Below are 72089 nucleotides of genomic sequence, written 5' to 3'. Positions count from 1 at the left end.
GAAAAATGAAAGAGTAGAAACCTTTATTACTGATTTATAAACTTGCACCGAAAATTTGATCAGTTGGAGGTCCGGATTTAGAGTTATGCCCAATAGCGTAAAACTAAAGCTTTATGTTAAGTAAACGGCGTAATTAGCGTATAACCTATTTAAGCTCACTTTTTGATATAAAACTTTTTACCCACTGATGTTATATAATATTTTGGGATTTTTGAAGATTTTTATTTAATTTTTGGCTGATCGTATCATAGGTCTCTAAGCTTGATTCGGTTAATACCGGTTTTGACCTTTTAAGCCATAAAATGAGTTTTGTAAATCTTTTTGACCCCAAACCTTTTTCTACTGATTTTATTTGTTAAATAAAATATTTTGAGCATTCTGGAAATATAAAAGTATCAGCTTTCCTTTGAAAACCCGGAAACGGCTCTAAATCGCCTTTTTTAAGCGTTTTTAACGCATAATATGTACTATAACCATATTAAACGTATAAGGATTATACCTACTGATGTATTTAGCATATTTTTATATAATAACAGTAAGTATAAGTTTTTAAACTCAGTTTTCCAGTTTTGACCGTTTAAGCCCTTGTGAAATTACCAAAATACCCCTAAGGTGCATAGTTTGATTTTAAATGATACGTTTTGTATATGGGTCATACCCTACTGTTATAATAAGTCAAATTAAGTATATTTACTGTATAAATCAGACCTGTAACTCAGATTTCCAATTTAACTCTTTTATAATCTTTTAAATGACCAAAATGCCCTTATAAGGCATAAATTGAGTTTAAATTCATTCGGGGCATAATAGAACATAACTTGCTGATATTATAACATATTTAAAGCATATTATCTCAGGGAACTTGCATATGACTCTTATGGTTACCCGTAACGCTCTTTTAGCGTTCGGTTCGGTTTATGTAACTAGTTTGCATAAATTGAACGAAACGGGTCAAACATTATCATTTTTTCCCAAAATCCAGAATGTATTTAGCATACCCATGTTATACAAGTATCCAAACTTGTCGGGTCTAAATCACATTCTATCCGGTCTTCGCTTAATCGTGCGCTTGAACCGTATCGTCCTTAAAACTAACCGGTCTAAGCTTAGGCTTAAATAAAGACCCGTTAGAAATCTAAGAGGTTATTATAAACCTTTGTTCCAGAATAGGAGACCCAGTAAAAGCTACCTCCACTTGCTAATTGTGATTCATACTTACCAAGGTAAATACTTTTAACTTATTTTCCCTATACGGGCTTGGGGTAAGGTATATAAAATACCGCTTGGTCCGGCATCGTATTCTTTAATCGTATAGTGGTTAAATTCATTGAGATGACCTTGTTTTGAATGTGTTTTATTACTTGAAGCCTTTGGGGGGTTAATGACCATGTCCCGGATATCCTTGGCATCATCTTACGAGATGGCCACGACCTGAGCACGGGGTGTAGGCGTACACCCGTCAGTGTATAACTCTATATTGTGGTGTGTCTATTAATCTTTAACCCGGTCTACGGATCGGGCTACTGAACGCGGAGTAACATGTAAATCCATTACAAGATTATATTGCATAATTATCCCAAGTTATAAAAATATTTTATGCCATGTGCATTTAAATCAATTTTCAATCATTTTCAAAATGAGTCAGTTAATTTGTATTTACCAGTGTAAACTGACGTATTTTCCCAAAAGGTTAAGTGCAGGTACTACACGTACTAGGCTGGCTGTCTTCTAGAGCGTCCACAATAAGTCTCCCAAGCTTGGACGACAATAAAACTGTTGAACAATATCATATTTTATTTTGATCCGCCTGTGGATCCGTTTCAACTATCAGTGATATTTAATATTACATTTTATTAAAGTTGAAATGAATCTATCTTTGCTTCCGCTGTGCATTATTATATTGTGTTGTTTGTCTATGATGATGCCAACTACGTCACTATACTCCCCACCGGGCCCACCGGTGACACGTGGAAATTAGGGGTGTGACAAAACTGGACCGGGCCTTGGTGTGTAGGGGTTTTATGAACTTATGGCCTTCTATCTCTGGTAGCATTTTCGAACTTTGCCACTGACCATAGTCCGATTTTTCTGTCAACGGTTGCCATGGATTATGGTCCCATCCCGTGTAGGGTTTTTAACTCATGGCTGGAAATACCGGGTTTGGTGGAGTACCTTCTCAACCTTTGCCCGCAATTTGGTTTTAATGGCCCGGCAGACTTAAAGGTAGCAACAAAGCTGAAATGGCTGAAATTTAGGGCACGAGATTGGGTCTTTAAACATAAGGCGTGCATTAACGGGGGTTACGCCAGCAGAGTAGCACAGTTGGATGGGTTGGAAATTTTAGCCGAGTCTAGAAGTCTTTTACCCCATGAGCTTTAACTAAGAGCTGAGTGTAGAAGTTTTATTACGGAGACAGATAGATTGAAGTCTATGGATTTGAAGCAGAAATCTAGAATTAAGTGGGCGGTAGAAGGGGATGAAAATACAGCATTTTTTCACGGGATCATCAATGCTAACACAAGTTGTAATAGAATAAATGGCTTGAGAATAGATGGTGTTTGGACGACGTCGCCACCGTTGGTCAAAGACTTTACTCACCATTTTTTCTCAGAAAAGTTTAAGGAGCCAGCGGATTCCCGACCAGCGCTAATTTGTCCAAACCTGGCCAACTTGTCGGGATTGGAAGCCGACGATTTAGTAAGACCGTTTTCACTTATCGAAGTAAAAAACACAGTTTGGGAATGTGATGGGGATAAGGCTCCGGGCCCGGACGGTATTAATTTCCGGTTTCTTAGGAGTGTTTGGGGTGGAGTGGAAGCCGACTTCATGGAATTGTTCAACAATTTTTTCAGTAATCCGGGCTTTGCTCAAGGGTGTATGTCATCCTTCATTGCATTGATTCCAAAAGTTAGCGATCCCGCGGGGCTTTCGGACTATCGCCCTATCAGTTTGGTAGGTTGCATAAATAAAGTCATCTCAAAAGTATTGGCGAATCGTCTAAAGGGGGTTATTCACCGGCTTATTTCGGAGGAACAAACGACGTTTCTTGCGAGTAGAAGCATCCTTGATGGTCCTCTTATGTTGAACGAAATAGTGACGTGGTTGAAACGGTCAAAGAAGGCGGGTATGTTATTTAAAGTGGACTTGGAAAAGGCATATGATACATTGAGCTGGGGATTTCTAGACTCTATTTTGGAACAAATGAATTTCCATCCTAGATGGAGATCTTGGATTATGGCAATTGTATCCTCGGCTCGAGCCTCGGTTCTTGTAAACGGTTCTCCTACACAAGAGTTCCAATGTGGTAGGTGTCACACCCCGTTTTCCACGTGTCTCACCGGTGGGCCCGGTGGGGGATTACCGTGACGATGTTGGCAACAATATAGTCAAACCACACAATTATATAATGCACAGCGGAAGCATAAGATAAATATATAAATTTCAACCTCTGATCATAATATCAATGTATTACAGAGTTGAATATCCACAGTGGATCGAAAATAAAGATAAAGTATTGTTCCATTAGATACTGCAATCAAGCTTGCGAGGCTTATCCCGACGCTAGGGAGCTAATACCAGCCAATTACGTTTAGGTACCTGCACTTAATCTTTTGGGGAAAATACGTCAGTTTACACTGGTAAATACATTCAACTGACACATTTGAAAATGTTTATTAAAATTGATTTGAATGCACAAGGCACAAACTCTTTATAACTTGGGAAAATTCATAATAATCTTGTGAACGTTTTACATGTTCTTTTATGCGTTCAGTAGCCCGGGTCGTGCCGGGTTAAAGATTTATAGACACACCACGTTTGCGTAAAACCGTAGTATGAAAACCAACGGCTACGTCTTTTAGTTTTAATGTCGACACTTTATACCGGGTGTACGCCTACACCGGGATGTCGATGGTCGTGGCCATTTCGTAAAATGATGCCGAGGATATCCGGGACAACGGTCATTAAACCCCCCAAAGGCTTATAAGCAACAAAACTGTTTAAATGAGCCAATCATATTTAATCAATTAACCACCTAAGCGATGGAAGTATATAATGCTCAATCAAGCGGTATTAGTATACCGTAACCCAAGCCCATATAGGGGAAATAAGTCAAAAGTATTTACCTTTGCAAGTATTAATCCTTAATTTAGATCAAGTCACCGATAGCTTTTACTGGGGCTCCTAATCTGGAACGAAGGTTTTAATTAACCTCTTAGAATCCTAACGGTCCTTGTATTAGCCGTAGCTTAAACCGGTTGATTCCGATATATAGATATGGTTAATTCGCACGAAAAGGCGAAAACCGAGAATGGAGTATGATTTGGACCCAACAAGTTCAGAGACTTGTTTTTATATGGGTCAATGGTTCATACTCTGGATTTTGGGGTTCAAATAGTATAATTTGACCCGTATCGGCTATTGCACGAAAACTAGTTCCATGAGCCGTACCGTGTGCGCAAATAGGCGAAACGGTTAACCATAAGAGTCGTACGCTTATTTCCTAAGTCAATATGCCTTAAAAGTATTTTGGTATCAGTAGGATACCTTCCGTAATGCCCGTAACGAGTTTAAGTTTATATTATGCCCCGTAGGGGCTTTTCGGTCATTTTAAAGACTTTAAAAGGGATTTTCGAGTTCTACAGGAAATCTGAGTTTCCCGAACAGTTTATAAAGCTTAGAATACTTTATTTATTATTTAAAACCAGTAGCAACTGGAATCGGGTCAAAAGACCTTGTAGAACTCCCGTTTTGGTCAAAAAGGGCATATTCGGTATTTACCGAACCGTAGCCATAACCGCAGGTTATGAGCAAGGTAAAAATTATTAAAAATCTTTAAAATTCCCAAAATATTATTTTACCACAGTGGGTAAAAGTTTTGGTGATGAAAACTTGGGTTAGATGGGCGTTATGCTAATTGCGCCATTAATTATAAAACTTTCTTAAAAGTGCGCCTTTTAGCATAACTCTCATTCTAGACCTCGGATTGACGTGAAACTTTAGGGACATGCTTATAATTCAACAAGCAAGGTTTTGGTCCGTTCACGTGTTCGAAATACTCGTTTTAATTTTAAAAGGCCGTTACGGTCAACTTTTAGGCGAATGACGGAATTGCGTAAAAGACTCGGGTAACTCATGAATCGACCACAGAGGCTTATACCAACATGTGACCTGGTCCTAAGAGAGTCCTAAGGTATATTTATACCTCACTAAAACGGGTCAGAACTGAAGTCAAAGCAAAAGTCAAACTTTTGCGACTTTCGGCTCCGAACCGGTTCTATATAGTAAATGATCGATTCAAACGAGCGCAAACAGGTTTATATACTTATTATCATGTTTTATGATTGTCAAAACAGGTTCCATAACATATACATTACAGATTATGCATAAATCGCTAAAATAGCTTTCTGTTGACTTTTTAACCGCACGTTTGACTCGATAATTGACATAGTTAGAGTGGTGATCAGGGGGAACCATTTTAGAGGTTTAATACCCACATAAATACCAACTCATAACCATTTTTGATTCGTCATAAGACTGAATCGTTTGCAAGATATTGCAATGACAACCGTTAGTTACGACGGTTGCGTTTATAGGCTATAACTATGGAAATGTGACACCACAAAGGGTGAGATCACTTACAGAGGTTGTGTTCTTGACTATAGAGCAGAAGAAAAGCTAGAGAGCTCCTTAGAATGATCAGATAGTGTGTTTTGAGTGTGATGAAGGTTATGAGCACTAAGGTGCTATTTATAGCCAAGAACAAGCTCCAAGATCATTACAACTCATGCTAGGGATGAATGTGGATCAGTGGCATGTGTCCTAGAGATGTATGGGTCGTGTAGGGGCACCCATGCTGCCATAATTGATCAAATGATCGTTCAAAGGAGCCAAAAGCCAAGTAGTTACAAGGTTTCTGCATCTGGGCACTTTACGCGGCCCGCATGGGAGTTCCATGCCATTTTAACGCGGGTCGCCTAAAGTTCAAAAATCAGACGCGAAATAGAGGAGGCTCGCGGCCCGCCTCAACTTATGTTGAAACTTCACGCGGGTCGCCTAAGGTTATATTTTCAGGATTTTTAAATCTTTTTGTAATTATTACAGAATCTGGCCATTAATAACGAAATCTTTCGTAATGATTCGCCTGACCTTTCGGTTTTGAAGGGGTAACTTTGCGGTTTGGCCCTCGGTTATTTACCGATAGGGGCCTCGTGTTATTTACCCGCATTATTAAGTCCCCGGTTTATTTATTAATTATATTGGAAAGCCTTAACTTTCACTGTTGACGCTTTTAACCCCTCTTCTACGAATTCGATCGTAACTTTCTCGTTTCATATCGAAACTTCGCGAAATTCATATATATTATTTTAGTGAGGGTATAATACCGTTACAAAGTCTTGGGAACGTTAAAGGGTCACTCAGAGGTATTATTAAACATGTTGACACAGTTAACCCCTGTAGTTTGTAATCTCTCACTTTCTTCCGCGTTTTGTTTTTTTTTTTTTTTGTACGATCTATAATTTATTCGTTTGAAGGTTTAAGCATTATTTAGGGATACTATACAGTATATTTACCCTTGTTGACATTTATAACCCTCGAATTTATATACTTTCAAGGTTTGTCAAAATTAGTCCTTTATTTATTATAGATGCCACGTGTAAACAAATGACACGTGTTAACACATCATTGGACACAAAATTTCGAGGTGTTACATCCTAACCCCCTTAAAATAAATCTCGACCCGAGATTTACTCAAATAAATAGGGGTATTTTTCTTTCATTGTAGCTTCGACTTCCCACGTATATTCAGGACCTCTTCGAGCATCCCATTTGACTTTTACAATCGGTACGTGCTTTCTGCGAAGCTTCTTCACCTGTCGATCTTCAATCGACAAGGGTTTTTCTATAAACTTTAAGCTCTCATCTATATGCACATCTGTGTGTGGAATCACCAACGATTCGTCGGCGAAGCACTTCTTGAGATTGCAGATGTGGAACACATTGTGAATTCCATTGAGCTCTTCAGGCAAGTTTAGTTTATAGGCAACTGATCCTACTCGTTCAATGACCTCAAAAGGTCCTATGTATCTCGGACTCAGCTTGCCCTTCTTGCCGAAGCGCATCACTCCCTTCCAGGGTGACACCTTAAGTAAGACTTTTTCACCCACTTCGAAGTGAAAATCCTTACGCTTTGGATCAGCGTAGCTTTTCTGCCTATCGCGGGCAGCCTTGAGACGTTCCCGGATCTGGACAATCTTGTCCGTTGTCTGGAAAACAATCTCTGGTCCCGATAATTGGACCTCTCCTACTTCCGCCCAACAAACAGGCGATCTGCATTTCCTACCATATAATGCCTCAAAAGGCGCAGCCTTTATGCTGGTGTGGTAGCTATTATTGTAGGAGAATTCGATCAGGGGTAGGTTTTTATCCCAGTTACCACCTAAATCGATCGCACATGCACGAAGCATGTCTTCTAGCATTTGGATAGTACGCTCACTTTGACCGTCCGTCTGTGGATGGTAAGCCGTACTAAAGTTTAAACGTGTGCCCAAAGATTGCTGGAAACTCTTCCAGAAGTGAGATGTGTATCTAGTATCCCTGTCGGAGATAATAGACACAGGTATGCCGTGTAAGGCTACAATCTTATCAACATATAGTTGGGCTAACATATCGGAGCTATACGTCTCCTTGATGGGTAGAAAATGAGCTGATTTAGTCAGCCTATCGACTATGACCCATATTGTATCGTTTCCTTTCCTGGTTTTGGGTAACTTGGTTATGAAGTCCATAGTTACGCATTCCCACTTCCACTCGGGAAGCTCAGGCTGTTGTAGCAAGCCAGACGGCTTTTGGTGCTCGGCTTTGACTTGAGCACAAGTCAAGCACTTTGCTACATGGGCGGCAACAGACTTTTTCAAGCCTATCCACCAATAATTTGCCTTTAAGTCTTGGTACATTTTATCAGCACCAGGATGGACTGAGTATTTGGAACTATGGGCTTCCTGGAGAACAACATCACGTAGTCCTCCGTAAACTGGAACCCATATACGTCCATTCAGTCTTAGGATTCCGTCCTTGCTAAGAGTCAACTGCTCCTCAGTTACTCCCAGCTTTTCATTAGGATAATTAGCTTCCAACACAGCCTCACGCTGTGCAGCCAAAATCCTTTCAATCAAATTATTTTTAACTTCAATGCTCTTGGCATTGATTCGAATGGGTTTTACCCTTTCTTTTCTGCTCAATGCATCGGCGACTACATTCGCCTTGCCGGGATGGTACCTGATTTCGCAGTCATAATCATTCAGGGTTTCCATCCAACGGCGTTGTCTCATGTTCAACTCCTTCTGGTTGAACAGGTGCTGGAGGCTTTTGTGATCAGAATAAATCACAAACTTAATGCCGTAAAGGTAGTGCCTCCACAACTTAAGTGCAAACACAACGGCACCCAACTCCAAATCATGGGTGGTGTAATTCTTTTCATGCACCTTTAATTGCCTTGAAGCATAGGCAATCACCTTGCCCTTCTGCATAAGCACACACCCCATGCCCGTGTGTGATGCATCGCAGTAAACTACGAATTCATCTGTACCCTCAGGTAAGGTCAACACAGGTGCGTTGCTTAGTTTCTGCTTCAGTATTTCAAAGGACTCTTGCTGCTTCGGGCCCCAAATGTACTTTTCTTTCTTCTTGGTCAAAGAAGTCAAGGGTGCAGCGATTCTTGAAAAATTTTCAATAAATCTCCGGTAGTATCCTGCTAAACCCAGGAAGCTACGGATTTCGGTAGGCGTCTTTGGCTCTTGCCAGTTCATGACTGCCTCTACCTTAGCGGGATCCACTTGGATACCACGCTCACTTACAACGTGTCCTAAAAACTGAACTTCTCGTAGCCAGAATTCACATTTCGAGAATTTGGCGTAGAGTTTCTCACGCTGTAGTAATTCGAGAATGCAACGAAGGTGCTTCTCGTGGTCATCTTGGCTTTTAGAATAGATCAGAATATCGTCGATGAAGACTATGACGAATTTATCTAAATACGGCTTGCAAACGCGATTCATGAGATCCATGAATGCAGCCGGTGCATTTGTGAGCCCAAAAGGCATCACTAGGAACTCGTAATGACCATAGCGAGTCCTAAATGCAGTCTTGTGTATATCTTCATCTCTGACCCTTAGTTGATGATAACCCGACCTTAAGTCGATCTTGGAGAAGTAGCTTGCTCCTTGCAGCTGATCGAATAGATCATCGATCCTTGGTAAAGGATATCTATTCTTTATGGTAACTTTATTCAGTTCTCTATAGTCGATGCACAACCGCATTGATCCGTCCTTCTTCTTTACAAATAGGACAGGAGCTCCCCAGGGAGATGAACTAGGTCTGATAAAACCTTTCGCCAGCAGTTCATCCAACTGGGTCCTCAGTTCTTTCATTTCCGTTGGCGCTAATCTGTAAGGTGCTCTTGCTATCGGAGCTGCTCCAGGAATGATGTCAATTCTGAACTCCACTTGTCTATCTGGTGGCAAACCAGGTAGTTCTTCGGGAAAAACCTCGGGGTATTCAGAAATGACAGGAAGATCCTCGATCTTCGGCTTTGGTTCTTCTATTATTACTTGAGCCATGTAAATTACACAGCCTCTGTTTAAACACCTAGAAGCTTTCAGCATAGATACGTCTTCGGGCAATCCGTAATGCGTATCCCCTCGAATGGTAAGTGATTCACCACTCGGAGTCTTTAAGACTATTTGCCTCTTGCCGCAAATGATTTGGGCCTGGTTATGGGATAACCAGTCCATGCCTAGCACGATGTCAAAACCCGCAAGTTTGAAAGGAAGTAGAGATAAAGGAAAAGAATGGTTCCTAATGGATATTTCACATCCTTCTAGAACGGTAGAGACGGTTTCTATCGTGCCGTCTGCTAATTCTACTTCGTATTTCACGTCAAGGGTTTTGATTGGCATATTTAGTAGTTGGCAAAATTTCTGGTCTACAAAGGACTTGTCAGCGCCAGAATCGAACAGTACTCTTGCAAATATATTATTTACGAGAAAAGTACCTGTAAGCACAGTGTCGTCCTTGACCGCTTCCTTTGCATCCAAGCGAAAAACTCTCGCATTTGATTTCTTCGTTTCTTCCGCCTTCTTGGCATACTTCGGGCAATTACTCTTTATGTGCCCCTTTTCATTACAATTATAGCAGGTTGCGTCCTTTATCTTTTTGCACTCCACTGTCTTATGCTCCTTGGACTTGCATAGCCCACAGGGTGGAGTCCTTTGTTGCGACTGCGAACCAGACGCAAACCTACACTTCCCGGAGTGAGGTTTTTTGCAGACCTTGCAGTAAGGTCTTCCATCAGCTTGCCCCTCCTTCTTTGCCTCCGACCCTCTCTTGCCCTCACCGTTTCCACGGTGCTTTTTACCGGACTTTCGTGAGGTATCATCCTCACGTTTTCGCTTTTCAGCCTCCTTGCTCCTTTGCGCCCTCAGACGGACAGCGTCAAGTGTAAGAGACAAGGAGAGGTCAGTAACTGACCTGAAGGTCGTTGGCCTAGAGGCCTTTACGCTAGCTTTGATCGCCGGCTCTAAGCCCCCAATGAAACGGGCAATCCTCCTAGGTTCTGGTGTCACAAGATATGGCACCAGTCGTGACATAGTGTTAAAGCTTGTCAGATAAGCTTGACAATCCAGGTTTGTCATTACCAGTGAGACAAAATCTGCCTCAATCTTCTCAACCTCGTGCTGAGGGCAGTAGTTTTCTTTTATGAGGGTAATAAACTCCCCCCATGTCATCTTATACAAGGCAGACTTACCTGAAGCCTGCACCAGAGCTCTCCACCACGCCAGGGCCTCGCCCTTGAATGACTGAGACACAAACTTAACCACATCCCTCTCAGCACACCCGCTGATGTCCACAATCGTGTCCATCTCGTCCAGCCAGGTGATACAATCAACCGCACCCTTCTCCCCTGTAAACTCACGGGGCTTACATGATACAAAGTATTTGAAGGTGCAACCCTTAGCGCTGGACGCATCAGTATATTCTCTATCGCGGTGAACGCTGTGCTCAGTAGACGAATGCTTGTCGTCATCTTTCTTGGGTTCAGAGGGTGGTTTGGAGTGTGTCTTTGGTTTAGAGGGTGGTTTTGACACAGATCTGCCTTGAGACTCAGTATTCTGACGATCAATAGCTGCCTGGACAGCATTGTTGATCAGAGCCTTTAGCTGTGCGCCTGTCAAATGTACTGACGCATTGTCATAGTCATCTTCATTCGTGTGGCTGTTCTCTCCATTGGGATCCGCCATTTGTAACTTGAATCTGTTACAGAAGATAACAAAATTTTAATTTAGGAGATTATTATATGATTGTCTTTTATGACAATTTGTCAACCACGGTACAGAGACCATATCTGGTTAACTTATTATTTCATTATATATTAGGATCTGAACATCTCCTATTTCAACTATATAAATAGTATTGGCGGCATAAAGCCTAATCATGATGATGTTTTATAATGTTAGCCGAGATTTCAGAGAATCAAAGGCACAGAGAGTTGAACCGTAGTTCTTTTATCTCTTTTTGACAGAGAGTCATAGACTACTACTGCCTTTTGTCTTATAAGACAATTATTATGGCCCATAGGCACTACACCTCTAATGGACGTCTTAATATGGTTGGCCCGTAGGCACTACATCACTAAAGGATGTTTTGGTAATATTGGCCCGTAGGCACTACATCGCTAATGGATGTTTTAATAATACTGGCCCGTAGGCTCTGCATCACTAATGGATGTCCTTATAACATTGGCCCGTAGGCATTGCATCGCTAATGGATGTCTTTATAGTACTGGCCCGTAGGCATTGCATCGCTAAATGGATGTCTTTATAATATAGGCCCGTAGGCATTGCATCGCTAAATGGATGTCTTTATAATATAGGCCCGTAGGCATTGCATCGCTAAATGGATGTCTTTATAATATTGATCACCTTCATTGGTGATTTAACCCGCGATTTTATAAATCATTTAGTTGGGTTTTGAAATCCTTAAAGGATTATTGTATAGGAATGACGTGCGTGATTATAACGAATCACATCTGCCATGAATGTTAACATGCGTACAGAGGTTAACAGGGAATCAGAATCTTTTCAGCTAGGTCGTACCATCTTGACTGATCTTAAAAGACCCCAAGCTAGGTTTCACCCCCTTAAGATTCTTTATTTAGGCAGATCAATATAAAAAGGAATGGTTTTGATTTATTTTTTTTTTTATACATATTAAAACAAAACTCATAACATACATTCCAAATTCTCAAATACAATTACATATTGCCCTAAACGGGTCTTTCAAATAATACATACCTCCATAGAGGTTTTTTTTTTTTTTTTTTTTAAAATAAGTGACAAGTCCACGCAGGGACTAATACAAGATAGGTGTCCATGCAAGGACTAAAGATAAGTCCGCGTAGGGACTGAAATACGATAAGTTGTCCACGCAGGGACTTATTTCAAAGTAGGAATTACAGTAGTACTACTATTAAGGCTAATGGTCACGTTTCTTCTTTTTGCCCTTTAGTAGATTCGCCAAGCCCTTGAGAAATCCTCGGTGGCTTTTCTTCTCTTCCTCGAACTCTCTCTCCACTCGATCTAGTCGATGGAGTATTTCTTCCTGTTCAGGAGGAGAAAATCGTGGTTGCGGCGCTTGATGCGGAACTGGAGGTCTGGGAGGTATCGGGTACCCATGAGCTGAGTAATCCGGTGGTCCCATGTTTCCATGTGCTCCGTCAGGGTAGCGCGCATTATATCTAGCCGACACCACATATGGGTCGCGCTCATAGCCGTAGTTGTATTGTGCTTGTGACGGTTCAAACGGATTGTAAGCCGTTGGACCTGTGTAAGCTGGTATGGGTTGGTCATATCCAAATGGTGGCGAATTTCGTGCAGTAGGTGCGGAGTTCGCTTCTTGTATAGGACTTGAAGGTCCTTCTTCATGTAGTGGCGGATAGTGGCTACTACTAGAATGTCGAGGAGTGCTGAAGTGGTTACCCCCTCCGCCTCGTGTAGACATACGAGCATTGGTCCTCCTACGCCTCGGCGGATCAGGTATAACTGGTTGTGCCGGTGGCGGAGGTGGTGGCGTAACTGCCTCAAAGCGTGAATCCTCAGAGGGATCCTGTGGATGTCTCGGTTGCGATGTCTGATGAGATGGTGTGTTGTACCACTCATGTCGGTCAAACAAGGCCATAAAGCTGTCTGGGCCTTGATATTGTGGACCATGATATGAAGATCCATCAGATACTTCTATCGGATGCGTGGGCGTACCACGAGCTGGTTCAGTTGGATCCTCATCTTCCTCCATGGGATCTTCAGAAAAATGGTCTTGTGGCCCTAGTGGAACAAAACCTGAAGGTTCCTGTATGTAGTCAGCCGGATTGAACTGAGCTACGTAGTATGGACTAGGGTCGTCGTAGTTTCGGTGCGAAACCGAACGTTGTAGAGGTATGAAGGAAGGTTGTGGGTTGTTGGGATTATTTTCTGAATCTGGTCCAAAGGAGTGCCGGTAGGATGGCGTTGAGCTGTGCGAAGTGGAATGCCTCGCTGGTTCGTAAAGATCTCTTCGTCGTTGTGGCTCTTCGCTTCGTGTCATCGAAGGATGTCTTGTACCAGATGGTCCAGCTTCTTGATCGTGATGTGTCACGATTTCTCCTCGGCCTCTTCGTCCCCTTCCTCTTCCTCGGAATATAACAGGTGGCATTTTCCTGCTCCAAAACTTATTAAAAATCAAATCGAAAATAAAGACAAAAAGGAGTAATAATCCGAATTTGTCCTAAGTTCTTGTCTAGACTCTAGTATGTGCAATTGTGTCATTGAGATTAAACACAATAGGATAGTGTTTAATTCACTCAATGTTGGCTCTGATACCAACCTGTCACACCCCGTTTTCCACGTGTCTCACCGGTGGGCCCGGTGGGGGATTACCGTGACGATGTTGGCAACAATATAGTCAAACCACACAATTATATAATGCACAGCGGAAGCATAAGATAAATATATAAATTTCAACCTCTGATCATAATATCAATGTATTACAGAGTTGAATATCCACAGTGGATCGAAAATAAAGATAAAGTATTGTTCCATTAGATACTGCAATCAAGCTTGCGAGGCTTATCCCGACGCTAGGGAGCTAATACCAGCCAATTACGTTTAGGTACCTGCACTTAATCTTTTGGGGAAAATACGTCAGTTTACACTGGTAAATACATTCAACTGACACATTTGAAAATGTTTATTAAAATTGATTTGAATGCACAAGGCACAAACTCTTTATAACTTGGGAAAATTCATAATAATCTTGTGAACGTTTTACATGTTCTTTTATGCGTTCAGTAGCCCGGGTCGTGCCGGGTTAAAGATTTATAGACACACCACGTTTGCGTAAAACCGTAGTATGAAAACCAACGGCTACGTCTTTTAGTTTTAATGTCGACACTTTATACCGGGTGTACGCCTACACCGGGATGTCGATGGTCGTGGCCATTTCGTAAAATGATGCCGAGGATATCCGGGACAACGGTCATTAAACCCCCCAAAGGCTTATAAGCAACAAAACTGTTTAAATGAGCCAATCATATTTAATCAATTAACCACCTAAGCGATGGAAGTATATAATGCTCAATCAAGCGGTATTAGTATACCGTAACCCAAGCCCATATAGGGGAAATAAGTCAAAAGTATTTACCTTTGCAAGTATTAATCCTTAATTTAGATCAAGTCACCGATAGCTTTTACTGGGGCTCCTAATCTGGAACGAAGGTTTTAATTAACCTCTTAGAATCCTAACGGTCCTTGTATTAGCCGTAGCTTAAACCGGTTGATTCCGATATATAGATATGGTTAATTCGCACGAAAAGGCGAAAACCGAGAATGGAGTATGATTTGGACCCAACAAGTTCAGAGACTTGTTTTTATATGGGTCAATGGTTCATACTCTGGATTTTGGGGTTCAAATAGTATAATTTGACCCGTATCGGCTATTGCACGAAAACTAGTTCCATGAGCCGTACCGTGTGCGCAAATAGGCGAAACGGTTAACCATAAGAGTCGTACGCTTATTTCCTAAGTCAATATGCCTTAAAAGTATTTTGGTATCAGTAGGATACCTTCCGTAATGCCCGTAACGAGTTTAAGTTTATATTATGCCCCGTAGGGGCTTTTCGGTCATTTTAAAGACTTTAAAAGGGATTTTCGAGTTCTACAGGAAATCTGAGTTTCCCGAACAGTTTATAAAGCTTAGAATACTTTATTTATTATTTAAAACCAGTAGCAACTGGAATCGGGTCAAAAGACCTTGTAGAACTCCCGTTTTGGTCAAAAAGGGCATATTCGGTATTTACCGAACCGTAGCCATAACCGCAGGTTATGAGCAAGGTAAAAATTATTAAAAATCTTTAAAATTCCCAAAATATTATTTTACCACAGTGGGTAAAAGTTTTGGTGATGAAAACTTGGGTTAGATGGGCGTTATGCTAATTGCGCCATTAATTATAAAACTTTCTTAAAAGTGCGCCTTTTAGCATAACTCTCATTCTAGACCTCGGATTGACGTGAAACTTTAGGGACATGCTTATAATTCAACAAGCAAGGTTTTGGTCCGTTCACGTGTTCGAAATACTCGTTTTAATTTTAAAAGGCCGTTACGGTCAACTTTTAGGCGAATGACGGAATTGCGTAAAAGACTCGGGTAACTCATGAACCGACCACAGAGGCTTATACCAACATGTGACCTGGTCCTAAGAGAGTCCTAAGGTATATTTATACCTCACTAAAACGGGTCAGAACTGAAGTCAAAGCAAAAGTCAAACTTTTGCGACTTTCGGCTCCGAACCGGTTCTATATAGTAAATGATCGATTCAAACGAGCGCAAACAGGTTTATATACTTATTATCATGTTTTATGATTGTCAAAACAGGTTCCATAACATATACATTACAGATTATGCATAAATCGCTAAAATAGCTTTCTGTTGACTTTTTAACCGCACGTTTGACTCGATAATTGACATAGTTAGAGTGGTGATCAGGGGGAACCATTTTAGAGGTTTAATACCCACATAAATACCAACTCATAACCATTTTTGATTCGTCATAAGACTGAATCGTTTGCAAGATATTGCAATGACAACCGTTAGTTACGACGGTTGCGTTTATAGGCTATAACTATGGAAATGTGACACCACAAAGGGTGAGATCACTTACAGAGGTTGTGTTCTTGACTATAGAGCAGAAGAAAAGCTAGAGAGCTCCTTAGAATGATCAGATAGTGTGTTTTGAGTGTGATGAAGGTTATGAGCACTAAGGTGCTATTTATAGCCAAGAACAAGCTCCAAGATCATTACAACTCATGCTAGGGATGAATGTGGATCAGTGGCATGTGTCCTAGAGATGTATGGGTCGTGTAGGGGCACCCATGCTGCCATAATTGATCAAATGATCGTTCAAAGGAGCCAAAAGCCAAGTAGTTACAAGGTTTCTGCATCTGGGCACTTTACGCGGCCCGCATGGGAGTTCCATGCCATTTTAACGCGGGTCGCCTAAAGTTCAAAAATCAGACGCGAAATAGAGGAGGCTCGCGGCCCGCCTCAACTTATGTTGAAACTTCACGCGGGTCGCCTAAGGTTATATTTTCAGGATTTTTAAATCTTTTTGTAATTATTACAGAATCTGGCCATTAATAACGAAATCTTTCGTAATGATTCGCCTGACCTTTCGGTTTTGAAGGGGTAACTTTGCGGTTTGGCCCTCGGTTATTTACCGATAGGGGCCTCGTGTTATTTACCCGCATTATTAAGTCCCCGGTTTATTTATTAATTATATTGGAAAGCCTTAACTTTCACTGTTGACGCTTTTAACCCCTCTTCTACGAATTCGATCGTAACTTTCTCGTTTCATATCGAAACTTCGCGAAATTCATATATATTATTTTAGTGAGGGTATAATACCGTTACAAAGTCTTGGGAACGTTAAAGGGTCACTCAGAGGTATTATTAAACATGTTGACACAGTTAACCCCTGTAGTTTGTAATCTCTCACTTTCTTCCGCGTTTTGTTTTTTTTTTTTTTGTACGATCTATAATTTATTCGTTTGAAGGTTTAAGCATTATTTAGGGATACTATACAGTATATTTACCCTTGTTGACATTTATAACCCTCGAATTTATATACTTTCAAGGTTTGTCAAAATTAGTCCTTTATTTATTATAGATGCCACGTGTAAACAAATGACACGTGTTAACACATCATTGGACACAAAATTTCGAGGTGTTACAGTAGGGGTCTTAGACAAGGAGACCCGATCTCGCCTTTTCTATTTATCATCGCCATGGAAGCGTTGTCGGGAGTGGTAAAGAAGGCGTGTTCCATTGGTATTTTCAAAGGAATTGAGTGCGGTCAAAATGGGCCGACGTTGTCACATTTTCTATACGCGGACGACGTAGTTTTTTTGGGGGAATGGTCGGTAGAAAACGCTCGTAATCTAAATAGGATTATGAGGTGTTTTTATCTCGCATTTGGGTTACGGGTAAATCTTGCAAAGAGTAGCGTTTTTGGGGTCGGGATTGATGATACTCAAGTACAAGATATGGCCACAATCTTGAGATGTAGGGTCGGATCATTTCCATTCAAATATTTGGGACTTCAAGTTGGAGCTAACATGAACTTAGTAAAGCATTGGAAACCCATTATCGACACGTTTAAAAAACGGTTAACAGTGTGGAAGGCAAATACCTTATCTTATGGCGGCCGAATCACGTTAATTAAGTCGGTACTAAACTCGCTACCAACATACTATTTTTCTATCTATAAAGCTCCTGTGCAAGTTATCAAGGAATTAGAAAGTTTGCGGCGAGACTTTCTATGGGGTGGGAACGCCGAGGTATCTAAAATGTGTTGGGTGGCATGGGACGACGTTATGGCTCCAAAGGATTTGGGTGGCGTGGGTATACATGCGCTCAGGGATACGGACATTGCAATGCTTGCTAAGTGGTGGTGGCGCTTCAAAAAAGACCGAAATGGTTTGTGGAGAAAAGTAGTCTGGGGATTCCATAATAGCAGCAGGGCGTGGAATTTTGTTCCGCTAAAGTTGTCTGTTCCAGGTATATGGAAACAGGTGGCTAAATTACAACATGAATTGACGGCAATAAACATCAATTTATTGGACCTGTTCCGAGGGGGTACCGGGTGATGGGTTGGGCCTTTCATTTTGGCATGATTGCTGGCTTCTGGAAGCACCTCTGAAAGAAAAGTTTCCTGCCTTATTCGCTCTGGAATGTAGCAAAAATGTGTGTATCGCGGATAGGGTACGGGTTGCAAACGGTGCAGCAATCTTAAGTTTCCAGTGGAGGCGTCAGTTCAGCTCAGTAGTGGAATTTAAAGAGTCTGGGGAGATCACAACTTTACTCAATTCAGTCTCCTTGAGCTCGGATCCAGATTGTTGGTCATGGAAACTTGAAGACACTGGTGCGTTCTCAGTCAAAAGTCTTAGAAGACTGATGCAAGAGAGGAGATATTCGGGTCGGAGTCAAAGATTTCTATGGAACTCATGGTCGCCGATTAAGGTGAATTTTCTATTGTGGAGGGTTATTCTTGACAAGCTCCCAACTCTGATGGCCTTAAGAAATCGGAACGTAAATGTCCCAAACACCCTCTGTCCTATCTGCGGTAACGGGGACGAATCGATTGACCATCTTTTCATCTCGTGCTCGTTCGCGCAAAGGATATGGGAGGAGGTCAGTAAATCGGTCAGAGTCAATTCAATTTTTCTGCTGGAACGTACGGATTTGATGCGATTTCATCAGCATGTCAGTGGCTCGGTTAAATGGAAAAAGGTCGTTTATATGGTTATGCAAACGGTAGTGTGGTGCATTTGGCGAAGCCGAAACGACTTAGTTTTTAACAGAAAACAGCCACGATTCCATAATGTTTTTTTAGGAAATTAAGGCGGCGAGCTTTATGTGGTATAAAAATCGAGCAAAAAAATCCTTGTTGACTTGGAACCAGTGGAATAATTTTGGTGCAGCAGCCTTGGGTGTCTAATGTATGCTTGGTGTGGGAGTAATAGCTTCAAGCTGTACTTTGTATGTTTATGTTTCACCACATGTATGTTTTGCTGGCTGTGATTAACAGTTGTTAATCCAGCGATTGATATAATAATTCTGTTTTTGTTGGCCGTTCAAAAAAAAATTTATTTGTATTTAAAAATCTAGATAATTGTGTATTGTATTAAACAGTGGGCTGGTATTATTATTCATAAGGAATTGGGTCGGAGCCCCAATCAATGAATAGTTTTTGTAACAGTTCTATTATTTTTTTATGGACAACCTCGGATGATTTGATTCCCATACATACCATTGCATGGTTTTGTTTATGTAAAATTTGTACTAACCAAACGAGCAAACCGCTAGTGACCAACTCAAAATCTGCTCGTTATGAATTTGGATTTAGCCGAACTTAAAAGAGTTCAATACCGACCTCGCTCATGAACTACTCAACGTCCGCTCGTTACAAAACTGAATTTAGCTCAAGCTAAATGAGTTCGAGACCTCTACCTCGAGACTAAAAATAAGTTTGTTAAATAAACGAGCCCAACTTTCACTTATCGAGCTCGCGATATTTAATATCTTATACTATACAAATTTATGCGCGAGTTTTATTTATCGAGCTCGCGAGCCTTAATAAGTCTATTATAAATATATTTTAGTTTAATATATTAAATGTAGATTTACGTCTTATTTAATACAAATTTATGATATTGTGACTGATATAAAACTATATATATATATATATATATATAGAGAGAGAGAGAGAGAGTATTGTACAATCTGGGTTAAAATACGCTGCGTACGCTGGAAAAATATAACATGCGTGATTATTTTTATAACATGCGTGATTAGGGTTTTTACCCCATGCGTGATTTCTGATTTTGTACATACGTGATTATGTTCATGCGTGATTAGGGTTTTTGAGTTTTATAGCGTGCGTAATTTCCCAGCGTACACATCATACGTTAAGGAACATTGTACGTTAGCCGACCCCTACATATATATATATAAATAATTATAATGCAGATAAATAAAATAATAAAACAACTAATAAAGAATTAGTGAGTCGTGCTAAAGGTTTAAAAAACTACTTAGACCCAAGCTCTAACTTGAAAAACCACTTACGAATAAAGCTCCAACTGAAGCTCTCATAAGTTGAATGAGTCGAACTTAAGCTCAGATGAGCTCGGCTCAGCTCGATTCGTTTAAACCCCTATTACTAATCATTTGTTTTTTTAATTCTAACTGGAGTATTTATTCGACTCTTGTATGCAGAAGAGAATATATTATTTAGGTAATTTGTACATTTGTTCGTAATTAAATGTATTATATTATATATAGTTGGATAAGTTGTACTCTTTTGTGAAGTTGGGAAAATCTTTTTGTTTAATTTGTGGTTGTTTATGTATGTACGTGATTTTCGATATTTTCTTTTATCATTTGGTATATAGAAATTACCCGTGTATTAAACGGGGTTCTAACCTAGTTAGGTATATACGTTTTTGACCCCTAAGTCAGAAATCTCAAGCTTCGCCAATGCATAGAACGAAACCCTTGGGTCCTTAGTAAAGTCAACATCCTTGCTTAGAGGGTTTCTATAGACTAGCTTCCAACCTAAGTGGAGCCAGCCTCGGTATAACATAGCTTTATGTGAGATTTTGGTGGAAGATTTGGAGCACTACTTCTTGACCCGCCATCAGTTCAAACTTCAAACCAATTTGGTTGAAATTTGAAAATAGGGAGTTCGTCTATATATATGTGTACACATATTTCATTAAAAACGGCGCAAGAAAATCACACAGGAGTTCATCATTAGTTTAGAAAATTAGGTGATTTGCCAATAGAAAAGGTGCCTAAATATGGAAAATGTTATTAACTAATGTATTAAGTTGTTAATATAATTTTTTTTTGAAAATAGAACTTCATTAAAACACACATCCGACCCAAACGGGCAAAATGCTAATACAACACACAGCCCCCGACCGAAACGGGCAAAGGGTCAAATTACAACATATACATAGAATATTTATATCAGTTCTTCCAACTAATATCTATACATGCTGATCTATTTTTCTACCATTCAAAACCTTTCAATTTTAATCTCACTCATTCCCCCCTTGATTTACATTATGAATATCCGTGAGATCTTTGAAATCGAAAGCAAAGATCAGAGGAATGTTGCACCAAGTATTGAAAGCCGCTCACACCTGAATAGCCACTGAACAAGCTGTAAACAAATGATCCACCAAAGCAATGGATGTCAAGTTGTAAGTGGACCCCTTTAGGTGCCATCAAAGTAATTTAGAATGTATCAAGTTGTTTATATAAATACGAGGTGGGAGGAAAATAAGGGTGTTTGATAAAGTTCAGAAAACCGTGTGCGTTGTATTCTAGAATGATCATCGTTTAAAACTCAAAACAATGAATAAAGAGGCATGACTCATACTATAATAACAGGGTTAAAGCTTATATATATATATATATAAAGAGAAAAAGATAAAATGAGAACCACCTTTAATTGTGAAAACCACGAGAACTAAGCCTTCTAAACGTTTTTTTTTTTTTTTTTAATTTCCATCCAATGTAAAAAATTTATATTAAACACCTTGAGTTGCAAAAATTTACAAGGAACACACGGATATGTTAAGATTGCTAAGATATGCGATCTTAGCAAGTTTCCAAATGAGGTTTTCTCGACCTTTGCATGCATCGGCTAAAAATACCTACCATAAATGAAGTTAGATCGACGAGTAGGGTTAGGGTTAGATGGGTGTGAGTCATAAATGGATAGACACATTAATGATACTATTAAAAATGTGCCTACACAAGCTCAACCCAGAAGTCTAACCTGTTTCTAACACAAATAACATGCTTAAACCCCATTTATCATAATAACGTATATTCATAATTTTATTTATAGTTGACATACCATAATAAAATTGTCTCTCCTTAATGTGGTTTTTAAGACTTTATCAACTTTAATTTTGAAAAGCTTCTTCTTTTTTTAGTTTGTTAGCTGTGTTTTATAAGTCATAAAATTAATGCCTTTCAAGGATTAAAATATCTAAAACTGCATTTATTTATTCTAAAGGTTAATTAATTGTACTATATAAAACTAAAACTAGAAGATTTAATAAGTGCCAATGAGGAAGCGGTGAGTGGTTGGGGAAAGACTTAGTGTTTCTTGTGATCTAGGTTCGACTCCCACTCTTCCCATTATTTTCTGCGGCATCCAGGTGAAGGGTGAATACGGGTGATGCCGGTTCATCTTAGATGGGAGGCGAGGTTTTACAGATTATTCCACTGTCGAGCATTTGGGCGGGTGGAGATCGGGTTTTGCGCATCTGGGAGAGCCAAAGGCTGGCGACGGTCGAGTAGTCGACCTTGGTCACAACCTCTGGTGTCATAGTGATTGACACTTTGTTCCTTACCGTTCAAAAAAGAAGATTTAATATTGTAAAGAATAACCAGATGTTAAGGGTTGTGGGCAATTTTTTAATCCCCCATGCGATTGTTCAAGTACAAGTGTACAACAAATGGGGGGGGGGGGGGGTGTATCATTCAGATTCACTTCATTTTTTTCTGTACATCTTTATCTCCTTCTTTCAGCGATTAACCATTATTATTTGGCTTTTGAATAACTAAAGGGGTCACTATCGCCTCGTCAAGCAGTATCGAATTTATTAAAATTTAGAAGTTATTAAAATTGGCCCCCATATTCCCACACCCCCTAGATCTTATTTTCACATCCCTAGTATATACGGGTCGTATACAAAATATACGGCCCGTATAGAATGTTTTTGAATAGGAAAATGCGCAGAGAATGTTTTTTTTATTTTATTATATACGGCCCGTATATAGTTATACGAGCCATATACAAGTGTATACGATTTATAAAAAGTATACGGCTCAATGGATTTATTTCTGAGGTTTTTGATGTTTACCAAAGGTATACGGGCTGTATAACTGTATACGGGCCGTATAGATTGATGTTTTTCAATTATCACATTTTTCCCGTAAAAACACCATCATTCTAGGGTTTCTAAACTCTTCATCACCTTTAAACAACGTTGATCGGAGCACGCCGCTTAAATCGGAGCACAAGTAGAGTAACGTTACCGATCAGTCCGTTGATCAAGTAACTAGCAGAAGAACCCGACACAAACAAGTTCTCCACAATTTGTTATTCAGATCTCTATTCGGTCATCTTTCCAAACTACAACACACGATAACTTTAAACTTTATAGTGTGTGATTTGACCAGGAGGTGATTTGCTACTTTTAATAAGCTGTCATAGTTGTCAAATTCGATTTCAACAAATCTTTTCCTTTTCCTTCAATTTCTAGAACATTCTCCGTAACATGAAGACGTGTCGGGTTCTTCTACTAGTGGTATTTTAATGAAGTATTGAAGATTAAATGTGCAAACCCAACCGTTTTTTACTACGGAAACGAAGGCTATGCAAAATACAAACCGCAACCGTTTTTTACTACGGAAACGGTGGCTTTGCGAAATACAAACCGCAATCTTTTGTGACTATGGGAAACACAAGTTTTCTTTTTGAGCTTGATGGATGTCCGTTATCTCAGTTGAGGTGGGCATTGTTTAAATCTCAATATAAGTAGATGTTACGTGTAACTTCATTAAACCAAGAACAAAGCCTATTTCGAAACACATGTGTTCGTATCAGCGTTGTTTATCACCCTGTGTGAGCATTGGAAACCCGACAAACAGTCTTGACAACTGTGACAGCTTATCTATCTGTGTGTGTCACATCCATCCTGTTATAGCAATCGATATGATTAATTTTACAGATTTTTTTCTAATTAGCGTTGTTAACTACCAAAATGCATACACAAATAGTTCTAGTGGACGAAGCAAAGAGACCGTTGTGTATATGAATCACGTTTTTTTCTAATTAGCGTTGTTAACTACCTAGAAATTGATATGGTGAGTTGGTAATCAAAATCAAGATGTCAGACAACGTGCCTTTCGAGATCCAAGAGGAAATAATCAAACGGCTTCCAGTAAAATCACTGATTCGATTCCGATCAGTCCCCAAATCATGGAAAGCTGTTGTTGTTATTGTGCCTATCTCGGTTGTTCAGTACTTTCGTGATAATAAAACAAGAAATAATCAAACGGCTTCCAATAAAATCACTGATTCGATTCCGACCAGTCTCCAAATCATGGAAAGCTGTTGTTGTTATTGTGCCTATCTCGGTTGTTCAGTACTTTCGTGATAATAAAATAAGAAGACATTGATTTTGCCAAGATTGAAGGAAAGAATCTGGCCATAAGCGTTGTGGATTCTCAGCGTTATTCGAATGTAAGTGGATCGGGTTCTGCTAGTTATTCGGAATGTTTCGAATCATCACAGAAGACGTGTCGGGTTCACAACTCTCATATATCAACATACTCTTCTCCATACTCTTCTAGCAGAACCCGACACGTCTTCTATCATGTGACGGACACAGGTGCAAGAGAATGGCAAGTTATTTTCAGTTATTTCTGTTGATCCGCAAATTCCATTGTTTAAATCAGAATCAGGTTCTCAAAACAAGGATCGTTCTAATAGATTAAAGAGAATAAACCAATTTTTTATCATTTTTTACCCATAGTATACGGGCCGTATAACAATATACGACCCATATACATCGTTCGTATACATTGTATACGATCGGTAAAAAATTTTTTTACCGAGAGTATACGGCCGTATAAACCGTATACGGCCCGTATACATATGGTAAAAACCTCTGTAATCTTTATATAGTGTGTGATTTGACCGGTTGTATTAAGTTATCTCTGTTGAATTTGATTTCAACAAATCTTTTCCTTTTCCTTCAATTTCTAGAACATTCTCCGTAACATGAAGAGAAATCAATTGTATTTTTTAGTTGCTTCTCTTGTTAAGTTTCTGAACCAACCGAAATCCACAAATTCCAACAGTTACTTCGTTTTTAGCGTCCGGTTTCCAAACTCTTTCACTCAAAGTTAATATTCACTGTGGTGGATGCAAGCATAAAGTTAGAAAAATACTCAAGAAGATTGAAGAGTACACAACTGAAGGTTCAGTGCACGAAAAGTTTCTTACGAACGATATGTATCAGGAAGCTCAGTATCAACAACTTGTGAGTGGGAATATGGCTATGAAGAATAGTATGGATAAACAATCACCGGTACGGATTTTGGTGTTTTGGTAGGTTGAAAGAGGTGAATGGTCCTTGTTTTTCCATGTATCAACAATCACCGGACGTGTCATGTTCTTCTGCTAGTAGTATGAGTTTGAGTCCATTGTGGTTCGTGAACGTATTGTTGAAATCGTCCATCACTTAAGACCTTCAAAGATTTGTTGAAATCGAAGAAAATAGTAACTAGCAGAAGACGTGTCGGGTTCTTCCAACAAATTGTGTATGTGCTTGTGCTGCAGAAACCGGTGATGAACTTGTGCTGTAGAAACCGGTGATGAACTTGTGTTGTAGAAACCGGTGATGAACTTGTGCTGTAGAAACCGGTGATGAACTTGTGCTGTAGAAACCAGTGATGAACTTGTGCTGTAGAACGTTTGAAACCCGACAAATAGTCTTGACAACTGTGACAGCATATTCAATCTTCATTACTTCATTAAAATTACAACATATAAGAGATAAATGATTGTTGTTATTGTATTGATTTCAAAGACTAGCAGCAATCTCCTTGTAGTCGTCACCGAGATGAGCAAGAATATGAACGGTAAGGTCGTCATCATCAATTGGTTTCTGCGCCAGGGCCAGTTCATCGGCAATAGCCTTCATCTCGTGAAGGTAATCGGCAACGGGTCGGCTTCCTTTGTTGGTTGTCGCGAGCTTGATGCGCAATGAAATGATTCTTGACCGGGAGACACTCGCATAGCTTTCAGTGAGGCGGGTGAAGAGTTGGCGGGATGTTTCGGCTGAGGAAACGAGCGGCTGAATGGTGTCGGAGCAGCTTCCAAGTAACGCGCCAAGAAGCACTTGGTCCTGGTGGTACCAGGCACGGTACGCAGGGTTGGGTTTTCCTTCTACGTCTTTCAGTGGTGGTTCGGTTACGCCATCCACGAATTGTTCAAGCTCGAGTCCGGTGAGGGTTGAGAGGACTTGCTTGCGCCAAGAGGGGAAGTTGTTGGTGGTTAGTTTGATGGGAAAATTGGTGTTGGTGGAGAGTTGAATGACGGTGGTGGAGGTGGCCATTTGTAGTGGCTGGAAGGAGGTTATGGCTGGAGAAAAAAAAAAGAGGGATCGATGGTATTTTCTCAAAGGAGAGAGTAGGCTCTAGATACCATATAAGAGATAAATGATTGTTGTTATTGTATTGATTTCAAAGACTAAAGATACAAGGGTTAATATAGAGAATTTACAACATGGAAAGAAACTAAAGGGAAGGCTAAACTTACGGATCTAGCTAAAGTGGAGATAAATACAAATCACAAATATACATTCCAAAAATATGGCTGAGATTATTGCTTTGATTATTCAATATTATTATTATTCTTTGATATTCCTTATACAACACACGATAAAATGCTTGTAAAATTGCATCAACTCTCCTATATCAACATACTCTTCTCCAGACGCTTAGTTGTTATGAATGACAACTTGAGGGGTCTAGTTAATCTATTACAAGCTACAACACACGATAACTTTACACTTTATATAGTGTGTGATTTGACCGGTTGTATTCAGTTATTTCAGTTGATCCACAAATTCCAACAAATATTTCACTCCAGTAGCTGAAACCAAACGTAGACGGAGATGATAGGCCTGGTAACCGGAAGAGAAAAAACGGCAGTGATTCGGAATGTTTCGAATCATCACAGAAGACGTGTCGGGTTCTTCTGCTAGTGATTCGAATGTTTCGAATCATCACAGAAGACGTGTCGGGTTCTTCTGCTAGTGATTCGGAATATTTCGAATCATCACAGAAGACGTGTCGGGTTCTTCTGCTAGTAGTATGAGTCTGAGTCCATTGTGGTTCGTGAATGTTTCAAATCATCACAGAAGACGTGTCGGTTTCTTCTGCTAGTAGTATGAGTCTGAGTCCATTGTGGTTCGTGAATGTTTCGAATCATCACAGAAGACGTGTCGGGTTCTTCTGCTAGTAGTATGAGTCTGAGTCCATTGTGGTTCGTGAATGTTTCGAATCATCACAGAAGACGTGTCGGGTTCTGCTAGTAGTATGAGTCTGAGTCCATGCGACAGACACAATTCTTGCAACTTAAATCCACAATCAACGTATACAGATGCAAGAGAATGGCGAGTTTTTCAGTTATTTCTGTTGATCCACAAATTCCATTGTTTAAATTAGAATCAGGTTCTCAAGACAAGGATCGTTCTAATAGATTAAAGAGAATAAACTAATTTTTACCATTTTTTACCCATAGTATACGGGCCGTATAACAATATACGACCCGTATACAATCATCGTATACATAGTATACGATCGGTAAAATTATTTTTACCAGTCGTATACGGCCGTATAAACAGTATACGACCCGTATACGCATGGTAAAAAATGGTAATAGGTTGTGGTTCAGCCAAAATGACATCTAGCATTACTAACGATTCAAGTAAGTATCTAAAATTTTGAAAATTCAGGTTTACCTTGTTAGTTTCTCAAAACACTAATAAACATCTGCTTCCTGAATCTGAATCAGAATGTTAACTCTTTCACTCATAAACATCTGCTTCCTGAATCTGAATCAGAATGTTAACTCTTTCACTCATCAACATCGAGGGTTGTATCGGAATCAGACGTTGGAAGGATTGTAGTAGTAGGACATTGGTACCACTGTGAAAGTTGCATCAGGAAGCTCAACTTTAACGGACCGGTTATTCGACCGAGTAATCAATTGTATTTTTTTAGTTGATTCTCTTGTTAAGTTTTTCTGATCCAACCGAAATCCACAAATTCAAGTCAAGGATCGTTCTAATAGATTAATGAGAATAAACCCTCGTTTCTTCATCTTCATCTTCATCTTCAAGAACAATGATGAACAGATGATGTTGGGAATTAAACGCATATACGTGACAAAACAAGGGTCGTTCTAATAGATTAAAGAGAATAAAGCCAGTATGTTGTGAATTCGCATAAACATATATCGTTTCATAACCTCCTGCTATAAATCAACCACAACTGACAAAGAGCCTGTATTAGAAACCATCCTATGTCTTTTACCAACCGAAGAGGCAGCAAGGACATATAATACTTCATTTGTCGAGAAACCATATTGTCAAGAGACTAACATCTTTTAATACTTCATTTGTAACCGTAAGGATAATGCAAATTTGTACGTAAAGATCTCTACACAAACTGTGTATGTGCTTGTGCTATAGAAACCGGTGATGAATTTGTGTATCTAAATCAGGTTCTCTACCTTAGATCGGTCATTCCTTGTGATACATGAACGTTGTATTCTTGTCTTTCAGAAGAGTTGGTATTGAACCAAGAATACTTCAAACATTCTAAACCCGACTTGGAAACAAACCAACAAAATCCTTATACTCTTCTAGCAGAACCCGACACGTCTTCTATGATGATTCGAAACATTCACGAACCATAATGGACTCAGACTCATACTACTCACCCTCCCCTGAGGAAAAGTTTTCCCGATGACTCATGACAAAGCAGTTGGTTTGGATTCATATCAGCGTTGTTTATCACCCTGTGTAAGCATTGGAAGCCCGACCACTAGCAGAATCATTGCATTACATCTCCGTTGAAAACAAGTGATTAAAACGCTTCTCCTTACAACTCTCATCAAATGCCTCACCCTTCCTTTTTATTACAGTCATACGACACGTTTTTTTGTTTTTCAGTCTTTGTTACTTGTTAAAGTTTTATTTTTTTCTACTTTTAGAAAGATTTGACCACCTAAGGTGATTGACACCTTAAATCCATTAAATACTTTGGGTAAAATCTAATTTTCTTTTCATACGGGCCGTATACAGTTATACGGCCCGTATACAGTATTCGTATCCATTGTATACGACCAGGAAAATTCTTTACACATGGTGTATACGAGCCGTGTACAGTTATACGGCCCGTATGGAATGAAAAAAACTGACAAAGTCTGAAGGCACAGACTTTGTTAGTTTTATTTTATTATATACGGGCCGTATAACTGTATACGGCCCGTATACACCATGTGTAAATAAGTTTTTGCCATGTATTAATATTAGGACCCTTAAAATTTCATAAGTACGCGTAATTATTAACAATAAATTGTATTTGTTTTATCCACATTTATTGATTTTTTTTAAATATAAGAATATTATATTTGAATGATAATTGAAAAGGAATATGGCGATTCTACACTTTAATGAAGAAAATTAGAATTTGGTCAACCCATGAGCTTTGCGTATCATTTTAACATAATAGATTTTACTATATGCATACCAATCTTCTAACAAGATAACTTGAACTAATTTCCAATAAATATTAAGTGTAAATAGGGCTGTTCAAATTGTTCGGCGCTCGACGCTCGTTCGATGCTTGTTCGAAAAATGCTCGGAATTTGCTCGTTCGATTAAGCTCGATTGACCAAAATGCTCGGTTCGGATCGGTTCGGTTTGTAAACGAACCGAGCACGAGCAAAGGTCCGCTCAGTTCGGTTCGGCTCGGTTGGCTTGATTTATTTTTTAATATATATATATATATATATATATTTGTGTGTATCATTTTTAATGAAATGACTAGAGACCCACATCAACAATGTTTGGTCTAAGATCCAAATAGAGCTCATTTAAGTAATTAGAATTGAAATCCAATACCAATAGTCCATTGTCCAATACTTAAATGTCCATTTGAGTAATTGTTCAAATACTAAAATGTGAAGCGTCGACCAATACTCAAGTATCAACCCGCCATTCGATTCAGAAGTACAAGACCCTAATCAAAACCCCCTATTAGCCATCGTTATTCGATTTCTCCACCGCCACTCGCCAAGATGGCAACTCGCCAGGTTTCGCTTCAATCAGTTCATTCAATTTGAAACTTCCGATAAAACAAGGGTATGTTTCAATCGGTCGACAATTTATCTTCCCGCTTAGTTAATCTCAACAGAACTAGTTGAGTGTTTTTGTATTCCTTGTTATTTGTTAAATTTTTACTTGTGTTCTACTGGACGATACATAAGGGACGAAAACTGCACTTTATTCTAATAACTAGCACTCCCATCGTCACTTTCCTTGTTTGTTCTGCGACGCTCGATACTCGCTCGACGCTCGTTCGAAAAATGCTCGGATCGAAAGACGCTCGCTCGAGTTTGGCTCGGCTGAAAAAACGCTCGGTTCGGTTCGGATCGGTTTGTAAACGAACCGAGCACGAGCAAAGGTCTGTTCGGTTCGGTTTGGCTCGTGAACAGCCCTAAGTGTAAATATTAATAAATCTTAATTAGATTACGCTTTGTTCGGAATCTTCCAATGTCAAAGTTATCTATCATCCTTGTCCAACATATTTGGTGTAAAAGACAAAGTCGATTATGAGCTGATTAGCTCATCATGTTCATTCGAGTTTGAGTTGTTTAAAACTTTATGTTGAGAGCTTTGTCTCAGGTCGTTTATTTTATTTTTAATATATCAAAACATATTTCGCAAATAAGACCAGTAAATAAAAAAACAATTTAAAAAATGAGAAAATCTATTATTAAACGAACCTATATTAAAGAAATTTCAAATGCATAATTAATATACTAAACTTATAATTCTAAATTACATATATATATATATATATACACACACACACCTCTCTCTGTCGCCCGTCGCCCGTTACAAATTCAATTGTAAAATTGTGGTCCGTACACTACAAGGAAAGACCACTATTAGCGGCGACACCATTAGCGGCGACAGGCCAGCTGTCGCCGCTATTGGTCGATCCGCGTCAAACCCAAACCCCAGCTGTTGATCATTATTCTGATCTAACGGTTGGGGATTAAAAAGGTAATACCGGCGACAATATAGGATCAATAGCGGCGACATTCTTTCTCCGCTAAAGGTAGGTGTCCCACTTTAATCCCCAGCCACACATATCTTATCCTGGTTAACCCTGGTTAACCTAATAGCGGCGACAATCGATCAGTAGCGGCGACAACCCGCCAACGGTAAAACTCTTTCCGTAAAAAGCCTATACAGCGCGATTTCTTCCCTCCTCCTTCACTTTTCCCCCCAAATCTCTTCATCTTACCGCCGGAGAACCGTATTTTTTCACCAAATCGGTTAGTTTAACTTATCTTTTGTTAAATCTCTTCTCTATTTTGTTATTTACATGTTATAGACTTTAATTTTTGCTCGTTTTTGTGTATATTTATGTTTGTGGAAGAAAATTCGGATTACCACCATCACCTCTCCGGTCACCACCATCACCTCTCCGGTCACCACCTCGTCTCCGCGGTCTACATCTACTTGAAAGCTTGAAATTACGGTTAGTTTTATATGAATTTTTTCAAAGTTGAGAAATTGTATAATTTTTTGTTTAGTTATGTAAATGTGTATGTAAGAATGTATGTTTGTATCTATGTAAATGTTTGTGAAAATGTATAATGTAGGTGTATTTGGTGAAAATGAGTATATGTAGGTGTATGTATTTGTGTATGTAGGTGTATGTATGTGTATGTAAGGATGTATATTTGTATGTAAATGTTTGTGAAAATGTATAATGTAGGTGTATTTGGTGAAAATGAGTATATGTAGGTGTATGGATTTGTGTATGTAGGTGTATGTATGTGTATGTAGGTGTATGTAAGGATGTATATTTGTATGTAAATGTTTGTGAAAATGTATAATGTAGGTGTAATTGGTGAAAATGAGTATATGTAGGTGTATGTGTATGTGTATGTGTATGTATTTGTGTATGTAGGTGTATGTAAGCATGTATGTGGGTATGTAAGTCTATGATTGAATGTATGTATGTAGGTGTATGTAAATGATGAATAATTTTGCATGTAATTGTTTGCAATTGGTGAAAAATGTGTATGTTAGTATGTATGTTTGTATAAAATATGCAAATGTGTATGTATAAATTTGTGGTTTTGATCAAAATATGTATTTGTAAGTATGTATGTGTATGTGTAAGTATGTACATGTGTTTTATAAGTATGTATGTGTATTGGTAGTATGTTAATATGTGTATATAAAGTATGCAACTTTGTGTATGTAAGTATGTGTTAATGTGCATAAGTATGTAACTTTATATTGATTTGTATTTGATAAACACTTGTTTGAAATATTTATTTGAATTTGAGTTACACTTGTTGTACTTTCCCTTAATTTCTATTAGATATACATGCTGTAACATTTGTAACTTTATAGGGATTATGTTTTCGGTATTGCTTATATTCGCTTATCTGATGGCGCATGTGGCCCCATGGGGACATGGGGGTGACGGCGCTGGTGATCCACCGCCTCCTGGTGGATTTCGTGGCATGCACGAGACTGACGGTAAGTTTTTTACTAAATTATTTTGTAATCCGTATATTTTATATATTATAAATGTTGTTACTAATTATTTTTGTTTTAATTGCAGCGGTTCCCCCGAAGAGGGTTAGGGGGAAAGCCAAAAACGAGAAACTACGGCGTCTCGTAAAAGCGGGGGGGGGGGGGGGCTGTATCGCTTACATTTGACAGACAGGTCACGTATACCCCTGTTGGTAAATCAAGAGATCTATTTTCAAGGGAGGCCGGCCTGTATATGTGGCGGACCATCCCGTTCGATAAAATTGGATGGGATAACGTTTCACAATCGCACAAGGATGCCCTCATGAACCACTTACGGGTAAATAAGTTATATGCATAAAATTTTATCAAATATTTAAGCACATGCAAATCTAATTTATATATGATATTTTAACTTTTTTATTTAATTTGTAGGAAAATTTCAATTTTGATGAAGTGGAACGTGATTTAGAGGCGAGAAACTTGACGGGTGGTATTAGGACTGTGCTTATGAAGCGGTACTCTGACCGTAAGTACGAAGCTAAAAAATTATTTAAGAGCCAGTGAGGTTACAAAGATATTGAGAAGGCAAGGGCATACCATCCCACGGATATGCCCTGTGATAACTGGTTGAGAACCATCGAGGGTTTCCGGGACGCAAAATATATTAAAAGAAGCAAGGCCAACACCCTAGTACGTGAGAAACAACAATTCCCATACCGTGGGGGGACATCGTCGTACGGTAGCACCGCCTATAAAAATGTAATGTTTTATGTATGTGTGCGTGTGTGTAAGCTTTTGTTTATTTAATGTCTAATCTAAGTTTAATGTTAAACAGGATATGGATTGGGTACCTACGTATGCTAAAACCCACACGGACAATCAAAGGAATTGGGTTGATCCGGTTGCTGAACAAAATTACGTAAATATTTCTTTTAAGTATTATTTTCTATAACAAATATATATATAAATATATACACATATATATTTAATCATCTTTGTAAAATACAGCGGAACATACAACAGGCCACAAATGAATGGAGCTGTGATGGTCCTCCAATTGCCCTGTATCAGGAAGCGTTGGGAGAGCGGCGAGGATGGTACCGCGGGATGGGGCCTAAACTTCTTCTAACACGTCCTCGAACATGTCGTCTTCGCAAGCTCGGACGCAAGAACCCTTTTCCGAGGTAAACTACACAATTTATAAAATGACAAACGAACGCATGTTTCCTTGTTAAATATATGTTGGTAACGTTAATTAATATGCTAATATACGTTTTGATATCTATTATCGTAGGATTTTGTTAACAGCTTGTTCCAAACCCCGTCCTTTTTGAACCAACTTAACAACTATCTTGTTTCACAAGGAAAAGGAAAGTCAAACGACTACGATTCTAATGACTTATTGAATAATGATTCCGACGACGAGTGACTTGTTGTTTTTAATGTATGATTTAATTAAACGTTGTAGGATTACAATGTACGGCTTAAACGTAGTTTTTAATTATATTACCTTTAGTATATGTTCATGGTGTATGTTTGCGTTGTTTGAAATAGGCAGGTTCTGTTTTTTCGGCCGTAAAACTGGCTGGGTGCTGTATTAAAAAAAGACTTTTAGCGGCAACAGGTATCGCCACTATTGCCTTTAACCCTTTACCGACCATAACTAATACCGGCGACCCTTTAGCGACGACAGTAGGCCAATAGCGGCCGATCAATACCGGCGACCTTTTACCGGCGACATGTCGCTGCTAAAGGTCAATATCGGCGACATTTTCCATCAATACCGGCGACAGCTGTCGCCGCTAAAGGTGATCCATTTTTGTAGTGGTACTTGTTACTTGGGATATCATATATACATGTTATCTCATGTGGTTAAACAATTCTTGTAGGTCACATTACCAGAATCCCGATCTTAGATTTAAAAAAAAAAAAAACAAATTAATTAAAGTATCTATATATACTCAAAATATACCACTAACAATTGTATATACTAACAATAACAATTTCATCATAATAATTAATTTCATGATATTATTTGTTTAATTTATAAATTTATATAATATGTTACTAGCTATACAATTAGGTTTTGAAACGGGTAATAGACCAGTTTCAAATTATCAGGTGGGTATTATTACAAAATACCATATTGGTAAAGAAGATTATTAATCTCATATTCTATACGGGATACACAACTCTAAAATTTTAGATTCTTTTCAAAGTGTGTGTATATATACATAAAACATTAATATTGTATAGTAAATATATATTTAATTATTTTTTTGTTTGTGTTGTGTAAGATGAGATAATGAATTATATCATAAATTCATTGTGATGCTAGCTGCTATATTTTGTTACCGATCACCGCAAATTAACTCACACACAATCTAATCCTAAATATTAGATCAATGCTCTATCTTTTTACCCGATGTGGGGTTGTTTAGCACCTAACCGAGTTCTAAACTTTGCCGCATGCCTAGTAGTCAAAAATTACCGATTGCTTTTGAATGTTACATTCTAGAGATATATCAATCCTCTATATTCTACAGTAGAGATATTTGAAAGATTCCAAATTTATCAACTTGTTCAATAAACCACAAGATATTAATATCAATCAATTATAGTACACATGTTACCGTCATTTTGTGTATTCAAGCTCGACCTTAATTAATTCCTATGGAAATAATGATCAATTATAAAAAGTACAAAATCACATTTCAATTAAAAACTATGTTGTAAATGATAAGATTAATATTTTTGAAAAAAAAATGATAAAATTAATACATAAAATTAATACAAGAGTTTTAAACAGACTGTAAACAATAATATACACATGTGATAACATAATGAAAATTTGCTCAAAAATTCCATGCAGATCTCTAAATCCTTTCTTCTAAAGTGTAACATGAATCCATGAAAAAACACTACTCAAAATCACATCTACAAAAAAACAAAAAACAAAAAATAAAAAAAAAAAACCCCTGAGAAATTGCTCTCTAATCTCTACCCACATCACAGATTAAATCAAACCCATGAAAAAAAGGAAACAAAAACATCCACAACAGATTAACTAATTCACAAACTCGATCACTTCAACTCGAAATTATTTACTTTCAGCGATTTGCTTCAACGAAATCAGGTTACATCGTACAATAGTATCCACGAACACACACGTTTCCTCCTTAGTATTCTCCGGCGGCACATCAACAACATAAGACTCCACAACAACAGTGCTACCGTCACATGTCGGTGACGCGTGAAGAGTCGTAACAGACCGGTAATTATTAAGCCGATGGTCACCACCGACAACACTAAAACTCATGACATGTCGATCATCATCCAGAATCTCTAACCGCTCTGTGCTGGATCCAGCTGGCAGTCCTGACACCACGTGGACTTCTCTCAGAGTACCCACATCACCGTCACCAAGAATCACGTGACAGCTTTTAAGAAAGTGTTTGTAAACCTGCGGCTTGTCGAACCGTCTGACAACGGACCACACGGCGGCGATGGGGGCGGCGATGGTTTGTACGACGGCGGAGGAGCACTGGTGGGGCCCAACTGCATGGGTGTGGTGGTGGTTAAGATCTTCTGGGATGTTAATAGATGATGGGACCCTCCATATGGTTGTTGTTGATGGTTGTTTGTGGTTGTTGACGGTGGTGGTGGTGGTTGTGGTGGTGGTTGTTGGGTGGATTCTGTGAACTTGAACGGAAGAAGGCATCTTGTATTTTTTGAGATGATGGTTTGTGTAGATTGTGATGTGAAGATTATATATAGATATAGATATAGATATATAGATATAGATACAGGAATGGAGGTATGGGAGCAAGTTGTAAAGTTTAAAGACGAAGAAACACAGGAATTACGCCGGACATGCAAGTGGTAGCAACCAACTTGCATAATCTTTTTTTCCTATTTGCAGTTTATTTAATTGGAAAAGGATGTATGAAAATAAGATATATAATATTTTTTATGAATATAAAATAGTAAGAGTTTACAATTTGGACTTTTAAAATTAAAGTATTTGCCGTACAAAAAAGTAAAAATAAATATAAGGTTATTTAAATTTAAGTAATTTTATGTTTTTAGATGGTGGGAAGGGATGGATTATAAGGGAAAGTTAGTAATTCTATGAAGCGTGCATGAATCTTCGGCACCACCGACTATCTGGCGCTTTTTGACCAAAACCTTGTCCGGGAATATAATATATACACACAATATTGTCCATGTTATATGTAAAAACATTTTAAACCTTTCATGTGATGTGATCTCTTAACCAAAGAAATGTGGGGAAATGGAAATATTTGTTATTTTAACGCTTTTTTTTAATCCAGAACTTGCTTGTTTTGTGTTTGAAGGTTTGATTGTCTTGCTTGTTTTGTGTTTGAAGGTTTGATTGTCTGACTAGAGAAAAGCAACACTGTTACCATGGACATTAGAGTTACAGCTCATGACCAATCGCAAGCGCTAACGAACGAGTGATTTGAGTTAACATGAAATGGATTCCTCGGGGTGGTCATGGTCCTATGCATCTCGTTAGTGAATAATGTATTAACATGCCGTAGATTAATTAAAAAAGGCTCAGACTATCCGGACACCTTGTCCGCCTATTTTCACACTTTTTGAAACCTAGACGCCTCGTATAGCTCTATACGAGGCGTACATGCACTGAATTCGATGGGGTCTCAGAGGGTGTCAGGCACGATGTTTAAGGAACCCAATACGAAGGGTATAGCCCTATACGAGGCGTCCATGTTTGGTTTTTTTTTTTTTTTTGGCTGAAATGAGGGGTGTTTTGGTGGGTTTTGGTATGGTTTTTTGGATAGTTTTTGAAGATGTGTTTTTTTGTTGAATTTTTTTTTTGGTTTTAAAAAAAGTTTTTTTTCTTTTTTTGTTTTTTAAAAGAAACTATTTTAAAAATCAACTATTTTAAAAATCAACTATTTTAAAAATCGTTCTTTTTTGGTTTTTAAAAAAGTTTTGTTTTTTTTTTGTTTTTTACACTATAAAAAGTTTTTGTTTTATATCGATTAAATCAACTATTTTAAAAATCGGCTCTTTAAATATATTATATCGATTAAATATTATATTGTTTTTAACATTTTACTTTTTTAAATATTATTCTTTCGATTAAAATTTTATTTCTTTCAAATATTGTTTCCGTATTATATTCAGGGGGTTATATTGTTTCCGTATTATCTAAATTTAAGACAACAATCATTAAGTAACCGAATAACTGAAAACAAACATAAATATGACATATATAAGATAACTTTTTACATCCATAACAAAAATATATAAGATAAGTTTGTACATCCATAATAACAATAAAAACAACAACAGGTCTATGCATCCAAATCCGAATCTGAATCCATATGCTGCTGCTGCGGCTGGTGCTGCTGATGTGGTGCTCGAACCGGTGGAAGCGGTATCGGGGGCCATCCCTCTCTCTCTCGTCTATCCTGCTCCGCCCGTACCAGCCAACCTACCAAATCGTTGAGCCTTTCAAGCTCGGCTCGTACATCCGGATGTAGCGCAGCTCCTGGGGCATGACCTCGAATAACGTGACGTGGAAACTGAGGTGCCCCGGCAGGTGGCGGTGGCTGTGGCGGAGCTGCACCGTCTAGATCCTCCGGAGGGTCCTCCACGGGCACTACATCAGCAGGATCTGCAGGAGGATGAACGGGCTCGAAATGCTCTGGTAGGGCCTCCTCTCTCCATACGCCCCCGTCGCGGTTTTTAAACCGCGGGCCAACGAAGAACCTCTTGATAACCCTCATCCCCCATAGCGACTGCATACCCATCCGCGTCGGCATGATCGCCGGCGTCCGTAGATGTTGGTCCTGGTGTGGTACGAGGCCCAATGAACGGGCAATGACGGTCACGTACGCCCCGCCATACAAAAATCCGCGCTCCTGCCGGTGATGGCCGGAGGCGAAGTACTGGGCTAGACCGTGTGCTAGCGCGCACGGCCTCCTATACAACAAACAATAAAGGAAAAAAAGATCTGTGGTCGTACACCACTCACGGCTGTAGCCGCGCGCTGAAATAGAAGTGGCGAGCAAATGGTGCAGATACCTGCAGATAGTGTTAGCGAAATACAAAAACAGAGATTAATAAACAGTGCATATAATCACAATAATTGCAATAATAAACGTACATACCTGTATAGTGGGTCCCTAACAAACGACACCCTCCCCTTCGACTTTTCGTGCTCCCAATGATCCGCCCCCGCAATCACCTGCCAAAACCCTACAAGAGTGGGTTTTTCAACCACCACTAGCCCCGCTGTGTAAATCTCAGTCTCGATCTCCTCCTGCATGTATAAACCACAATGCACCGCAAACTCTGCTAGCGTCATCGAACGCATAACGCCAGCAAGCCTGAAAGAAACCTCAGGCGGATGGGGAGCACCTGGGTACGGAAGCGGCACTGGCTCCCCAGGAGGGTGAAATGTGAATGACGAAAGGAACTCGACCAGCAGCTCCCTGTAGGTCGGCGTGTGCGCCAAATCAAAAAGACGATGCCACGGCGAATCGATAGGTATAAACCGACGCACTCTCGGCGTCTCAGCAATCTCATCCATCGCATCCTAGTCGATCGATGCATGCGATCCAACGTGCATCCTCCTAAGCTTCTGGCAATGACGGGCGGCGTCGGTGCCGTCGGGAAACTCTAGATATGGATGCCCCTGCAGCGTATCCACAGGCGGTCGCTGTCTCCGTCGTGGACCCTGCTGAACCGGCTCTAAGTGAATGTCATCGCCCGGCATCAGATCGTCCTCCATAATAAATACTGTATACGTATACAAACAATAATAAATAAAACAATAATAAATAAATAAATAACTAAATAATAATAATAATAATAATATAATAATATAATAATAATTAATAAATAATAATAATAATAATTAATAAATAATAAATAACAATAATAATAATGTTTTTAATAATAATAATTAATAAATAATAATAATATTAACAATAATTAATAATAATAATAATAATAATAATAATGATAATAATATTTAATAACAATAATAATAACAATAACAATAATTAATAATAATAATATTAATAATATAATAATTAATAAATAATAATAATATTTAATAATATAATTAATAAATAATAATAATAATTAATAAATAATAAATAACAATAATAATAATAATGTTTTTAATAATAATAATTAATAAATAATAATAATATTAACAATAATTAATAATAATAATAATAATAATAATATCTAATAACAATAATAATGACAATAACAATAATTAATAATAATAATAATATTTAATAATATAATTAATAAATAATAATAATAATAATAACAATAATAATAATTAATAATAATAATAATAACAATAAACAATAATAACAATAAGAATAATAACAAAAAAAAAAAAAATTCAGAGCCTCGTATAGCCCTCGTATAGGGCTATACTCAGCGTCCTGTTCTACATGTTCATCATCATCCTCATACTCAAACCCCCAAAACCCAACAAAATTCAAATTTTAGGGCAAACCTACGGTCTAAAGGCATAAACGAGACAAAAATACTTAACTACGGGATGAAATACGTACCGGTGATGCTTCAAATCTTCAAAAATACGGTTGAAAATACGTACGAGGCATATGGATCAGTCTTCAGCGTGTGTGTGTGTGTGTTTTGTTTGGGTGTGTGATCTGTGTCGTCTAGCCCCCCCCCCCCCAGAGTTATACGAAGCCTAGACGCCTCGTATAGATCTATATGAGACGTCTATGCTTTTTGTTAAATGACCATTTTGCCCCTGTATAGCCCTCCGTATAGCCTTTTTTCAGGGGCAAAATGGTAATTAACCAAACCAAAAAGATATTTCTGGAATGGTTAATTACCATTTTGCCCCTGAAAAAAGGCTATACTGGCTAAACAGGGGCAAAATGGTCATTTAATAATACTTTTTAATAATTAAAAAAGGAAAAGGTGATAAAGTAACCGCCTCAGTTGTACTCCTCGTACAGACCTGTACGCATCGTACAGGCTTGAAATTACCTTTGAGCCCCTGCTAAATGGCTATACTGGGGGCTAAACAGGGGTAAAATAGTAATTAACCAAAAATATTTTCAAAATTCAAATTTAAAAGAAAAGAATTGTTACCGCTCAAATAGACGACCCGTACAGGTCTATACGAAGCGTCCATTTTCAAAAAATTCAAATTTTGAAATTCAGATATTCAAAATTTAAATTTTCAAAAACCCGCTCAAATAGACGCTCAGTATAGCCCTATACGAGGCGTCTGGTTTAACTAAAATTACTTTTTAGCCCCTGAAATAAGCCTAGATTGGGGGCATATCAGGGGCTAAATGGTCTTTTGTGCAACAATATACGAGGCGTCTAGTTCTATACGAGTCGTATAGTTGTATTTTTTTGTAGAAAATTATAGAAAAATACTATTAATTACAAAAAAATACTATTAATTACAAAAAAAATAGTATTAATAACAAAAAAATACTATTAATTACAAAAAAATACTATTAATTACAAAAAAATACTATTAATTACAAAAAATACTATTAATTACAAAAAAATACTATTAATTACAATAAAATACTATTAATTACAATAAAATTCTCTTAATTACAATAAAATACTATTAATTACAAAAATCATTCTTCCGTGTAACTATCTATGTAATTAAGACTGGGGTTTGATCTTGGCCGAGGATTCATTATCGATGTATACCATTCTAGACGTGGCAAGTACATATCTTCCCATTGTTCTGTATGGGGTCTTCGGTGGGTCAACCATAGCCCGTGTGCTGGTGGCATAGGATAATCCCCTTCCAGCTTAACATGTATGAAGTGGTTCTCGTTAACATGTGTAAGCGTTATGAATAATGGTTGTTGATTAGCCGGAGGACTTAGTATTGGGAAGTAAGTGGAACTCGCACCCATGGTTGTCGTTAACAGGTGCACCCCGATACCGTACGTTTGTGCAATAAGAAGTCCTGCAAAGGGGAAGTCCATCCAGTGATTCTCCCCACAACCGGCCACTGAATCCCAAATTAGGCCCTGACGATGCGTGTAAAAATAACCATCAGCCCATGCTTCAAATATTGGGAACCAGATCGATTCGTTCTGATCCATTTCTTGGACAAGGTCCCTCCTAATAAGCCCCCATGAACTCTGATCCATCCCTAAGCCCACAGCCACAGACCGAAACCCACAATGACCGTCCGGCATCACATCTCGTATGCACGAGACGTACGGATGGAACACTGGCGGAATGTCAGACTTAAACCGTTCGATGATTCCCACGTACTCGTCCCCAATGATTAAAGGAAAACCGTGATCATCTCGTGTCTCTTTCTTCTTAGAACTCTTTGAACGGCTTAGGGGCGCTTTGGGTTTTTGGGACCTTATAACCGACTGTTGTGAGGCCTGAGACGGAACGTACGAGCTGTGGCGAGGTTTATCGTACTTACTTTGTCGTGAACCTTCAAAGCACGTGTTTGCATCACCGAAGGAGCTTCTCCTCAATTCTTCATCTATACGAGAGGCCTCGTCCAACCTTTCTTGTACCTGCTTTGTTGTTGGTCGGCCACGAGTATTTTGTTGGACAACCGGTGGTTTCTTGGTAGATTTCGTTGGAGTCAACACCGCTTCAATCTTTGAAAGCAGGCTTTTTTGCTGAGCTGGGGGGTGCGACTGTAATTGTTGTCTAACAACATCTAGCTCTTCGACCACGTCAAGGGAGTCGTCTATCAATTTACAACTTTGGAAGTTAAGTTTCCGCCAGAAGACGTCTATGTCTTCGAGTTGAATCGGACGCTCTGCACGGTTAAAAACAATATTGTTTAAGTAAAATGAAAAAAGGAAATATATCACACAAGTGTTGTACGTTCAACAATTATTACTTTCACGCATGTACTTTTCTATCCTACAAGCACAGGGCAACCCACAGCTGTGCCACATTTGGCAACCACATGATGAATTAAAGCGCTCCAAGACATCTAGCTTCCTAATTGCCTCTCCATGCAACAAGTCAAGGGCTTTGTGGGATACTTTTCCAAGTAGGTGTTGAAACATCGGGTGTTTGTGGTGTTTCATTGTTTTTTCGATGCTTTCTCGAAAAGTCTTCCTTATTTCACCGAACTGTGTCTCAACTATATCCCGGACACAACCAACTATACGGTCCAGCGAGCTCCTATCTTCGACGTATCTCTTTAAGTTGGCATGTTGGCTCTCAACTCTGTTTGTAGTACGATTACCAAAGTTGCGCCTCTTATCAGTCCACGCAAAGACAAACATCTCCTTATAGTCTTTTAGCCAGTTATCGTACACGTATTTGAAGACTCCTAAAAAGTAAAAATAATTTAATAAAATTTGCATAGGTGAGTCGTATGTTATTAGAAAAACTTACTAGAACGTTTGCACTCCACAAGTCGCTTTCGCATGTTGCGCAAGTGGTAGTCGTAGATGGGTATGGATGGAGACTCAATCAATGTCCCCCAGAATGACATAAATTTCTTCCAGTCGTCGTCTGTGAAGGCACCCTTGCAGTGCTTCATAACATTCTGTTGTATGTGCCACCTGCAAAGAAGCCTGGAGGCGTCTGGAAATACTTTAGCACACGCGCCCATAAGGGCTAGGTCTCTATCGGTTAAAATCACACGTGGCTCCATACATTCATCCAACATTGACTTAATCCTCTCAAGCACCCACACAAAGTTATCACCCCGTTCTTTACTAACAACGGCATGCGCGATAATAAACGATTTGTTGGTAGGCGTCATACCAACAATCTGGATAAAGGGCATATTGTATATGTTTGTCTTGTACGTTGCATCGATCATCATGACGTGGGGGAATGCACGCCACATGACTCTCGAGTCCTGATGAAGAAAGAAGATCTCTGTTACGATCTCTGTTTCGGGTTCTTCCCGTGTCTTGTAAATAAAGTCGTTGTTTATCAGCACATTTTCTAGTGACTGCATGGGAGTCAATCCTTGTCTTTGTTGGGCTCTAATCTTCGCTACAACGTTTTGAACGTCTTTCTGAACATGAAACCTGTCGGGGTCCTGCTTCCTTATCGTTTGAAATATTTTGCGCGGCTCCATGTTTTGAGCTGTCAGCTGCTCGATCAGTTTCATTTCGCTTGGAGTAAACCTTCGCACAAACGTGTGGGCCGACAGGTCCTCACAAAGTTCGTGGTTATGTTTAATTGTTCCGTCTTTTATCTCCCAGGTTTCATACGGGTGGTTTCGGACAGCCAGCAGGTAAAACGGGCAACCGGTTTTTTTGCTTCCAGCTTTTCTAAGTGTTGCTGTACTCTGGTGCTCACCACCACGATCACATTCAAGCCATACCCTCCCGGTTCTTCCCCCAATTTTCTTTGATCGACGGGTGACAATAACAAAACCATCCGCATTTGCTATTTCTTGTATCCGTTTCTTTAGTTCATCTAAGGAGTTGAAAACCTGTAACATCGACAATATTAATAATAATAATAATAATAATAATATAATAATAATAATAATAAAAATATTAATAATAAAATAGTAATTTATACCGTCTTTTTTAAGTACAGACTGTCCAGAATGGGAGGTGCTTCACCACCATATCTACCATATCCACCATAACCACCATATCCTCCAACGTCCGAATTGTTTTGATGAACGTAAGGAGTGCCCGGGGAAATGAATTGCTGATGATCACCGTCTCCTCCGTATCCACCGTATCCCCCGTATCCACCGTATCCACCGTATCCACCATATCCACTGTCTCCCCCGTATCCACCGTCTCCTCCGTATCCACGGTCTCCTCCGTATCCACCGTCTCCTCCGTATCCACAGTCTCCTCCGTATCCACCGTGTCCTCCGTATCCACCGTGTCCTCCGTATCCACCGTCTCCTCCGTATCCACCGTCTCCTCCGTATCCACCGTCTCCTCCGTATCCACTAGCATGGTATGAGTCATCTACAGGGGCTGTTTCATCAACAGGAGGATGCTTGTTCAAATCTAGAAACGGGCTGTTTTGTTTTCCTTGTATACTAGACACAACCTCCTCTTGCTCATTAGAATCGGGAACGCCAGACTCCTCCAAAATAGACAACCGTATCATCATTAGTAAATAATAAACTAAAACAACAAGTAATTAAAACATTTACGCTAATAACTGTTACCGGAACGCTTTCGTGCCCCCACTTTTCGCTAGAATACTGCCCGAAGATATAGTTGCCGTCCCAATATGATGACATTTCAACACTCCGGGATGATAATAACACAAAGACAAATAAAAGAAGAAACAGAATGTGAGTGTTTGTTTGTTGAATGCTCGGATGTGGACCAAGAACGCACTGTAGGTTGCATTTTATGTGAGCTAAAGACGCCTCGTATAGGTCTTTACTCCCCGTATGCCTTTAAGTCATGTCGGGCATAGTCTCATCATAGTCAAATCGGTCAGTCCAAGACGCCTCGTATAGACCTATACGAGGCGTCTAAGTACCTTCGTATTGACCCCTCGTACAGGGCTAGACTCCCCGTATAAGTTGACTGATGTGACGTTGTACGAGGTGCAGAAGCCGGTCGGGAAAAGCAAACCTATACGCCTCGTATAGGGCTATACGAGGCGTCTAGAAGGGTGTGGATTTAGGGAATAAGGTGTCTGAATATGTACACCCTTAAAAAATACGAATACATAGATTAGATTGCTTATACCGGACACTTGTACAAATACTCATATACCTTTGACTATTTAATGGCATTTTGTGATTGAATACATTAAACCGTTTTTATCCTAAGTGTGCTTTGTACATAATTGGGATTAATAGAGAACATTGAGATCATTGTTTAAATTGGCAACACCGAAGTCCGCATGCTAATCATTTGATGTCAGCGCTTCGAGTATGAACATCGGGTCTTTGTGATCATCTCTCATTAAGTGGCATTGCAAACTCGTGGAACATATTCTCCAAACGTTATGTGTACAATCAATGCTACCGAGCATCCCTTGAAAACCCGAATGTTATAAATGTGCAATGTTGTGGCTAGTCGATTTACGTAAAAACTCTTTACCATATCGTTTAATAACCGAATTGCAAAAAAATTTTAGGCATTCATGTGAAGTCCTATCAGATATGGCTAAAGATTCATCGTATTCATCAGAACATCACCGGTTGCGAGTAGACGAATATAGCTAATGTACATTTCTGTAACGACCTATAACTCTTTTTTAATATCACGTAGCAACCTTCTTGAAAGCACTTAAAATTAGCATCTATATCCCTAACAATTTTTTAAAATAATTCCTTGGATAGATGAAATATTGTCTAAAAGTCATTGCATCGTACTTTGGGTTGTTGATGAAATAATCATTCATTAGAACTTGATTAGCCTTTTACCAATCACGTCACATATATATCTTTTCTTTGATCTTCCCGCATCTTTAATTTCTTCTGCTACGACATCCATCTTAGCAAGAAACTCAAGAATAGAATCGACTAAGTTGGAAGAAGTTAATGAGTCGGGTAAAAAATATTTCATTCTCTTTGCTGAAAAGTGTTAGGTATGTTTCTTTTGTTTGTTTGATGGCAAATATTGAATAGATTTGTGTTGGCTTTGCATAAAAATATAGAAAATGAGGGAATATATATAGTGTGGAAATATTGATTTTTCTAATAATTTTAAATTTAAATGTAATATTACTGTTGTAGCGTTCAAAATTTCCCATCTTGGAACCGGCTTAAGAACCCATGATCGAGCTTGCATGTTGCGACGGTGTTACTACATCATTTTGTGAACCCGAGCTCTCATCTAAGAGACTACTTGGGCATCGTAATTAAGATAGTTACTCTATCAACGGGAAAATGAAATGTTTTAATGACTTAACCACCAACGAGTTTATTTAGAGATAGGGCAATTATATGTTTGAAATCCTAAAATAACCCTAAATAATTATAAGAAAAATACATTGGGGCTTAAGCATTGAGCAACGTACAAATGAAGTTTTTTATATAATGAATTTGAACATACATATAATTTATATGTTATTATAATTTCCGTAGGCAATATCTAATTACATAGTTGATGCATTCATTAATCAAGATTTGGCAATGCCAACTTTAAAACTTGGACTAAAATATATATGGTAGATTATAAATTCGGTCACCATATTCTTCATGCCTAGATTCATTCATCCTAATCTGATGATTGCATTAAACAAAAGCAATTCGAATTAAAATACACGTACGTAGATTATAATATACTTCACACTTGCGTTATATGTTTATCTATTTCTATAAACAATTTTGAATATTTATGTTCGTAATTTTTATTGATGCATGGTTACTCGTTGGTGTTAATTATTCGACCTATAACCCTATGAGTAAGCATGTCACATAAACATATGATGAACGTCGTGTTTCATGTATAAACAAGATTCTTAGATGTTTCCTTTATAGCATTGAAAATCATGATACAACTAACATGATGATTAATAAATAATATAAATTGGTTATATTTACAAATATAATCTCATAAATAAATAAATACTTTATACCTTGGAGAGTGAAGGAAAGAAGACGCAAGTGGGAGATTTATACTTAGATCTACCCGTAGGTGCAAAGTTGTAAAGGTAGTATGTGAAAAATTAAATCCATGTACGCGTATAAATGTACATTTATACGTATAAATATCAAAACGATCATGATGGCGTTGGTTAATACAATAAAACCTTAAAATCCAAATACATATATGCTTGTATATGTATGTGATCAAATGTGACCGTTTATGCTTAATAACATCATTTTAGGTAATGCTAAACTCGATCGATTCAAAATTAAAGATAAGTATAAGTTTATTAAAGTGCCTATCAAATTTAAGAATTTGCAAGTTGCATTTTATTTCTTTCGATCTTACATCCTGTTTAACAACTACCATCTTCAACTTGAGGGTTTCTTTTAAGACCAGAACCCCACTTTTTAAATTATGCTTATTATCAAAGGACCAACTGGCCTTTCTAAAAGCCTCCGCAATAGGTGACTTGTTCATTTAGGTTATACAATAACATCTAAATGTCACATAATTATCTCATACAAAACCCTATTCCAATCATGGACCTTTTCAGCGTTATCATCATAAAGTTTCTAGGTAATACTTATTCTTATTTGAGTAAATTACAAAAATCGTCCTTTAAGTTTACATCATTGCAAACTATGTCCTTTATTTTCAAAATATACAAGAAACATACTCGATGTTTGCAAATCCTCGCATGTTATGTCCTTTAGCTCTAACTCAGTTAGTTTTCATTGTTAAATCTAACCAAATAGACCCCAAGGATATTTTGGTCATTTAACCCTAAATACTAAAATAAATAATCTACAGGGAAATAAAAAAACCCATGTTGAAATCAAAATCACCTTCAATACCTCTACTGGAGTAAGTTATATAAAATCATATATAGGAATTTATAATTTATATTTTTGCAGTTGTCCCAATGCTTGTTAATTTCTTCATCACAAAAGTTAGCTGAATCATTATTGATGGATCCAAAATATTTACATTTTTAAATGGAAAAAAATACAACCACTTGTATCGATGCGTGTCAAACATAAACACGAATGAACACTTGAAGTTGAATTATAAAAACAGACCTTTCTTGCCAAATGGTGACCATAATGAATTTTATTATATTATAATAATGCAATATCATATTTTATATGCAAATAGACACAATATCTCTGAAAATGTGGCTGAAAAAAGATTAACAGTGTACGTTAATGATCTTTCTTGACTCGATATGCATCGCTCATTATCTATTCTTATGTTCCCATTAAAGTCAATGGGAACAACAAGAAATCTGAACCCTTAGATTAAACTAAGATTAAATCCTGACCCTTATAATTCAATACAAACTTCTAGAAGGGGAGGTTATTTGACAGTTTCTTGAATTCTCTTTTGACATTACACATCGCAAAGAACGGAGGCCACGATCAATACCCTGTTACCTGCAGTTTAGCGCCACACATAAACCGTATTTGACAAGAACAACCGGCAATAGTCTTCTTCTCCTGCATTACGTGCGATCTTTCTCAAAAAAAAATCATGATTTCTTTTTTTCCTTCTGCAAATCAATCACTGGATGGACATGTACTCACAAACACATACCGATCCACCTTTCTCACTCTAAACCCTTAATTTTCCCCCTCTCTAAACTCATCATCCACGATCCATCCCGAAATTGATACGTACGCTTCGGAATCTCGTGTTTCCACCATGTATCAGTAGTGAATTGGATCGATCCAAGCGGTTACCAGGTATAAAATTGATTTATTGCGTTGTTTTCGTTCGAATTTTGTTGTAATCTGTTTATGCGCAGAAATTGTTTTTGACTATTTGTTGTAATTCGATCACCAACGACTAGAAATCCTTCCCAAAATCATGTATTGGATAACAATCTTCAATTATTTGATCTAACTATTGTTAACTTTTTGACAATTTTGATCTGGATTTAGGTTTGATATGTGTATGTGTTACATGATCCAGTTAGGTCCAAAAATCATAAGTTTAGTCTTCAATCTTGTACAACCAGTGCTGATCATCCTTATACCATAATTGATATCACAGACAGACAGACATGCTTTTCTATTAAACATGATAGTTTTTATTTATTTATTTTCTTTTTCCAGTTTTGGATAGGAAGATATAGGGAGGTTCAAGACCTCCTTAACAGCTATGAAAAGCAGAATACTTTTTTGTTTTTTATTTTTATTTATTTTTCGTAGTTTCAAGCTTTCTTTGAATTATCATTGACTACAAATATTCCTCTTTTTATCTTTCATTTGTTAACAACTGCTAATCCTCCCTTCGCATTTGTGTTTGCAGAAACCAAAAAACGTTTCGGCCAAAAAAGGGCGCCCCATCAGGAAGTAAGGTTAGTTAGCTACACATTTTAAAGGAATGTTAATGAATTTTTTTATTCTTTATCAAACTTACTTGATGTGCTCGATTTATTTACACGACGTATTCAGGGCGCACAGCTTAAAAAGCACATTGATCCAACTTTGGGTAGTGGAAATTTGAGGGAAGCCGTTCGCCTACCACCTGGAGAAGATCTTAACGAATGGCTAGCAATTATGGTAACAATCTTCACTGATTTTTAGATATAAATTAGCATATGATTACTTACTTTTATAGCAACTATTTTTGCTCATATTTTGTTATCTACCGCTGTTGATTTCTTTAATCAAGTGAACATTCTTTATGGTACTCTTACTGAGTTCTGCACACCGTCAACATGCCCAACAATGACAGCCGGAACAAAGTAGCTTGCTTAATCACTCGTCATTAGTCAAAATTATACAGTCTGTGATATTTTGCTAAGTTTTTTTTTCAGATACGAGTGTAGGTGGGCTGATGGAGTGTCTATCTAGAAACCGATAGAAGTATCGGCTCCTAAATACGTCGAGTATCTGATGGAATGGATTGAAACTCAACTTGATAACGAATCAATATTTCCTCAAAAACTGGGTATATAATAATTCTTTGTAATAAACATACATATCCATTTTTCAGTTAAAAAGAAGATCTGGTCTAACTTGTGTGCGCATTGCAGGTGTGCCATTTCCTCCGAATTTCCAGGATGTGGTGAAGACAATATTCAAGAGGCTGTTTCGGGTATATGCTCACATATATCATTCACATTTTCAAATGATTATGAGTTTGAAAGAAGAAGCTCATCTCAATACTTACTTTAAGCATTTTGTCCTCTTCACATGGGTAAGCCATCTCTAATTTCTCTATAAATCATGTGCATTGATGGTTGGTTATTAGGCAAAGGGGTAATTAAGACAGGGATTTGGATGAAGTAACACACTAGGTTTATGGTAATGTTTAGATTGGTGGAAAGCACATGGGTATTTTTTTCATGATCTGCATTCTTGAATCATTGGTGCAGGTGTGAAAAATCCAATTCTATCGGACAATCTGTGGCAAAACTGGCTGCAAGAATCTTTTGTTTGTTAAATTAGCCAATGCTGATGATTTTGCTTTGACACTTGATGGATATCAATGAGGGTCACGTGTATGTTCCTTTGAACCGGTTGATCAATCATGCACAAAAGGATATTTGGGGACATAGGCAAAATTTCTTAGGTAGACTTTCTTATATATCTTTATGCTTTTATTAGGTCAAAATTTCTTAGACAGAATTTCTTATATATCCTTATGCTTTTATTAGGTATTATCAACCTTAATGGCTGATGAGGAATCAAAGCCTCTTGATTATGTATCAGAGATTGTTCTGTCGAGAAAAAAAAAGAGGACGGGCAATTAGAAGAACAGAGCAGTTGGAACAACGTTTTAAGAAATCTAAAGGTGATAACCGGTCAGAGATTGTTATGTATATCAGCTTCACGGGTGGGGGTGTTGGGTTCAGTACACTTTGGTGTGTGTGAGTATTCGTGATATATAATGGCGGAAAGGGCGCGAGGCACTAGCACCCTGTGTGAGTCCAAAAGGGGAGCAATCGAGTTAGAAATCTGGGTGTAATATGAAAAAAATTGGGTGCTAGTGTATCTGACATTCATATTCGATTCGTGTACCTTCTTTTGCGTGCTTTCAGTTCGGGGGTGGGGCATGCTGTGACAACCCAAACTTTCAAGGTTAGTGTCTCTTACTCACGCGATCATGTTTTATTATTATTTCTCTTTCGCGTATATACGTGCTAAATGTAAAACGTGATGGGGTATGTTTGTTTACGTATGTTCGACTGATTAGCTACAAGGAACCGTTACACGTTTTATATGTGTAGGCTAGTAATTTAAGAAACTAACTAATTGGGTCGCGGGATTTCTCGACACACGTGGGCCGTGAGTTGCATAACACACTTGGGCCGAGACCACACTTCACATCACCCTCCATGGCCCACACCACCTAAAGCCCAAACCGAGCCACATGTTGCATATGATATACGAACTCCATGCGGATGTTGACCCATAATTTTCTAAGCGAATACGGAACACAAACCCTAACACTCCTCTATTTCTTCCATGGTGACGGCACCATTCTTCTCCTCCAAAGTAAACCTGCAACCTTAAACATCAATTCCTCTGATCAAACTTCCGACTGTGCGACGACGGAACCCAACACCATCTACCCCGATTAAATCTCCGGCGACTTCGGTGTACCCCGACCAGACCTCTGGCGGCTCACAACTCGGGACACCGGTTCTCTTACTCTACGCACACGCACACGGTTCCGACACCGAACGCAGGTTAGTAAGATATTATGAGCTTGAAATTTGTGAGCATTAAGTGTAAGATAATTCGATTGTTATGAACGATGATGCTCTGTGAATGTTGTGATGATTTAACGGTTTAAGATTTTATGAACGATAGATATTACCTTGTTAGAATGATGTTTCTGTCAAATGTTGAAATGAAGTTCATGATGAATCTACGATTAGTGGCCGAAGACATGCAGCTGTGTTTTAATGGACTGTACAACCGTAAATGCATAGGGTACAACCCACTTTTATGTGCAAGATTTATGATATGTGAATGTAATAGAGTTTGCTCTTGTCTATTAAATTAAAGTTGAGAATGTGATGAGCTGTTATGATAAATGTGTTTATGTGCATGACTTTGAATAAATGAATGTGATGTGAATCAAATATGGAGCTGGGTTTCTTGAATGTACAAGAGGTTTGTCTTCATCGATATTAGTAGCTGGCTATTTTAAGAAGATGAGGAATGATGATTTTTGATAATGATGATTGATGGTTTGTTAAATATAAGTTTGTCTTTTCCTATTTGATTGTGTGGGGGGGATGAGTAATGATTCGGTTATGAGGAGCCGCACACTAGCAGACCGGCCCCACATCCTTTTTGGAATTTCTTCATGGTACAATCCACTCACAATTTAGGAATGGTTGAATTGTGATTACACACTATGTTAGGATCGCATAGTCCCTATGGTTTTGTCACAAGAGGTGGGCCAGTGAGACTGGGTAATTGGGCTTTACATGATCACACACTAGTCTGTGGGCCATGAATAAAAAAAAAAAGGGTTAACCGGGTTACACATTTGCGTGAATAAACCGAATGGACTGTTGGATTGTTATGTGATGTACGGATTTGCGATACGATTGTGTATGTGACCCCAAAATGTGTACTACGTGTTGAGGAATAATGTTTACCACATGCGACCTACCAGAAAGCAAAATGTTATAGCAGGCGAAAACCAATTATTACAATACTTGTTATGGTCCATATGTAACACAATTCTTTGTTACGATTAGCATGACGTTATGTGTAATACTTGTATGCTATCTGTGCAATGTGAATGTGGAATGCGTGATTCATGTGTATACGAAACTGACTATCTTTAGTAACCTCGGTAGGGTTTGGTTGACCAACTGGGAACGGGTGATGTAACGTAACATACCGAGCAAATCTAAGGTGAGTTCACTACATTCGAGCATGCGTCCCAGTGGTTGGGGACAGTCAGTGGGTATCCCATGGGGGGGATGAGTCTTTGGGTAAAAACGAGTATATTGGTTAATATTCTCACCTATCATCTTTTGTAAGTCCCTCATCGGGTATTAGTGAGTAGCGCTACTTAGGTTTGGCACCCTCACCCCGTGCCTGTAGAGGACGGAGGTGAACTAATGACCCAGTCTGGCCCAGTACTAGATAGGAGTACGTGGGAAGGGCAGTCCGTGAGCCGTCCGTGTTTGGAAATGAGATATTAACAATATTACTTGCATTGGTTATTGAACTGTTTTACATACAGCGGGTAACAAACGTTTTCTAAAACTGTGAACTCGCCAGCTTTGTCTGATACACTTGTTACATGCTCGCAGGTCGTTAGGTATCTTGGATTTGGGGAACTTGCTGTCTGGAGTAGCTGGAGTGGTCATGGGTCGACTGGAAGGATTATGTGATTGATTTCATGAGACCATACTTTGGTTATGAAACAATTTAACTTGGTTTACTATTCGCTTCCGCTGAACTTATTAATTTTCATTTTAACTTGTTGATTATATTTTTGTTAATAATGGGGATTTTATTTATAACTTGTATGGGTTCAATGTTATTGGTGGCTCGTTATTGGTACGTCACACGCCTATCAGGGGCACTCCCTAGGTGGTATTTTGAGGGTGTGACAGTTTGGTATCAGAGCCACTGGTTATAGTGAACTTGGTTTTAAAACGTTTTTATGAAGCCAGACTATAACCGAACAGATCCGAAATCGACCATGACACTCAGCTCCAGATTGCAAGGTTCGTTTCTTGTTTACTATTGCATAGTATATCTAGTGTTTGCTTATGAATAACATCACACATGAATGCACACCTAGCGTTGCTGTATGAATCTCTATGTACCAACCCATGTTACGTGTTTTAAGAGTGCGACTCTTCCTGAACTTTCATGATCCATGTTGTGGTGTCATCTGTTTTATTGCTCAAATTCGGGGAACCTTTTTGCGCAAGTTAAGAGGCACTGAGATAAGCATGCAAATTGCCTTATTATTATGGGTGCACACATAATAATAATGTGGGGTGCATGTGAGTCCCGGTGAGGCTTAACGAGTGTGAGAGGGGTTCCACTCTGTTAATTGATGTTATGTTAGAACTCAGTAGTCTATAGGAGTCATAGCAGTGATTGTCTCCTACTCGTCACCTCTTTCTGAATCCTTACGAATCTCGATGCTATCGAGAATCACTTGATCACACATCTGAACGCCTAGCGAACTGTGTAGAATGTTAGGTGCTAGTACGAACGTCCCTGAGTTGGATGGCTCAACGTCAAATGATTGGACTATACCTTCCTTACCTATTTTCGTTTGCTGGAACTTAGCGTGTTGACGCCTTAGATCCCGAAGGGCGATCACTTCTGCAACACTCTCGCGACATACCGTGTATTACTCAGTCAACTTGCAAGAACGATGGACAAGAGGGTAAACGTAGTACCTTACCGACTTCAGCATTTGAACGACCCTAGTTACCGGCAACGAACAACAGTGATTTGACCCCAATCGAATCCTTAACCCCAGCCAGCGACTCATGGGAGTTGACTCTTACGAACCAATCGGGACAAAATCGATGACGATTGACTGTAGAGCGGACTGTGTAACCGCCCGCACCATGAGTAGTACCTTAGGGCATGGCACGGAATGTGAAAAGATGGACCTTGTTAGTGAAAGGACGCATGACACCGTTACAGGCAACGATATTAGAGGCAACAGTCGCGGCAACATCACGATACCCGTGATAGTAGCTTACAGTATGGAAACGAAGGTGACATCGACAAGGATTGACTGTGTTAAGTCAAGGTGATGACAACCAAGGGAACGACGGCAGTACTGGAAATTCTCGTAATGTAAACAACACTGGAAATGAAGCTCATGGAAGGACATTTAGCATTGGCATAGGCTATACCAGGCGTAACAGCAACACGATAGCTTGGATCGGTAGCTATTCACTTCGTCTCTGTTCTGTTTAACCCCGATGCTTCTTGAAACCGAACCTGTTGTGGAGTCGACCGATGCAAGTCAATTGAAGCCTTATATGTTCACTAGGATGCAAACTCGACCTTGGGGGACAGATGTTTGACATCGACCTCCCTTCTAGTACCCCTGATGGTTACAATGCAATAGTTAGTGGGGATTGGGTATTCGGAAATCGCGCAGACACACCTTGTGAGGAGAAAATTTTGTGTGGAGAATCGTTATTTGACCTAAAGCAACAGAGTGGTGCAAAGGTTAGCACCATATCAGCTATGAAGGCCCAGAAGTGGCTACGGAGGGATCACCCCGCTACGTTAGCAACCGTTACTGATGTTGAGGCTAAGGAAAAGAGGATCAAGGATCCACCAATTGTTCGTGTTTTCCCTCAGTGTGCTACCCGAGGAGCTTTCAGACTTACTCCCGCCACTGTTAGGCAGAATCTCAGTTTGACCTCACGACAGGGGCATCCCTGATTACCCATGATACAAACTGTCTTGCACCAAGACTTGTTGGAAGGAAGTTTTATTGGACATAGTTTTGTTCGCTTTGGGGAGCCCTAGCTATATTCAGGAAGATAAAGCCTTTTCGTATGTGTACTGATTACCCAGAACTCAGCAAGGTGACAATTAAGAACTATTTGCCTCGACCATGTATTGACGGAAGACCAAGAGGAGAATGTTCCTGAAACGGCATATCGAACGCAATACGGTCATTGCGACTCGGTACACCATGACCGTGGAGTTAATCAACACACCAGCAGCTGTATGGATCACATGAATCGACCATGCTTATTGACGTCATGTTAAATCATTTCCAGGAGAAAGCAACATCATGGGCAGCTTTGTATCTTATTTGAGAACTCCTGAAGGACGATCCACACCGCGCGAAGTCTTGATAAATGTAACTTCTGGATACGAGGGATACCTTTTTGATCATATAATCAACGAAGTGGGAATACACGTGGATCTCGCTAGACCCGTTTTGGTTAAAAACTAATCGACACCAAAGACCCCTTCGAGGATATACCAGTTTCTTGGTCTCACTAGATGCTATCGCAGATTCAACACAGGATTTTCGAAGAGCGCGCAACATAAATCTTATTAGCACAGCAGGGTGCTGTGTTTGTGGGAGATAAAACAAGAGGATGTCTTTTCAGCTGTCGAATTCCAACCCTGCAATACAATGAGCATCGTCTTTACCCGAGGGTGCGGGTGATTTAGTGGTATACCATGATGGTCAGGATCAGAGTTCCAGTTACGCGCTGATGCGACATGAGAAGATAATGACTTACGTAACGGAGTTACAAAGAGGAACTGCACGACACACCATCGGTGGTGGAAACCGTGGTCTTTGGATGTACTTGGAGGCATTACTTGGACGGTACCAAATGCGTTATGTAGACCGATCACAAGGGCCTCCTGTGTACCCTGGTTTCGAAAGAGCTAAATTAGTAAATGGCATCGTTGGATGGAAATTTTGGGAGGATTACGACTGTGGAAGTTGATCGCGTATGAGTTTTGTAGCTTATTATCGACTCTAACTTACCTGATCAGACTCGCTCTGTTCAAGCTGGAGAACTGAGAGAATTTTCAAGTTGAACCCATGCGGGGCATGGAGAAGCAACTTTGGCAGGCCGGACAATATTCGCTACCTCATGGAACGAATGTGGATCTCATTATACAGTAGCTGTACGGAGCTTGAATTAAGCAAAGCACACCCGTATCGTTATTTTAGTCGTCTGGGTCTTGATAGGGGATACTGGGATTTATAGACCTTGAACTGGTAATCGGGCATGAAGGCCCACCTAGCTACGAATGCGAACGACGTTCGACTTGTGCGAAAGTCAAGATGGAACATCAGAAACCTTCTGGTTTGCGCCAGTAATCAGAAACACCTGTTTGGAGATTAGAACAGACAACCATGGATTTTATCAATGGCCTACCTAAATCTCAGAACGGAACCGATATCACCTTGGTGATCGTTGATTATCTCACGTAACCAGCACACTATCTTGCAATCAAGGAAACTGACGAGTTTTATAGCTTGTGAATATCCCTCTGAGAGAGGCGGTTTTAGGCACGAGGTGCCAACTCCTGATACCTCTGGTTTTAATCTATTGACTTAGTGAAGATTGGAAGGACCCATGCCCTTGACTCAGTTCTACCGTAACAGTTACCAGTTTAGTATTCAGACAACCCTGTTTTAGGCATTGCATGGACAGTAGCGCTAATCTCCTTGTTGGATTATGGTGGGTGACAACCTAATCACAGGTCCAGGACTTGTACTCGGAACTCTGGGAAGATGACTTAGATCGGAAACCGTTTGGCGGCAACAAGTGACCGCCAGGGAAACTTGATAAGCTTAGGAAATGTTGGGAGTTCGCTGTAGGCGATCGTTTCATGTTAGAGATCTCATCCTGGGAGGGTGTGGTGCGCTTGGGAAGCGTGGCAAGCTTAATTTACGTACGTTGCGTTATTCAATTCAGGAAAAAGTCGATAACATGACCTACAAAGTCGAGTTACCCGTCAAATAGGGTAACGTGCATGATGTCATTTATGTCTCGACACTGAGGAAGTGTTTATTCGATGAATCATTTGCGATACCGTTACTAGACACGTTTCAGTAGTCAAGGAATCTGTCGGAAACATGGACCAGGAAGTCAAGGGGTGTAAACATAGCCGAATCCCGATCGTGAGGGTTCGTTGGAACTCAAGACGTGGACCGGAAGACACGTGGAAGCGCGAGGATCAAATGAAGCTTAAGTATCCTCAACTTTTTCCTGATGACCAATCTAACTCTGGTACTACTGGTGAATTTCGGGACGAAATTCCTCTTTCAAGTTGGGGATGATGTGGCACCTAAAAAAAAAAAAAAAAAAAAAAAAAAATCCACAGTTCATCCAAATCTTCTACCTCATTCTTCTGTGTTGGCTTATCAAATTTCGGGACGAAATTTCTTTCAAGTTGGGGATGATGTGACAACCCAAACTTTCAAGGTTAGTGTCTCTTACTCACGCGATCATGTTTTATTATTATTTCTCTTTCGCGTATATACGTGCTAAATGTAAAACGTGATGGGGTATGTTTGTTTACGTATGTTCGACTGATTAGCTACAAGGAACCGTTACACGTTTTATATGTGTAGGCTAGTAATTTAAGAAACTAACTAATTGGGTCGCGGGATTTCTCGACACACGTGGGCCGTGAGTTGCATAACACACTTGGGCCGAGACCACACTTCACATCACCCTCCATGGCCCACACCACCTAAAGCCCAAACCGAGCCACATGTTGCATATGATATACGAACTCCATGCGGATGTTGACCCATAATTTTCTAAGCGAATACAGAACACAAACCCTAACACTCCTCTATTTCTTCCATGGTGACGGCACCATTCTTCTCCTCCAAAGTAAACCTGCAACCTTAAACATCAATTCCTCTGATCAAACTTCCGACTGTGCGACGACGGAACCCAACACCATCTACCCCGATTAAATCTCCGGCGACTTCGGTGTACCCCGACCAGACCTCTGGCGGCTCACAACTCGGGACACCGGTTCTCTTACTCTACGCACACGCACACGGTTCCGACACCGAACGCAGGTTAGTAAGATATTATGAGCTTGAAATTTGTGAGCGTTAAGTGTAAGATAATTCGATTGTTATGAACGATGATGCTCTGTGAATGTTGTGATGATTTAACGGTTTAAGATTTTATGAACGATAGATATTACCTTGTTAGAATGATGTTTCTGTCAAATGTTGAAATGAAGTTCATGATGAATCTACGATTAGTGGCCGAAGACATGCAGCTGTGTTTTAATGGACTGTACAACCGTAAATGCATAGGGTACAACCCACTTTTATGTGCAAGATTTATGATATGTGAATGTAATAGAGTTTGCTCTTGTCTATTAAATTAAAGTTGAGAATGTGATGAGCTGTTATGATAAATGTGTTTATGTGCATGACTTTGAATAAATGAATGTGATGTGAATCAAATATGGAGCTGGGTTTCTTGAATGTACAAGAGGTTTGTCTTCATCGATATTAGTAGCTGGCTATTTTAAGAAGATGAGGAATGATGATTTTTGATAATGATGATTGATGGTTTGTTAAATATAAGTTTGTCTTTTCCTATTTGATTGTGTGGGGGGGATGAGTAATGATTCGGTTATGAGGAGCCGCACACTAGCAGACCGGCCCCACATCCTTTTTGGAATTTCTTCATGGTACAATCCACTCACAATTTAGGAATGGTTGAATTGTGATTACACACTATGTTAGGATCGCATAGTCCCTATGGTTTTGTCACAAGAGGTGGGCCAGTGAGACTGGGTAATTGGGCTTTACATGATCACACACTAGTCTGTGGGCCATGAATAAAAAAAAAGGGTTAACCGGGTTACACATTTGCGTGAATAAACCGAATGGACTGTTGGATTGTTATGTGATGTACGGATTTGCGATACGATTGTGTATGTGACCCCAAAATGTGTACTACGTGTTGAGGAATAATGTTTACCACATGCGACCTACCAGAAAGCAAAATGTTATAGCAGGCGAAAACCAATTATTACAATACTTGTTATGGTCCATATGTAACACAATTCTTTGTTACGATTAGCATGACGTTATGTGTAATACTTGTATGCTATCTGTGCAATGTGAATGTGGAATGCGTGATTCATGTGTATACGAAACTGACTATCTTTAGTAACCTCGGTAGGGTTTGGTTGACCAACTGGGAACGGGTGATGTAACGTAACATACCGAGCAAATCTAAGGTGAGTTCACTACATTCGAGCATGCGTCCCAGTGGTTGGGGACAGTCAGTGGGTATCCCATGGGGGGGATGAGTCTTTGGGTAAAAACGAGTATATTGGTTAATATTCTCACCTATCATCTTTTGTAAGTCCCTCATCGGGTATTAGTGAGTAGCGCTACTTAGGTTTGGCACCCTCACCCCGTGCCTGTAGAGGACGGAGGTGAACTAATGACCCAGTCTGGCCCAGTACTAGATAGGAGTACGTGGGAAGGGCAGTCCGTGAGCCGTCCGTGTTTGGAAATGAGATATTAACAATATTACTTGCATTGGTTATTGAACTGTTTTACATACAGCGGGTAACAAACGTTTTCTAAAACTGTGAACTCGCCAGCTTTGTCTGATACACTTGTTACATGCTCGCAGGTCGTTAGGTATCTTGGATTTGGGGAACTTGCTGTCTGGAGTAGCTGGAGTGGTCATGGGTCGACTGGAAGGATTATGTGATTGATTTCATGAGACCATACTTTGGTTATGAAACAATTTAACTTGGTTTACTATTCGCTTCCGCTGAACTTATTAATTTTCATTTTAACTTGTTGATTATATTTTTGTTAATAATGGGGATTTTATTTATAACTTGTATGGGTTCAATGTTATTGGTGGCTCGTTATTGGTACGTCACACGCCTATCAGGGGCACTCCCTAGGTGGTATTTTGAGGGTGTGACACATGCACCTTTAGGTATGGTAATATCAAATTTTTAGGTACAATTTGGAATGGTCTTTCCAAAGATAGGAAACATGAGTGGGGGTAATAAATCTGGTGTGTGGGTGCGTATTGGTGAAACATGATGGCTGAAAGGGAGGGACACTTTCCTAATAGGGCTATTATGTTGACAATTCACATATAATGGAAACATTGAGAATGGAGTCATAAAATGAAGAATATGCAAGTGGGTCTCCTTAAAAGCTACTGAAACGAGGAATATGGTAAGTGGGCATAATAAAAAGCAGCTGAAATGAGGAAAGGGAGGGTATTCAGCATGATGTTCAAATCACATATGAAAGAAAGGCATTATGAGGAAAGGGAGGGTACTAAGCATGATGTTCTTGGTTGCCTTTCTTTCAAGGATCATCACTAGACAGTAGCGCAAGAAACATAAGCAGCTGCTGAAAACTAGGTGGTAAGAGGCCTAAACAAGGAGCATCACTCGACAGTAGCGCAAGAAACACAAGCAGCTGCTGAAAACCATGGTTGCAAAAGTCGCTAGGCGCTCCCTAGTCGGATTTGGGAGTAATCGGGAAGTACTCGGCTTAGGCGGAGATTACTCGGGGAGTAATTGGCCTGAGAGACCAGTACTCGTGTCTCGGCAGCCTACCTTGTAGCGAGTACTCGGGGATTACTCGGAGCCTAGGCGGGACTTTTACAACCATGCTGAAAACTAGGTGGTAAGAGGCCTAAACAAGGAGCATCACTCGACAGTAGCGCAAGAAACACACATAAGCGGTCTGGGCATATCGAACACGGATTTGTATAAGACTAAGGGTAAAAGGTAAAAAAACGTGAGTTGCTGTTGATTCAAGATATATCGGCTCGGTTATAGTCGTTCTTTTGTACAGAGGGCTGCTAAAGTACACAATGGGAAGACAGGATGAATTTTAGTTCAGGGATTGTATTGGGCAAGTCTCAAACTTAGGTTTATGTCTAGAAGGTTTGTAAAACCATGCTCATGATGTTATTTTGTTGCTGGTATTCGGTGCCAGCTACTTGCTGGTTGGTTAATGGTTATCTTTGCCTTTTAAAAAAAAAAGAGAGATAATTTTTGCCTTTATTATTGTTCCTTTTTTATGATCGATGAACTTATTCTTGGTAATTTAAGTTTGATAATCTAACTAGCATTTAACATGATGTTTTTGTTTAGAATCATTATGCACTTAATGTAATTTTTTTGTTTAGAATACAAAGAAAAAAAATACTTATGTTATTTTGACAGTAAATACTTGTCCACCGGACATGTATAAAACGAGTCCGTTTTATTAACAAGGTTCAGTCCGCCGGACGGGTGTAGAACTAAATTTACCCAAACGGAACCCGCTTTGGGTTTTCTTAGAATGCAAAGAAAAAAAAACGTCATTATACCATTAATATGCCCGTCCACCGGACGGGTATAGAACTAGTTTCAATATGACAATGTATAAATAATTTTATATCTTTTTTAAAATAAAAATAAAATTTTAGTATATATCATATTTGATTTAAATATATAGTGAATTTGGAAAGCTAAACTACAATAAGAATTTTTTTAAAAGGGTAAATGATATGAAACAAATTAAACCCGACTAGACAAAACAACTAGCATAGACCAAAACCCATTACATAACGAGGAGTGGATTTTTAAGCCACTAGACCCAACCAAAGTTCACCTTACGGTTTCAACTAGAAAATTATAAAAAGAAACGTTTTAGAACAGGATAAAAAATACTCTCTGACTTAGCGCTACTTTTGCCAAAAATTGCTTTGATTCGAACTCTCCAAAGAACCCTCCAATCCGAAAAATAATAACTTCAATAACTTCTTTCTACCCCTTATTGAACCTACTTAGCAATAAACACATCGATATCATAGCGTTAGACACAGGAAAACAAACCTCCGGCCATCAAGAGAAAGCCGCCCAAGATCTACTTGCCATCAGACATTCACCCAAAAATATGCTCTATCATCACCGCATCATGTTGACAAATCAGACATAAAATTTAAGGAATGTCCAAACCCTTTATCACTAAGATTTTATCTCGTTGGATGCCTATCCAGTTTAATACGCCAAGTAAAAATATTAACCCATTTGTATATATTAGCTACTTAAAATAAAATAATATGTACTTATATTATAATATCCATTTTCGTAATAAAAAACAGACATTAAGCATGGTATATTAACCATTTGTATATATTAGCTACTTAAATAAAACAATATGTGCTTATATTATAAAATCCATTTACGTAATTAAAAATAGACAATAAGCATGGTCATGGCCGTAGGAAGCTTCATTAGGCTCATAAGAGTATAGATTAAGAATTTTCGACTTTAATAATTAATCAACTTTAACTCTCTAAGGCTGGAATGGGTGCATGCTGGTTCAAGGCTAGGTTGAAAAAACTCGAGGGTATTTTTTGACCGAAAAATTCATATAGAATTTAGTCAATTTACAATATCATCTCCTCAACCCTAGTTAAAATTACTGTTTAAACCCATATTTTCTTGTTGTTTTGTTCTTTCTTTTTTACCCAACGCATGGTTCACTCACAAATTTTTGGTTTTTCATTTTGTTTTTCTTTTTTTTTTTAACTTTAAAAATAGATATTTTATAAAACTCCAAATGTAGCGTTACTATGTGGTTATTTTTATCTACGTTTCGATATAAATTTAATTCAAAATCGAGTTTTCATGATCTAAGCACGAACATACAAACTATCAAAACTGATTTAAGGTTTCGATTTTTCTTGTATTCCACTCACAACCTTAAAAATATGATGCTTTATTAAATTCAAGATTTATCGTTTCTACGTGCTTGTTTTTACCAGCGTTTCGACGTGATTTTTTACGGGGTAAATACAAGTGTATATATATATAACTATATATACATACTAGGGTGATCTATATAAAGTACTTAAAATATAGATAATTGTGTGACCTTAATTAAAATAAACAACACAACAAAAAAAATCTAAAATAATTCATTGGTCTCCTTTCTATAAGCAACGGCTTACATTAATCAGATAGATCTAAACACGAGATCGAAGAGTGAGTGGATGATAGGTACATATCAAACGAAAGTGGCTAACACTAAAGACAAACCACCATTGAGAAACATGCATGCATGGGTCTTTACTATTTGATCAAGTTTTCCCGGCTGATGCAGAGTTTGTCGCTGTGATTGGATATCCAGAGGAATGGGACTCTTTCCAAACACCCATATATTCAAGTCTTTCATGACTTCACTTTTCAACCCGACACATCTTAAAAACAACCTAGCTAGCAAGGTCTTTCAACTTAAAAAAAAGTATAATTTCTTTAAAATATTGAAAAACTAAGCAGCAAATAGGGAATTAGAAACCTCAAATCACAGTCAAATTCGGTTACTATTTTATTGTCCAAATTAAACTTAATTCTTTTGAAGGCAAGTCTTTGATAGTCACTAAAACATATTCAACAACTTTGCAAAACGTACACTAGGAAACAAAATAATAATTATGTCTTTTTTATGCATTGATATATAGTAGTTTATTTTTTTAAAACTCTTGTTTGGTGATTAATAAAAAAAAAAAAAAACAAAGTAGCTTCAATTAGACTTGTATTTTTTTACGACAAAATAACCTTCTCCTATACCTCTTAGATAGTTGGAAGACACCTTATCATCGAACCATCTCACTTGGGACAAGTAACATCCTAGAATTTTCTTAGAAATAGCTTAATTTTAAAGTTGCTTATGGCATTTAGGTGTTGTTTGTTTTTTTTTTCAGAGATAAAATGTTTGTAGTATGCGGACCACCCTGTAGTCTGCAAAAAGAAAACTGTTTGTTTTTTAACTTCTACAAGCAGCTGAAATAAATTGAAATTTAAATAAACCGATTTTTTAAATTTAAAAGAGTTTTTCAACATTCAAATTCAAATAATAGTTATACACAACGTAAATAATATTCATAAAAACACAACAACATTTTTTTAAATCATTTATTCCATACTTTGCACTAACTGCTCAACAATCTCATCTCATAACTGAGTCATATATTCCCGATCTGATGCAGTACAATGTGCTTCAACCTCGTCTTCATCAGCATCAACATGCACTTGCCTATTATGTAAGGAAACATTGGGTTGATCGTATTCTGAAACAACTCATCGCTCAAACCCTCTTTCCTTATAAAATTTTGTACTGCGAAACATGCAATGGTAATGTTCCTTTGTGTAACCAATGGAAATGGTGTCATCCTCTTTAATATAGGGAATTGTGCTTTCAAGACACTAAAAGCACGCTCAATGACGTTCCGGAAGTTTTGCATGTGCATGGTTAATTTCTCTTTATTAGTCAATGTACGTCTTCGACGAAAATCTCCAAGCCAATACCTCACATTACGATATGGAGCCATAAATCCTCGTATGTGCATACACGACATCACAAATATAATATTTTTCTGTAAATTAATCAGAATATTAATTAGAGTATTTGTTTGAGCGTTGTATATGTTGCCAGATTTGTTTTTCAAATAGACCTAACCTACGTATTTGGCTTTAAGATTTTCATATGCATTCTTCATTTGTTTTTGAGTCAAATCTAAGCCAAACTATTCCTTAAAAAACTTTTCCTAACTTATTCCATGAGTCTTTATGCAAACTCAATCCTTTTCTATCCACCGTGTTTATCTCATCAATACAAGTCTCTAATAATCATTTTAGATGCTCATTAAAGCATTGTTGTTTCTCTTCCATTTCTATTAATCAACAAACAAGCAATGAATATAATAGGCACAAATCAATTAAGCAGATTCAAACAATTTTAAGCAACAATAACGTATAGAAATCAAAGAATCCACAAAGTGCTAAAGCATGAATAACAATGAACATCTAGAAATTCTAATAACCATTTTCTAACAAAAGTAAATTACAAGTTTTGTCCTTTATCTTTATATGCAATTTCAAGTGGTGTCCTTTAACTTTAAAATTAACGAGTTTTATACTTTATATTTCATAATATTGCAACGTTTGTCCTTTGGCCCTAACTCGGGTAACTTTTCTTGTAGAATGTGATCACACAAGGGAATTTTAGTCTTTTTACTTATTTATTATTGTTAATTAAACAAAAAAAACTCTTTAAAAATACTTTACACATTCCAAAGCCAGCTTATTAGTTTCCCAGATCAACACAAATATCCACATCACCCCTGTTACCTTCACATTCAAACCTTCAAAAGAAAAAAAAAATCCAAATTCATCTATTTGTTGATTAAATGCAAATGAAAAGAATTATTAAAAAAATGTGAAGAAACTTAGATATTTCAAACTATTAACTTTCAAGAAAGATTATACGATAACATCGATAATTTAATTCATTCTACCTAGGTTCATATTTAAACCTTCATGTTCACTTTCCTAGATCCACTGTACCCACCAATGATAGAAAATCCCCCAAATCTATGAAGTTTGATCTAATTTGCAGAAATGGAAGAAAGCCTAACAAAAACAAAACCTTTTACCTAATCGCCACCCCTCACCCCGTTGGAATCCATCACTATTTCTTCACAACACCATCTCTTTTGTCGGAAGGCATCAGCACCCATCAACGATGCTAAAACAACCAACGTCGCCACCATTTGCAACGCCATCGTTTCCATGATCTGTAACCACTACCACCCCTGACGAATGTTTCAGAAGTCTGATGGTATTAAGGGCTGGGGTTCCGACATGTGAGACATGAAGAGTACAACAACGACGAAGAACCACCGCCATCTTTCAGATCTACGAATACCAAAAAGTGGTGCAGGGTTTATGATGGAGGCTAGTGGTGGTGGTTTTGCGGTGTTCCGGAGAAGAAGATGGTGGTGCAGGTGTAATTGTTGATGGTATGTTGAGAGTGAAAGAGTGGGGTTATACTTATTTTTGTTTTTTTAATTTACATATTTGGTAAAATTACAAAAGCACCCTCTTGTGAGTTTCACGTGATATTATTTAATGTTAAAGAAAACTAAGAAAGGACCAAAGGACAAATTGTGTAACATTCTAAAACATAAAGTATAAAACTAATAAGTTTGAAAGTCAAACGACATCGTCTGAAATTTGATATAAAAATAAAGGACAAAATTTGTAATTTACTCATATAACAAGGAACATCTAAATCAAACAATAAAAAATAATCTTGTAATGAATAACATCTAAATTAAAGAATCATAAATTCTAATAAGCATTTTTTAAAACAAACACAAAAAATTCAGATAACAAACACCAAAATTCGTATGACAAACAACAAAATTCAGAAAACAAACAACAATTATCAGAAAACATGCCTGATTAATTTCAATTTCGATGTGGTTGGCGGCTATGAAGGTCAGTTGGTCGCCTATGGAGGTCGGTTGTCAAAGTATTTGTAAGCTGTGGAGGTCGGCTGTGATGGGAGGGTGGCGAGTGGGAGGGAGAGGCGGTGGTGAATAGGGAGGCAATGAAGAGGACGACGGGGTGAGGGAGATGCGACAGTGAAGATGTTGGCGGCTGGGAGGGAGGACATGCTGAAGAGAGTGGACGGTAGGGATGGAGGCGACGGTTAAGAGGGTAGCCGGTGGGGAGGGTGGCGGCTGGGAGGGGGAGAGGGGTGGAGGAGATGTGCTAGGGTTTCATGTCTGTGTTTTAATATTAGGGCAAGAAGAAGACAAACACCCGGAGTTTTTTTAATGAAACTTCTTCGAGAAAACAAACAATCTGTAGACTCAAATGTCTGCACGTGTTCTGTGCGGCGTAGACATAAAACGAAAAGAAGAGCTTTTTAGAAAGAAAAAAAACAAACAAACACACTGTTAGTCTTTTTTCTAATATACATGATAATTGTCACATTAAAGTGAACCCGTAAAAAAAATTGATTTTCTTTAAAGATATAGATTAACTTTTTTTTCTAATAAACGGTAATATCATAGGAAAACATGGTTGTGTGTGATTTATTTATTTATTTATGTCTAAGCTTCCATATAAAATTTATTGAAATCCAACTTGTATCCAACGATACATTTTTTATGATCATTTAGGGAAAATATCAAATAGTAAGTTTATTTTGGATAGAAAGTGTATGAAACAATAGGATTAGGACATGTGACAACATTTAAAATAAAGAAAAAGGGTATTTTAGTCAATCCAACCCTTTCTTCTTCCTTTTCAAAACCCAGTAACTTCAAAACCCACCACTTTCAAAACCCATCATCTTCAACCATTTCTTCACTTTCTATCTCAATAATCACTACATTATAGTGCGATTTTCATCACCAATCAATGATTCAAACATCCGATCAACGTGTTCTTCAGCTTTTTTGAAGAAAACCCAGTTTAATTTCATACAAAATCTCGTTTTCCCCGGTGATTTTAAAGATAATCACTCGATCCGTTCGATTCGAGGGCTGAATCAATCATTCTAAAATCGTCAATTGTTGAAGAAATCACTTCGATCAATGTAAGAAATTCTTTAATTTCAGTTTTACGATCTGGGTTTTTGATTTAGTCATTGCGTTTTACGATCTTGGCGGGGGTCCGGGGGCAGCGCCCCTGGTAGCGGGGTCCCAGGGGCGGCAGCCCCTGGCGGGGTCCAAGGGGCAGAGCCCCTGGCTGGGGTTGAGCTGCACATACAACTATTGTCATGGTTCAATTGCGTTTTAGAACTAAAACATTTCTATGTGTTTTATGGCCATTTCGTTTTAGAAAACACATTCTTGAAGTGTTTTTGGTGCATTGCGTTTTAGGTAAAACACTTTTTTAGGTGTTTTCAGTTCATTGCGTTTTACAAATAACACTTTATTTTGTTTTTTAGGCAATTGCGTTTTAGAATAAGTCATTTTTAAGTGTTTTCTAGCCATTGCGTTTTACAAATAAGACATTTCTTTGTGTTTTTGGTGCATTGCGTTTTAGGTTAAACACTTTTTTATGTACTTTCAGTCCATTGCGTTTTAGAAAACAGATATTTTAAGTGTTTTATGGCCATTGCGTTTTACAAATAAGACATTCTTTGTGTTTTTGGTGCATTGCGTTTTAGGTAAAACACTTTTTTATGTGTTTTCAGTCCATTGCGTTTTAGAAAACAGACATTTTAAGTGATTTATGGCCATTGCGTTTTACAAATAATACATTTCTTCGTGTTTTTGGTGCATTGCGTTTTAGGTAAAACATTTTTTTATGTGTTTTCAGTCCATTGCGTTTTAGAAAACATACATTTTAAGTGTTTTATGGCGATTGCGTTTTACAAATAAGACATTTCTTTGTGTTTTTGGTCCATTGCGTTTTAGGTAAAACACATTTTTATGTGTTTTTAGTTCATTGCGTTTTAGAAAGTACATTTTATTTTGAGTTTTTAGGTATTGCGTTTTAGAAATAAGACATTTCTTTGTGTTTTATGGCCATTGCGTTTTACAATTAAGTCATTTCTATGTGTTTTTTGTGCATTGCGTTCTAGAAAAATGTTATTTTTTAGGTTTTTTTTCATTGCGTTTTACGTAACTGGGGGCTTTTCTATTGCGTTTTACGCAACTGGGTTTAAAATTTTTTTTTGAAAATATAGCAATTGTATACTCGTTTTAAAGATAAAAAAACGCTCGTTTTTTGGTGCAATTTTTATAAAAAAATAATGTCGTATGAAAGAGTTATTGACGTTTAAAAAATGGGGGGGAATTGGAGGAGAGAGAAACTATTGGCTTGGATTGACTAGAATACCCCTCAACAAACTCACGCGCCTTTTTTCTTCTCTTCAATTTCTCTGATTTAATCTTAGCCCTTGATTAACTAAATGGATGGTCAAGATCACTTCCTAGCCTTCCTAGCCAAATAAACTTCATATTGTATCTTCACCCTGATCCTGTGATGTAGAAAAGTATGTAATTTTGGACTAATTCGATTTTTAATAAATATATTGAAAACCAGAATGAAAATGATAACATATAGCTATGTCTTAGGTTTTTTCAATATTAATCGCATGTTATTGTTGAAAAACTTAATCGCATGTTAAATAAAATTTATACTATATAATAAAAGAAACCTCTAAATGAACACGTGTCATTCATTTGAGCGTTCTCTTCTATTTAGTTTTAAATATTTATTTTTTATAATTAAAAGTAGTCATTATATCACATAAGTAGTTATTAATCTATATATCTATATAACTATATAAAGCATCTCCCATGGATATAATAGTCATTTATAGCCCTAATTTTAAGATGGCATATGAAAAGTCAGTTAAAATCCCTATTTTTTTCCATTTTCTACCATTGTTGCCCCTCTCCCTTAACAAACCGGCCTCCAACTCATTGTCATTCTCGAATATCAATCACCATGGTTCAATGCGACCTTTCAGTACTCGTCAGTTCCCAACTCCCCTATAACCTAATGTTCGTTTCAGGTTCCATCAATGGCGATGAATCTCATCTCCCCTCTAGCCTGTTTTTCGATTCTTACCTCAATCGACCCGATCTTGTAAGATGGATAGATTGTTAAAAAATCTAGGGTTCAATGTCAGAACCGCAAGGTGAAAATGAAGATTAGAGTTGATTTCAGATCCACCCACGAAGATTCAGAAACAGGTAACCCCTAACCCTAGGTGCTTCGATTTGTTTTTTTTATTTCTCTATTAATGAGATTGTTCATCTTGCTTTTCCTAATGGGGATGTGAAAGTGAAGAGTGGTTATTGGGCGAATTCGCGAGGTGGAAGTGCTGCTTGTGGGATTGTAAGATTCTCTACTAAAAGATCCGGAGAGGTAATAGTTTAAGAATCTTGATGAATTAATGATTAATCAGTGATTATTTGAAAAGATTCTTGATTGTAAATAAAAATTTGTTCTGTTTTGAATTTAGATTGGTCGTCTTCCAATGGAGTGGTCAAAGTGTTTGATTCCGCTTGTTACTTCAAAAAAGGTTAAAGTTCTTGGTAGATGTGTGGCTGCACCAGCAAGTCTCAGCATGATGCAAGAGATTATGCTTTACATAAGGTGATATATGTATATATTTATCTTCTTTTTGTAGGCATGATTATAGTTCTTATATATTAGTTATATGTTTTTGTGTTTGTTTTGTTGGGTAGCTTTTATATTCATCGTTCGATATTCACTGAAGATGGAAATTGTTCATGGAAGTTAGATTCTCCATCAAACATTGACACTACAATTTATCCTTTGTTAACTTTGTTCAAATTGTTGAAAAAGAGCCCATTTCAAAAGGTATTTGATTTTTTCAAATTTAGCTTCTAGAAGGTTTAAGCTAATGAAGTTTGTAACAAATATTAATGGAGTTCTGATGCTGTTGTTAACTGTATTCTATCCAGGCTGAGTTTACACCAGAAGAGCTTGATACTCGTAAACGCGCGCTTACTCTTGAAGTATGTTTGCTTGATCAATACCCTTTATTTGTTTTGTTGTTTACATTTTCATGTTTAGGGTATTATTGTTTCAAAATTTGTATTTGTTTTGGAACTATACGTTTGATTTTGATATCATTAGTAGTGACAAGTCAACCTATTTTGAGTTCCTATTAGTGGTGTGCACGGTTTGGTTTGAGTTCCTTTCGGCATAAATTGAATTGGTTGAGAGATGGTGTAGCTCCTGTTTCCAACCTGTCTGATTTAGAAGGTGATTGATTGGAAATTCCCGGTTTCAAGCTTGAACTTTCAACGTTTAACAAGTCTCACCTGCCGTGCTGTGTGTGTGAAACCACCGTGATTGATTGATTGGAATATTCTACGATCTGACAGACGCCAAATCTTCCTGATGGTAAACTGCATTCTCGATTGATCGATTGTTTGTTTGTTTGTGTACTCATCAGTGCCAAACGCCCAAACTTAGTGCTTGATTGATGTAGCTTCTTCGGCTAGGAAGAACCCATCAGCACTTTCACGTCCGGTAAGTGTTTGATGAAATGTCTCAGTCAGTAAGTGTTTTAAAGGGCTCTTGTATCTGTCTTTTTAGTCACTTGTTTAATGATTCTTGTTGAGATTAGTCATTCTGAAGTGATATTCTTGATGGTTATGTAAGAAATCTTGGAGATACGTTCCTATTTTCAACTATTGTTGGTAAACTAACCCACATTCAGATCTTTATTTGTGTGCATTGTGCCGTAATTGCAGTTGTTTACATGGTGGAATTCATGTCCTATATGGCTATCTTTTGTAAATATTTTAGAATAGATGTTTTCTTTCTGAGTCCCCTTTCTTTTTATCGGCAGGCACTTGGAGGGGCCATCTAAAATCTAAAGGCTAAAACTCACAGACATCAATATTGACATTAAAAGAGTCCCTAATAAGAAAACCATGGTTGCTGGTATAGGTATTGAAGTTTTTTCTTATTTGCAGATGTGAAGAACAAGTGAAAGAGCAGTTCTTAGGGAAGAAAGATTATCTTCTAATTTGTATGTTCTTGAAAAAAAAGGTACAACTTGAACTTATTATTAGTTAAAAAAAAGTGTGTTATTTATATGTCGGTTAGCATCCAGATTTTGATAGCTCAAGATGGCTGTTTTGCGAAAGGGAATATCTATGTACTCCAGTTACAAGACCATCTAG

General features: G+C 38.3%; 3 protein-coding genes, 3 long non-coding RNA genes and 1 other non-coding gene across 22 annotated transcripts in view; 3 read left to right on the top strand and 4 right to left on the bottom strand.

Annotated features, from left to right (window-relative positions):
- Nucleotides 1–35367: 35367 nt before the first annotated feature.
- LOC110904802 (abscisic acid receptor PYL4) lies at nt 35368–36342 on the bottom strand. Its single transcript, XM_022150663.2, has one exon. The coding sequence runs from the start codon at nt 36250–36252 to the stop codon at nt 35632–35634; it is 621 nt and encodes a 206-aa protein (XP_022006355.1). The 5' UTR covers nt 36253–36342; the 3' UTR covers nt 35368–35631.
- A 296-nt stretch (nt 36343–36638) lies between these two features.
- LOC110907783 lies at nt 36639–39117 on the bottom strand. Its single transcript, XM_022152714.1, has 3 exons — nt 38696–39117; nt 38021–38609; nt 36639–36719 (listed from the first exon to the last, which is right to left on the bottom strand). Exons 1-3 carry the CDS (start codon nt 39115–39117, stop codon nt 36639–36641), a joined length of 1092 nt encoding a protein of 363 aa, XP_022008406.1.
- Nucleotides 39118–39123: 6 nt separating this feature from the next.
- Nucleotides 39124–43338, bottom strand: LOC118486604. Its single transcript, XM_035983160.1, has 2 exons — nt 42942–43338; nt 39124–39326 (listed from the first exon to the last, which is right to left on the bottom strand). The coding sequence occupies exons 1-2, from the start codon at nt 43336–43338 to the stop codon at nt 39124–39126; spliced, it is 600 nt and encodes a 199-aa protein (XP_035839053.1).
- A 5094-nt stretch (nt 43339–48432) lies between these two features.
- LOC110907784 lies at nt 48433–53595 on the top strand. 6 transcript variants are annotated; one of them, XR_004879829.1, is made up of 9 exons: nt 48439–48834; nt 49403–49451; nt 49549–49656; nt 49914–50047; nt 50133–50296; nt 50475–50671; nt 50757–51180; nt 51330–51791; nt 52920–52979. It is a non-coding gene; the product is annotated as an uncharacterized LOC110907784 (long non-coding RNA). The 6 variants fall into 6 exon arrangements; XR_004879826.1 differs by having other exon boundaries at nt 48433–48834; nt 50757–52038; nt 52920–52934; XR_004879827.1 differs by having other exon boundaries at nt 48437–48834; nt 50757–51791.
- Nucleotides 53596–60444: 6849 nt separating this feature from the next.
- LOC118486769 lies at nt 60445–61344 on the top strand. Its single transcript, XR_004879825.1, has 2 exons — nt 60445–60978; nt 61244–61344. It is a non-coding gene; the product is annotated as an uncharacterized LOC118486769 (long non-coding RNA).
- A 3119-nt stretch (nt 61345–64463) lies between these two features.
- LOC110904803 lies at nt 64464–66430 on the bottom strand. The gene is made up of 2 exons (XR_004879824.1): nt 66051–66430; nt 64464–64991 (listed from the first exon to the last, which is right to left on the bottom strand). It is a non-coding gene; the product is annotated as an uncharacterized LOC110904803 (long non-coding RNA).
- Nucleotides 66431–69783: 3353 nt separating this feature from the next.
- The window catches only part of LOC110904804, a 4598-nt gene continuing 2292 nt past the window's right edge, over nt 69784–72089 (top strand). For 2 of the 11 annotated variants that reach the window (XR_004879815.1, XR_004879823.1), the window contains exons 1-8: nt 69786–70118; nt 70211–70293; nt 70391–70524; nt 70617–70752; nt 70857–70910; nt 71067–71430; nt 71880–71955; nt 72020–72089. The exon at nt 72020–72089 is cut by the window's right edge and continues 23 nt beyond it. This is a non-coding gene — a transcript (uncharacterized LOC110904804). Of the gene's footprint in view, nt 70119–70210; nt 70294–70390; nt 70525–70616; nt 70753–70856; nt 71956–72012 lie in introns of all 11 variants that reach the window. The other 9 variants (XR_004879821.1, XR_004879820.1, XR_004879818.1 and 6 more) reach the window with 7 other exon arrangements.

Source organism: Helianthus annuus, chromosome 14, assembly GCF_002127325.2.
Source record: "Helianthus annuus cultivar XRQ/B chromosome 14, HanXRQr2.0-SUNRISE, whole genome shotgun sequence".
Taxonomy (NCBI): domain Eukaryota; kingdom Viridiplantae; phylum Streptophyta; class Magnoliopsida; order Asterales; family Asteraceae; genus Helianthus; species Helianthus annuus.
The sequence above is the reverse complement of the archived record's forward strand: the minus strand, read 5'-3'. Positions and strand labels throughout refer to the sequence as shown.

Coding starts and splice junctions, on each gene's coding strand:
- LOC110904802 (XM_022150663.2), bottom strand. CDS start 36,252: ATGCCTTCTTCCGTTCAAGTTCACAGAATCCACCCAACAACCACCACC.
- LOC110907783 (XM_022152714.1), bottom strand. CDS start 39,117: ATGGATGAGATTGCTGAGACGCCGAGAGTGCGTCGGTTTATACCTATC. Junction 38,610..38,695: donor GTTAGGGACCCACTATACAG/GTATGTACGTTT, acceptor CACTATCTGCAG/GTATCTGCACCATTTGCTCG. Junction 36,720..38,020: donor TTGAAAGGCTCAACGATTTG/GTAGGTTGGCTG, acceptor TTCCCGGACAAG/GTTTTGGTCAAAAAGCGCCA.
- LOC118486604 (XM_035983160.1), bottom strand. CDS start 43,338: ATGCCCTTTATCCAGATTGTTGGTATGACGCCTACCAACAAATCGTTT. Junction 39,327..42,941: donor TGTGGAGTGCAAACGTTCTA/GTAAGTTTTTCT, acceptor ATACGTATACAG/TATTTATTATGGAGGACGAT.